The sequence below is a fragment of the Anastrepha ludens genome, chromosome 2, assembly GCF_028408465.1.
Source record: "Anastrepha ludens isolate Willacy chromosome 2, idAnaLude1.1, whole genome shotgun sequence".
Taxonomy (NCBI): Eukaryota; Metazoa; Arthropoda; class Insecta; order Diptera; family Tephritidae; genus Anastrepha; species Anastrepha ludens.
This window is the reverse complement of record NC_071498.1, coordinates 113,576,362-113,648,450: the sequence shown is the minus strand read 5'-3', so window position 1 is coordinate 113,648,450 and position 72,089 is coordinate 113,576,362. Positions and strand designations below refer to the sequence as shown.

At 37.8% G+C, this 72,089-nt stretch overlaps 2 protein-coding genes across 2 annotated transcripts; both read right to left on the bottom strand.

The window, feature by feature from the left end:
• Nucleotides 1–12,799: 12,799 nt before the first annotated feature.
• On the bottom strand, nt 12,800–14,321 carry LOC128859046 (von Willebrand factor D and EGF domain-containing protein-like). Its single transcript, XM_054095723.1, has one exon. It carries the CDS (start codon nt 14,264–14,266, stop codon nt 12,860–12,862), a length of 1,407 nt encoding a protein of 468 aa, XP_053951698.1. The 5' UTR covers nt 14,267–14,321; the 3' UTR covers nt 12,800–12,859.
• A 12,517-nt stretch (nt 14,322–26,838) lies between these two features.
• LOC128859039 (epidermal growth factor-like protein) lies at nt 26,839–27,783 on the bottom strand. Its single transcript, XM_054095712.1, has 2 exons — nt 27,698–27,783; nt 26,839–27,631 (listed from the first exon to the last, which is right to left on the bottom strand). The coding sequence occupies exon 2, from the start codon at nt 27,542–27,544 to the stop codon at nt 26,954–26,956; it is 591 nt and encodes a 196-aa protein (XP_053951687.1). The 5' UTR covers nt 27,545–27,631; nt 27,698–27,783; the 3' UTR covers nt 26,839–26,953.
• Nucleotides 27,784–72,089: the final 44,306 nt, after the last annotated feature.

Here is a 72,089-nt window from a genome sequence, read left to right as displayed (position 1 = left end):
AGACTGGTTGTTTCATGAAAGCCATAGTTTTCCAGAATGAGTAATTCCAAATTTACTGCGCAGATAGGTTTTGCAGTTTTATATTTAATGTTTTATTTTGATGCTTTTGTATTTTGCATTTCAGTATTTTTCTCAAGTGGTTTAATTCAATTTTAACATTTGCCTTTATTTATGATTTTTCTTTTATTAGATTAATATTGTATATTTGAGTTGATCAATTTTTTTATCAGTTCATGGAGTACTCAACCATGTCGGGATAAGTGTTGGAAAGCCTAGTCTTTATATTTGAAAAACATATTTTTTTAAATTGCGATTAAATGAATCTAAGAATGGCATATACAGAGACATACGACAATGAGCTCCAACGAGTAATGGTTTAGAAATCGTAAGTCATTTTGTAATTAATTCATTTCTGCAAAAATATTATAAAACTAAAACTGTTAACATACGAGTAAAGTAGACTAGGTCTAAGAAGAAATTTGTATGTTTTTTGCCACTATTTAATTTGTTTAAAGTATAATTTTTTTGATCAATGAATGCATGTATTTTTTATTAAGTTATGATGTCGAGTTAAATACGATGAGAAGTGGCATTTTTTTGAACCCCAAAAGCCCCCTCCTTTGTTGCGTGCGTGCATGTGTGTGTGTGTGTGTATGTGTATGCGCAAGTACTTTCAAGTTTGATTGTTGGTACTTCATACAAATTATAGCAGTTCATTTGCAAACAGCTGATATGAGTGGAAAAATATGTACATATGTATGTATATAATTAACTGTACACACAAACATGTACTTCAAATATTAAAACAAAACAAAAAGGTACCTAAATACTAATCAAAATCATTCAAGCACAAAGCTTTGCTTTCTCAGCATCCAAGTGATTACCCGAAAAATTATTCATACGGTTTGATAATGTTGGAATTCGGAATTTCCCATGGGTATATTCGTGCATGGCATATACGCTCTTGGAATCAAATATGTGGGTTCGATATCAATTTCTTTGGAAATAAATATTTTAGTATAGGTAAGTATATATACAAAAACATATGTAAGCATGATTGTTGATTATTTGTCTTTAAATTTTTGCATCCTTCTTCTTCTTCTTCTTAATTGGCGCTATAACAACTTATGTGATTTTGTCCGAGTTTATCAAAACGCGCCAATCGTTGTGCTAATCGATGCCAGTTGGACACACCAAGTGATGCCAAGTCCTTCTTCCTTCCTTCGTGATACCGCATCGAAGACTTTCAGAGTCGGAGCATTTGTATCCATTCGGACGATATGACCCGCTGGATCTTTGTTCTCTGCGTCATGTCTATGTTGTCGTAAAGCAAATCATTGTACCATCACCTACGATATTCGGCGTCGCCAACGTACAAAGGTCCAAAACCCTTCCGCAGAAGCTTTCTCTCGAAAACTCCAAAAAACGCCTTACCGGATGTTGTCATCGTCCACGCTTCTGCGCCATACGTTAGGACGGACATAATGAGAGCCTTGTAGAGTGTTAGTTTTGTTCGTCGAAAGAGGACTTTACTACTCAGTCCACAGTAGCACTTCTCGGCAAGGGAGTGTCTCCGTTGGATTTCAAAACTCACATTATTATCGGTGTTAATGCAGGTTCTTAGACAAACGAAGTCTCCTACTTTCTCAAAATCATAACTCTCAACAGTGACTTGGGTGCCGATACGCAAATGCATTGACTGCTTGTTTGATGACACGAGGTACTTCGTTGTGTCTTCGCTTACCACCAGACCCAATCGCTTAAATTCTTTATTCAGCTTAGAAAAGGCACAACTAACAGCGAGGTTGTTAATTGAACGGTCTTATAAAAAATTATGCCGGAGAAATTAGGTTCTGCGGCTCGCACGATCCTTTACAACATCAAGAAGTCACACGACAGCGAGTCACCTTGTCTGAAACCTCGTTGGGTATCTAATGGATTAGAGAGGTCCGTCCCAATTCTGATGGCGCTGCTGGTATTGAACAGCCTCATTTTGCATAGCTGTAGTTTTTCGTTCTGTCGAAAGTAGGTTTAAAATCCGCAAAAAATGATATGTATTGACTCTCCTGAGAAGAGAAATGAGAGAAGTGAGTACATCCTTCGAAGCAACTCGAAACTGGTCGTTCTAATGAACGGAGAAGATATAGTCAAGTTCATTAAATGTTCAATATAATGGAAAGGACTCGCGCCCAAAAAACCATTATGGACTACCAGCCGATAGCGGAGTAAAAAAGGGGGAAACTGCGCAAAAGATGGATAAACTGCGTCGAAGATGACTTGAAAACAACTGGAATGAGGAACTGATGGTCACAAGCAAATGATAGAGAAGCCTGGACGAGAATAGTAAAGCAAGCCAAAACCGCCACGGATTGTAGCACTGACTGATGATGATGATGGTATTAATTGTCCTTTCATGGGTGTTTTCCAGAACTTGGCATATTGTGAGTGTCTGGTCGATTGTAGCATGTAAGAATTACTTTTAAATAAATGTACATATCTATTTAGTCTGTAAGGTTCTTGTAATCATAGACTTAAATAAATAAAATTGGAAAAATTATAATACAAAAAATTAAAAAAAAACCTTCTCATAAAAACTAAAAAATCACAAAAAAAAAAAAATTAACTGCCGTTCGGAGGCGACATAAAACTGTTCGTCCCTCTATCTGTGAAAAAACATGAAAACACATATGACAAATAGGCGCATGCATCATTGGTATTTTTACTTTCAATACTTTTCAACCAACCTGTATTTGGCTGCTGTTATGAAAATTATTTTTCTCTACTAACCCATCTGAACAGACTTCTAATCTTTGGCTGAGCAACGTTGGCATTTAAAGCCTTTACTTAGAGATTTTCACACTTTCTTAACTACACTTTTGGAAGAGGCAGCAAAAGGAAAAGTGAAGACACTTAAATTTTAGAATTAAATAATAGCTTGAAATATGGTTCAGTTTACGCTGGGCGGTGTAAACACTCAGCGACTGTTGTCTGCGAGTTAATTTTATTGCAATTGTACACCTTCTACTACGTCAACAGTAGCACAACAAATACACATTTATTAAATAACAACAACCATAATAATGCCGACAAAAAAAAATAATAATAATAACAACAACAACAAATAGAAAATAAAAACAAAAACAGAAAAAGAAAAACCAAACACATCAGCAGCTAAACGAGAATGGGCACTAAAAAGTCCGATAATGATAACAATCAGAGACGGTTGGTGTGCGTGTGGTCAGCGAGTCTGAGAGCCATGCGCCAGTTCTTTGGAATCAAGGAATGTAAAGAGTGAATCGTGAGTGTGGGCTCCATTTCTTTTATTGCTTCTAAGTTCTGATTGCCTCGCATATTAAATGATTTTTATGCAGCTTTCCTTTTATATTTAGGGAATTTGAATTATGAATGCGCTTGGGGCTTCTGCTTGGTGATTCTGATTTGTGAGACTTAATGCTTCATAGAATTTGGATTTTGTTTTTCTTTTACAACATTTAAAAATTTTATTTTGCTGCGAGTGTAGAGAGTCTCACGTAAAAGATATCATAAAATCTCGCAGGGGATGACTTGGAGCTGCTAACCTTAAGTGATTATAAGATAATAAATGATTCTTAGCTGATATGGCGTATAATTAACTAAATTTTGTATTTGAATGATGTTTCATTAGAAGTGAGAAACATTAATGAAAATTTGAAAAAAGTTTGGCGGTGCTTACTCGCAAGAGCACTAAGTGATTTTGGTGCGTTGCTCACAATTGGTCACCTTGCTAAAGTGCAAATACCTTAATCGGAAGAGTTCGTTGCCCAGTTGAACTGCCAATGACGCGCAACTACTGCATCGTATTTTTGTTTTTATATAATATTTTCAGTTGGGAAAAAACCCAACACTATAATCTAAGTAGCCGCTGCGCTTCTGTTGCCCTGAGGCCATTTCAAAACGCAGCAACCGTTTTGTAGTTTAGAAGGCACGATTATGAAAAGAGAAATTCTGTGACTTGTTGCACTAGAATTGCGGATGAATAGCATTTCAGAAATTTTATTACATACATAAACATATATGTATGCGTATAAGTAATTAGGGGGATTATCATTTCGAAATTCTTTGGCTGGTTTTTAGAAATTCAGATCGCATATTTAGTATTTTAAATCGACACCAGAAGTTATATTATTTTATTATAAGGGGTCAGACCACCCTCACACCATAAAAATTTGGCAGTTACAAATAATTTTTATTTTTTATTGCCGAAGCTATAGATATAAAGCGCCACCGTAGCCAATGGGTGTGTGATTTTCAATTGGAAGTGCGCGGTTTCGAGACGCCCTGAAACATCAAATGATATATAAAGATTTTTCCAAGAGTCTTCCTTAGAATGAAGAAGGTCCTCATAGAGAACCATTTGTCGTTTAGAGGTGGCATAAACTGCACATCCCTCCATTTGTGGAACAACAATAAAATGCATATTACACGTTTGCGGAGGAGCTCGGCCAAACACCCAATAAAGAAAGCTAAAATGGATTCAATGGTGCGAAAACCTTACAAATATAGGGAATTATTTCGGTAATGCTATTCTAAAGAAAACAGCCGTTAACGAGTGGCCAAACTCTTAGAAGAAATCGTAACGAACGCAGTGGCAGGCCGCCGGTATGGAAAACTGTTGAAAACATAAAAGTGAAAGAAAAGTTAATCAATAACTGCAAGTTAACCATCAGAGAGCTGGTAGAAAAATTCAATATTACGTATGAATCCGTTGAGGGCATTGCAGTTAATGATTTTTGTTTGCGCTGAAACCGACCTAACATTCATCAAATGCAATAGAGACAAGACGTGAGTTTATGAGTACAACATGCAATCTGAACATTAGGAATGAAACAAGACCAAAAAAAAGACGTCGGTTTGAGTTAAAAAAAAAGCAAATCCACACGATTTTGATGGTTTGCAACGGTTTTGTAGACCACAAATTTTTGCCAGTAGATCATTCAATTAATAAGGACTATTATTTGGGCGTTATGAGACATTTACGTGCAGCAATTAAATAAAAAATAAAGGATTTGTGGGAAAACAACTCGTGGATTTTGCACCATGATAACTCAGCGTCGCACAGTGCCATTACTATCCATGAATTTTTGACCAAGAACGAAACCAATACTATCCAACAGCTATCGAATTCCTCTCATAAGACTCCCTGCGATTGCTTTCTGCTTGTTCGAGTCAAAAAATCAGTACGGGGTACCACTTCAGCGATTTAACAGCCGAAAGGATGTAAAATCGAAGACGGCTCTGATGGCTATACTGAAAATAGAGTTGCAGAAATGCTTCGAGCGCTGGATCAAACGCTGACAAAAGTGCTTTGCAGTCGTCTTTGAAGACGAGAAATAAAGTTGTAATTTGTATCTTCTGAACATATTCCGGGAACTTTTTGATCAAGGTGGTGTTACAAAAAAGGGGAATTTTCAATGGTTATCATCGTCATAACTCCACCTGAGGCAGTTTTCACAGGATACTCCTTAATGGTGGGTGTGATAGGCTCCACAATTTGTATCTGAAACAACTAAAGTTTGATGAGGCGAATTTAACTTTTTTGCTAACTATAAAAGTTAGTTTTGTTCAAAGTAATTTTTTAAGTAATTATGAAATATTTTATTTTATTTTGAGATGGTTTGCATGGAAGCATCGGAAGGTATTTTTAAGAATATGCACTTTGAAATTAATTAAGCAAAAAACAAAAACTTTTGTTTTGAAATTTTCTAAGTGGTCTTACCCCTTAAACAACTAACAAATCAATTGAGTTGCAACCTATAGCGAATGGCTTAACCTACGGAAACAAATTAATGAAGATGCTTTCAAATCGACGTACATAGTAAAGAAAAGTTTTGCTTACATTAAAAACTTCTTGATTTTTGCTCATTTTAAAAACTTCTGTTGATTAACTAATATACAAACTGTCTTACACCAAGATTTCGATTTAAAGCTTGCCGACTCTAAAACAGCAATAAATGCTAGATGGCTAAAAGATATAAATAACCCTCAGATTTCCATTTCTAAAAAACTAAAAATTTTTGTTGCGTGCTCAAGATCGATTATTTTTTATGGTGCACAAGTTTGTGGTGTAGAAAACTGTGAGCCAGTAGAGAGACTTTTGCGATTATTTATTAAAAAACTGATCTTTCTGCCTGTAAAGACGTCGAATTATTACATTAGCCACATTGAAATAAATCTGCTTCCGCAATACTTGCCTACTGACTTTCGACCTGCCCTGTCTATAAAAATTTTCGTTGTGAACATTTTGGTGAAAAGATTGGAGAAAAGATTGGATCTCTTAAATAGAAACATGGTTTTGAACGGTAGTGATTTTAAAGCTCTATACGAATTCTTATCTAGCTGTCTCAAATACAGGGTACTTGTTCTCAATTCTCGTAATCTGCTTGTTATTTGTGGTGTAGTGACTAATTTATATTTTCATTTTAGGATTAGTAATGTTGAAGAACAAAAAAAAAAAAAAAAATTAAACAAAAAAAATAAAAATTAAACAAAAAAAATTATCTATGTGCCAAAATAATATTTTTATTTATTACTGACAACTTATGTTATAGTCTTACGTTCTTATATTTATTACTAGCTGTACTCGGCGCACGTTGTTACGCTAACAACTAAAATAAATTTAAGAACATGTCATATTCGTTTCCCCTGTGTAAAAATACATGGTCGTACTAATTTTTATGACAATCGGTTGAACGGTGCAGAAGTTGCTACTCTGCAGCGCCACCTGGTGGCGAGTGGCATCAATAGACATATTCTACAAACCTTTTCCGTGGAAAAATACATATATATACCATTTTTTATAACAATCGGTTGAGAAGTTTTTGAGTTCATCGATGACATACAGACAAACATTCATTTTTATATATAAAGAGTATGACATTGTAATTATTTGAATTTAATATGAAATAAAGAACAAGAAACAACAACATTAAAAACTCCATTTATAAATGATCTTAGGCTACTGGGGGGATACGAGAAGAACTAAATCATAAAAAGTTATTCGTTAAATCGAAGAATTGAGTCATCAATTCATAATAATTGAAATCAACGGAATCAAAATATCAGAAGTGGCTTTTGAGTTATGCGAAAAAGTGTTGACTTGAATGTAAAACAACTACTGGGTTGCTCGGAAAGTAATTTCGTTTTTTTGTGGATATATCAAGCTTCGAGGTTAAACCCAGACCTTTCAGGTGGTCATAAACAGTTGATTTCGATAAATTTAACCTCTCACGTGTTGTTATTCGCCGGTTTGCATCCACTAATGCCTTTATCGCGTCTTTATCAGCTTCGACCGGCCTTCCAGAACGTGGCGCATCTTCGATATCAAAATTGCCGGATCGAAATTTTGCAAAACAGTTCTGGTACAGGCGTAATGTCAACACATCTTTTTCGTACACATCGGTTAATTTCTTTCTGGCTTAAACAGCATTTTTACTTTTTCTATAGTAAAATATGATGAAAATGCTGCTTATTGCTCTCCATATTTAAAAGAGCACCGACCAAAAACTACAGCGTAAAATAAATTGAACTTATTCACACACAAGCCTTGCTATATCAGCTGTCAGAACATATAATGGCAATGCGACTTAAGTGTGAAGTTAGCTGTGAAAAAATACAATTAAATCCTCTGTCGGGAAAAAACAAAATTACTTTCCGAACAGCTCAATACAAAAAAAGGCGGAGTGTAAATAATCCAAGTCAGAAATCAGGTGGAAAACAAATTTCAGAATCTTAGAAATGCTTATAACCAAAACATAAGCTAAATTGCGCTTAGCGATCCTTATAAAATTTGGTGAAGAATATCTAAACAGCGGTCGCGCTTCGGCAGGCAATGGCAAACGTCCGACGTTTAAACGACATACGTTACCGAAACGACCCGGATTTACATCCGGCTAAGGACTGTCACTCCAGCAGCATTCACCGTATGTAAGTATGGGGAATGTTTATGCTGCTACAACAACAACAACATCCGCGTGTATTTCTGCACCTCATAAAAAACCATTTGTCGTTCGGCTTAAAGCTAAAGACGCACGTGACAAATAACAAACAAAACACCTGGAATTTCATTTATAAAAAAAAAAACAAAAAAAAAACTCAAGTAAGGCACAATTTGTTGCGGTGAATATGTGTGAATGTATGCACGTAAATGCTTTGCAATCAAGTGTTTGTCTTTGATGAGTATAAATTGATCGAAAGTTTACCGCCGGCTATTGCGGTAAAAAGCGCTTCTGTGTTTTCTCTTTTTCCTTAAACTTAAGAACTTAAAATTTGCATAAATCTTATTTTTGCCTAAAAGGAGGCTACGGACAAATTGAACCGTTAGATAGCTGGCGCTTAAGCAAACAACAAGTGTTTGCGAGTGCACAATGAGAGAGGACACTTGTGGTTAATATGAGTATGCCACGAACTTTGCCCGAAGCAGTTTTTGTACTTCTACTTCGTCTAGTATCAATTTCGGTGCGATCAGCAATCGCAAACTACCGTGAAGAATGCTCCAGCGTACAATATTCCAAATTCAGGGTACTTCATCATTTTCCACTCTTGCTTTGGTCTGTGGTTTTATCGTTGGAATTCTAATACTCGTCGATATTTATTTATTTATTTCGTTTATTTTAGAAAAGTAAATTTATTAAGTTTGTGGAAAAGGTCATGAAATGGGTATAAAGTGTAATGAAAAGAGTTCTTTGAACTCGTAAGCTCTACATTGTTTGAGCAAACGGTATTAGTAGCAAATGGTACTAAATAGTTTTATTATCTTTCAATTTAGGTGAATTTATTTTCGCGCGCAAAATATGTGAAGGGTTATACAGCAACTTAGCTTTGATAATAAATAATTAAGGCTTTTGCTAATGAAACTGATTTTTTTGCTTCTAAGTTCTAAAATATGATTACTTAAGGGGTTGCATAAGTCCAGCAGCGCCAAAAATGCGTTAAAAGAAAAACTGTTTTTAGAAGGCATAACAATAAAAATAAATATAAAAAAATTGTATGCATTGTTAATTAGTACTTAAACTTTATAAACAAATTTATTTTAATTTTTCTTTACAAAAATTAGTATATAAAAAATCACGTGACCTAAAGTACAATGAAAAAAAGTTGCTCCACGATCTGCATCATTTCTCCTTGAAATGCTGATGGATCTGTAAAAAGTAAAAAATTCTAAAATAAAGTTATATTTATAGTTTGTCAAGCCGGACTTTTAAATTTCGAAAAATTTTGCAACTTACGGCATTTTAAAAATAGGATGCGTTTTACGTCATAAATGTCGCACTTTAATTATGTTAAAAAAAAATAATACAATGTTTTGATAAAAATATCTAAAATCCGGCTCGACAGACTATAGAGAAAAACCGCATCAAAAAATATTAAAAACTATATGAGTTATCATGCAGACCGAGCCGGAAAAAGTAGTTTCGAGAAAAACGAGTTTAAACTTTGAAGTGCATTTCGTATCTATAGGGAATTTTTACAATCGACTTCCGCAGAAATACGCCTAAAACTACACAAAATATTAATCTGTAAACAAAATCAAGTTTTTGAAAATTCTGGACGTATGTAACCCATTAATCATTCAATGCACAATTATATCTTGGAGTATTCCTTTAGAGTCAGTTACTCTCACTGTATTACTACTACTAATGTTCCTTCATATAGCTCGATATTAGCAGCACCCGCCAAAGTAAAGGGCATGTTATGTAATCTCACGGCATACCTTCGAGGCCCAACTCAGAGCAAGCGGAAGCTTTTAATGCACACGACGAACTCGACTCTTCTACACGCATGCGAATTATGGGTAGATTCGCTAAGTGTGAAATGCTGGTTGCAACGCTTCTGCGCTCTCAGAGTGGCTTCTTCATGCAGAAGAGTAGCAGAAGCAGCGGTTTTAGGTTTAAGCAGTTTAACCATTCCTTTTCCAGATTTTCTAGCACAAGAGCGCAAACGGAGACGGGAGGCAAACATCTCAGAAATTCCAAGGTCATGCTTTTCCGAAATTCTAATTCAAACGCTCAAACTTTGGCAAACAAGATGGAACTCTGAACAGTACGGTATATGGACAGCGAGACTAACATTCGATTTAAAAAAGTGAATAGAAGGAAAGCACGGTGAAGTTAACTGTTACCTCAGATAGTTTTTGTCCGGACACAGGTTCCTTCATAAGTATTTGTAGCGAATGGGGAAGGTGAACCTACCAAATTGCATTTATGGAGATACTGAATACGATGGTACGGAGCCCACCTCCTTCAAATGCGAGAGGTGGAACACAGAGAGAACAGCTTTGCAACGAACTATTGGTGCATGTACACCTTAAGGAACAATCTAGGAAATGATGATAGGCGAAGATAAATGGAATGCACGCAAAAATTTCGTGTAATTTATTTGTAAAAGGAGGCATGAAATGGAAACTTATGCCGAAGAGCATTTAGCACATGTTTTTTAAAACAGGCGACCTTTGACGCAGGGTGAGTCAGTGAAAGTGTCCTTCTTAAGACTTCGGTTTGGACCTCTACCTCGAAGCAATGCGGAAGCAGTCCCGGAGTTGAGAAAAGATTCCAAAAGAAGAGGAGGAATGTTTTAGTGCAAAGGTACTAAAAAAAAGAAAAAAATTAGTAGCCCTCAAGTATATATCTGCCAATTAAACAAGATTTTTCGGATAAAAAATTTCGAAGATTTTGCCATTGCAAAATAAAGTGCAAGTTTTAAGTAGCTCAAAAATAGATGCTCGGCATTTTTTTATATGGAAGAGAACTCCCAACACTATCAGCAAATAAATAAAAATTGTCAAAAATCAATTCGATTTTTTAATACTTAACATTTATGTTTTTTATGCCAAAATTCATCGGGCTAAAAGGCTGGATACTCGGATTATTTCTGAAAATTCTGATTAAAATGTTTGAAATTTTGATGAAAATTTAAAAATGAATTTTTTATTCATGGATTTATATAGTTTTCGTCGGAGAATGAACTATAGTTTTATAAAAAAAGTGTATTCAAATCAAAGGAAAATAATTATAAAAATAAATAAAAAAATCATAATAAACACAATTAAAAAATAAATAAATCTAAAATTATTTGAATTTAAATAAATTGCCAAAACTTGTCAATAAGCCTAGGGGCTATACTTATTTAGTTATTTATTTATATATATATAATTGGAGGGCTTAGCCGAGCGCAAGAAACCTGAGCTTTAGAAAAAGTGGCAGGGTGGTTGTATTTAAATTTGTAGTGACACTCAAGCTGCACTGAGAGCCCTTGCTGCCCATTCCAATGCACAACCTGCTCTTCGAAATCAGTTAGTGAATGTAAGACAAAGCTAAACAGTGTTGGCAAACACAAAAAAGTTTGTCTTATTTGAGTGCCTGGACATTGTGGTACTGCGGGGAACGAGTTGGCTTAAAAACTGGCAAATGCGGGCTGTGCAGATATACTACTAGGCCCTGCACCCTTTGTAGGTGTCAACTCTACATTAATTCAACTATGGATTGCCGATTTCATGAGGTCTACCCATAGTAGGTGTTGGCTTGAGTTGGACTCTTGCAGAGTAGCCAAGTGCTTTATGAAAGAACTAAACCAGAAATTCGCGACCTTTCTCCTAAAACTTAGTAGAAAGAACCTGAGAGTTCAGGTGAGTGTAATCACACGGCACAATACCTGTGGTATGCATATGGCTACTATGGGAATCATTGGCGACCCAATATGTATAACTTGTCTTGCGAATGAGGACACTATAGAGAATATTCTTTGTAGCTGTCGGACGTTTTCTAGCATCAGACTTAGGCTGTTGGGAGGTATTGAGTATGGTTAAGGATAAGAGAGGAAAATTCCAGATCTCTTAAGGTTCATAATATAATCCATAAAAATTGCGGAAGAGTTGCCTCAAAACCAATTTTTTCGTCTTACCATCCATACTGCAACTATCCTATCTCTCTATTCCTTTTACCGTAATTCATCCGGGTGTAGTACAATGGTCTTCCTGACTGAGTGCTTGGACTAATCGAACTCCACTTAAATCTAATTTAATCTGATATAGCCGAGAGTCACCTGCAAATAGAAGTGAACGTGATGTTGCTCCACAAATGGAGGTACAAACAGTTTTACACTACCTCCGAACAGCAGATGTTTTTTTATGAGGAGCTTTTTCATGACAGAAATGCAAGCGGATGCTTGTCATTGCCAGTTCGAGACCACTTTTATAAAAAACCTCTAATATCATTCGGTGTGTGAAGATGTAGTGGGTTTCGAACCCGGGCTCTACCGAGTGGTAGTCACGCACAAACACATTCCGCTACGTTTGTCGACGGGGTTGGATTAGAGGCTTAAATAATAAGCAGTATGAACTGAGAACAGGGAGAGTGATTTACTTTCAGTAGCTGGGTGAGTTCGTTGTGAAAAAGATTTTTTCCAAAATAATTTTTCGAATATTTGGAGCTAAGCCAATATTTAACGCACCTTCACTTACTGAGAGTAAATGCATTTTGTGTAAGTGTTAGATGATCTTTGGTGAGATGAGTCGTGTGAAGCAGGGATGCATGCGCATCTACTCCATAGAAAAAAAAGGAGTCAGCTCTTTACAACAAAAACAAAAAAGTCCACCTCACGAAGAGTCGGCTATGAAATAGCAGCTCTGGTGTTCCTTCTATTCTGGCTTTCCTGCTCTAAAGGGTTTCTGAAAAACTCGAATTGAATATTAAAGCCGTGATGAAAGCGCCAAAGTCAATACCAACTAAGAGTCTTATGATAAACACGAATCTATACATAATTGTAGTAAATAGATTTATTTAATTTATATGTAAGTACAAATGATAACAAAAAAACGACAATATTTTCAACATTTCATTGTAAGCGCATTGTAGGCGGGCGGTTGACTATAGCTTGCGCTAGCCATGTCGCTCTCGTCATTCGTGACTGACTCCCCGCTTTCACCACTATGTGGCTGATAAGTGATTATGAAATTCGTTGGCGGTTGCGTGTGATTCCCGGATTGCTTTGTGCTTTTATGTCTCAAAAGCTGGACTCCCTTGAAGGTGATTAGTGCGCATGCCATTAGTAGCCCAATCAGCGCTCCATATATCAAATATATAACAAAGGAACTCGTATCGCAAGAAACGTGCATGCTAAATAGCAGCATTTTCATTTCCTTCAAACATTTTTGCAATTGCGCCGCGTTCACGCATTCGCCATCTTGATCCAAATAGCCGATATTACAATGACAGGTGTTGGGCATTATGCAACTGCTGTGCTGGCCACACCCATCCTTGCAGTATGGCTCGCAGTTCTTGTCGACGAGCGTATAGCCGGCGATACAGCGGCAATGATTTGGTGATGCGCAGTATGCATGAAGCGGGCAAGCCAAGGAGCAAGTTGGCTGACAGCTCTGCTCAAAGCCGAATATCGCTTTGTTCTCGAAACCTGCTCTGCACTGGCATACTTCGGGTAGAGCGCAGTATGCGTTGATACCACATGCGTGTGTGCACTTCGGGCGGCAAGCGTCACCGATACGCAAATAACCTTCTACGCACTCACAATGGTCTGGCGCTATACACGTACTATTTGGTCCACAACCATCCGGACAGTGGGGTAGGCAATCGCTGCTGTCATTGCGGCGGGCGTAACCTGCAGCACATTCACATATGCCCGGGCGCAGACAAGTAGCATTGCCGCCGCAGCGTGTAACATCGCAGATGGGTTGACATTTGTCGCTGGCGTTGGCCGTCGGTTGATAGCCAGCGTCACAGGTGCACGTATTAGGCGTGGCACAGTGCGCGTTCTCCGCACATCCTTCGGCGCAAATTGGCTGACAACCATCGTTGGTCTGTTCGTAGCCCGTTTTGCAGTGGCATGCGTTGGGTGCAGCGCAATAGCTTCTTTCGTCGCAATCCTCCTCACAGTGAGGCGAGCATTGGCCTAAGACGTTTGTTTTATAGCCTTCGTTGCAGTAACAATTGTTGCTGCCCGTGATGCAAGTGGCATTTGACGGACAACCTGCTGCACAATCCGGCTGACATTTGCTTTGCTCCGGATGGTAACCTTTATTGCAAATACAACGCATTGGCACATAGTCACAAATGCCATCCACGCAATTCTCATCACAAATGGCTTGACAAATTATTTGCGATTTTCCTCTAACGGTTAGAGCTTTACACAAGTTGGCTCTACCCTGACCAGGTTTGACAAAAACGAAGGTGAGCATAATGAAGTGAAATATTGACGAATTTAGCTTCGAATTATACATTATGATAGAAGCACTTTTAAGTCTATGAGTGTTGAAAGTCTTCAGTGTACTAAATGTTTTAACAAAATGACTCAATAAAGCGATTTATTGAGTGCGGAAATTTATAAGAATAAAACAGTGTTACCGTTATATTTTATTCCATAGGTATACATACATTTGGGAGTATATGTATGTTGAAGAGGGCAAAGTATGATTTAGAAGCGGAAAAGGGCGTACAAGAGAAGGTTTGCCTGCATTTGTATACCAAAAAGAAAAAAAAGATTAAAAAAAAGTTATCAGGGTTGGAATAACACAGCGGACCAGTCTTTTAAAGTCTCAACCAAATATATTCCAAAAGTTAGTTGCCTTAATAATAACAATAATAATAACTGGCGCTTTTGCCCTTGGTTGGGCTGTTTGGCTGAGCTCCGCCTCATATTAGTTTGGGGAAAAAGAAATACATTGTTTTTGAGTAAAACTTAAAACTTTATTTCAGAAGTTTCGGATTGTCCGATTTGGGATTGTCCGTCGAAATGTCGAACTGTTAGGTCAGTATGCGCGTGACGTTTTTAGTTGGCGAAGGAATTTTTAGGCGTTCAGTTGATTAGTTTTAGCTTGTGTGTGCTGTTGTGGGATTTGGGGTATGACCACCAGTCCAGAGCTGTGTGGAAGCTCAACTACGAAGTTTGACCCGAGACTTAAATCTGGTAATACGGCTAGCAGGAGCCCTCGGAGTTTTCTGCGACCTGTTCTTGAGGTAGGCCCTTCGGGGCGTATAGTGATGATTGTGGTTTAACATCCAAATACTGGTGAGTCTTTTTGGTTCAATGTGAAATTGCATTGCAACCGGGCGCCAGACCCATAGTACCGCAGATATTTGAATAGGCCGCGAACCCCTCCGAGGTGGTTAATGTGTACTTTTCGCACTGCCAATTGGTATCGTTAAATGCTTTTTGCGTTTTTGGAAAAAGGTTGTCCTGATGGAACACAACATAACATAAATACCTACACCTCCTCTGTTGGCCAATTCTGAACGTTTCTGATCGATCGCTAGTTTCAAACGGTCCAGTTGTTGATAGTGGAGATCTGAATTTAGTACTTGAAAAAACGAAAGCAACTAATAATAAATGATTCCTATCAAGCCCTACCAAATATACTGTAGAACCTTCCTGGCCGTTAGTCCTGGCTTGGCCACCGTTTGAGCTGCTTCCTCGCGTTTCGACCACGATCGTTTTCGCACAATATTGTCATATGTACCCCGTTCCTCATCCCCTGTTAACCTCTCTTTTAAGAAATGGGCCGATTTTATTCAATTTGGCCAAGGCTTCGCAGATGGAAATTCGATCCATCATCTTTTTTGGTGTTAACCATCGAGCTTCCTTTTGAATCCAGCTTTGCGCAAATAGTTTAAAACTTTTTTATAGTCGATCTTTAGCTCATGGGAGATGCTGCGACTACTAATATGAACAAAAAGTTGACTTCCATTACTTCTTTGTTTTTATCGACATTTCCTTTAACACCAAGAATGCCTGAACGGAATCGACGAAACGAATTGTTTGATGTGAAATTTCATCTTCACAACGAGCATAAACTTAAAATTGTTGGACCGATATTTTACAAGATATCGATGACTACTACCGAGAAAATAATGGATTTATTTTTCCCGAAACCAATATTTGTGTTACATATGCTGATGCTGATAAGTAAATAGAGGGACCTACTGTTTTATGCCGCCTCCGAATGGCTCATGGTTTTTTATGAGAACTTTTTTCATGGCAAAAATGCACTCGAAGGTTTGAAAAAAAGAATAAAAGTTTCTGCCATTTGATGTTTCATGACCGCTCTTTCGAACTCATGCATGGGTAGTCACGCTCCAACCCATTTGTGTATAGCAGATAACCGCGAAAACCGCTTACGCGATTTTGGCCGAGTTTTACAAAGCGCGCCAGTTGTTTTTTCTCGCGTTAACCGGTTCCAGTTGGACACACCATGTAAACCCAAGTCCTTCTCCACCTGATCTTTCTTCCCCTGCTACCTCTAGCTGGTGCCGCATCGAATTGTGGCTGCGCGATTAAGAAAAGCGGGTCGCACGATCTTTTCCAACATCAGGTTAAATAAGTTATACGACAGCGAGTCACCCTGTCTGAATGAAACCTCGTTTGGTAGCAAACGGTTCGGAGAAGTCCTTCCCAATTCTGATGGAACTGTTGTTATTGAGCAATGTTACCTTGCATAGCCGTATTAGTTCCGCGGGGATACCAAATTCAGACATCGCGGCATACAGGTAGCTCCTTTTCGTACTGTTGAATGCAGTTTCAGATGTATTCCTTCCATAATTTAAGTACGCTTTGGATGTCAGTAACCAGATCGCCGTCTTTGTTCTTATAGGAAAACACCTCGGTCTTAAAACTTTCTGTAAGCCACTGAACTTTCTGGTAGAATTTTAGGGCGTTGTTTCTATTGGCCAGCCTCTCTTTTCTTCTTTCTGATAATACGTCCCTTTTCCTTTCTTAGCTCGCGGTAGAGGTCCCACATGGCTCGCCGAAATCCGATTTCTTCTTCGGCGGCGGTACGTAAAGATCGTGAAATGTTGCTCCATTGCTCGTGCATGCCGGATTGTTGAGCAGTACTCTCTGAGAGCAGGAGGGAGAGTCTAGTGGCGATTCTTCTGGCTGTCTGTTGTGATTGCAGCTTTTCGATGTCGAGCATTCTTTGACTGCAACAAGGTAACGATCCGAGTCGATGTTGAGTAGTCGGATCGTACATACATCTAAAACACTAGAAGCGCGTCTTCCATCTGTCACAGCATGATCGATCTGGTTTCGCATTTTTCGATCAGGAGGCAGCCACGTAGCTTGGTGTATCTTCTTATGCTAGAATCTGGTGCTGCAGACTACCACGTTTCGGGCCCCGGCGTTGTTTTCCGACTGTGGGACCAAAGTAGTTATCTTACTGGATAGTAAAATCACAAATTAATTTTGTGTTACTACACCACAATTTTTTTTTTCAAGAATATTATTTTATTATTTCATAGCGTCTCTGTGTAGGGATCGTTTGACTTTTTTGTAAGAAATTTTATGAAACTTCATTAAAAAGGCAATTGAGTGTTAAAATGTGCTATAAAAATGATCGGAAATTTTAGTAGTGTGTTCACCGAATGTAAAAAACTGATACGGATGAGAGAAGAAGTAGGACTCAATAGAACTTTAATGGTAAAATAATTATAATCATGAGAACTAGAGACCGCCGTAGCCGAATGGATTGGTGCGTGAAACGTTTTTTGTAATAGCAGTCGCCCCTCGGTAGGCAATGTGTGTATTTCTGATATGGAAAACTAATCAATGAAAAAGTATCTACCATTGGAGTTGGTTTAAAGTTGAAGATCTCTCCTATTGTGGATCAAGGCGCACACCATAAAAAGCAGCCTCAGCTCTGTCAAACACCCAAAAAGGGTGTAAGCGCTTGTGATAAACCCTCAAAGTGTGCGGCACTTTACTCACCAATTGTTCAATATCACGCCATGAATGCGGTGTGTTGCGACCTCTGTTGAACGACTAGAATTGGGCATCCAACTTGAGTAAACCAGCATGCTGCAGCAGTGATCGGCTCCAATCGATGGTGAAGAATCTTCCTAATACTTATAAATCTTTTACATTTGCTATGGTTCTCTCGCGCCAAAGTAGTTTTTAATGAACATAAGAGACTCTCTTTTTTAATTTTTAGAAAAATGCTCGTATTCGTCACATGGTTGTTCACACAAAAGTAATGGTGGAATTTTCCTCGCAATATGTTGCCCTATAACATTTTTGTTCTATTTTTCTAACTTTTATACTTTTTGACCAGGTGAAGGTGTGGCATTTTCTTCCCTTTATAAACCATGAGGGTGAGCTAATTTTTGTGAATTTGTGTACACAAATCCGTCAAATGGTTGCACGAAATCTTTAATTATTACAAAAAAAGGAAGTTACTCATTCCCTTTCATTATATTTAATATATAATATATTCCATGTTTAACCCTTGGCGGAAGGCATTGAAAAGGTGAACTACAGAATGTTGAGCTGTATGAGCTCACCGACATAATAAGCAGAGATAAGCTAGTTCATTTCGTGAATTTCTTCAAATTTAACAGATTTCATTCTTAACAACCAACAGTATAAATTAATTCTACAATTTGTTGTACTCCTCTATAAAACACTATGAAACATAAAAAATACTCAAAGAAGACAATACGACACCAGTTGTTATTGAGCTTAGAATTTTTTGATTAGAATTTTGTTTATACATCGATTGTTGAAGTTAGAAATATTCTATGTAGAGACATAAAATTAAGTACGAAAAAAGTTATGAAAAGCGCATCCGCAACCCCAAAAGGAGAAAGATAAAAACCCCGTATGGCTTAGTGCGTCATCTTATATTAAAAAATTAAATAAACTAAAACGTTCTTAAAAAAATTGTGCACATAAAATAAACTATGATGTATGTGTGTGTGCAAATTAGCGATAAAACAGTAAGTGAAGGAACTCGCGCACTCATTGCCAGCGCGTGCCCCGACATACGCTACGTTTGCATGCTTGTAGCAGGTAAATCACTGAAATTTGTACTTTTGAACTAATTTTGTATAAATATTTTTGATTTTGAGCGGATTAAGGAATTTATGCTTCGCAGTCGAATGGGAATTTCTGATATGAATGGTGCGTGCATACATACAGCGATAGGTGTTTGCCCGAGCTTTTTCTCCACTTTAATAGAGGTGCCCATAGTCTTGTAAGTAATTTGAAAAATAAAACATTCTTGCGGCTATTCTGCATTATTTGCAGAATATAGTGTTCTTTACCAAAATTTTGAGCCTAAATATGTATATTGGGATAGTTCAAAAAAAGTCGGGAAACGTTGAATGAATCTATTTTGATTTCCTGATCTACCGTTTTGTATATAAAACATTTAATCGGGTGGTTCATAAACACAGTGAAATCTCTCCTAACGAACACCGCTAAAATGTCGGCAGCCTCCTTGTGCGGGCATTTTTTTCTATATCAAGTTTTAACTGTAAATTTTGGAACAAATTGTTTTCTCTTAAGCAGACATTCTCTAGGCCTGACGCGGGCAGTTATTTTTCGTAAAATTGACACAATAACCTCTTATCAAAGACATTCGATTTTTTTTATAACAAATTAAACCAAAACTTCTGTTCAACGGATATGGAAAAAAGGGGTTCTCCCGGATAAAGTGTGATGTATTTTCATACCCACATTTAGTTTGGTTCGCGCAGTGATTTGTGTTCAATTATAGCGAATACTCGTAATAGGATGGGGAGATTAAACTTTAGTGTGAAGGGGAAATTTGAAATTATTAACACTTACGAGGAAAACAACGTGTGTGTTCGTAGATTAGCCCGTAAGTAAGTTTTACAAATCAAATCTTTCAATCATAATTTTTCTAAATAAAAAAAATAATAAATCCGTTACATTTGGTTTTTCATACTGGTGAAATAGGCCTTTTCTTCAGAGCTTTAAAAATCAGGTATTCCTCACAAATTATCAAAGGAAAGGGTTCCTATTCTACAAGTGGAAGTCCAAAATAAAAAATATTGAGCTAAAATAGAAACGACAGGAACTTTGTCCTGTTAACTTCGAGTTTAAGATAGTCCCCTTTGGCCACGATACAAGGTTTAGCGCGATTTAAAAGCTTTTTGAAAGAGTGTTTCAGGTCATTGACCGTAATGTTCTCCAAGATGTCAGTACAAGCCTTTTCGATGGTCTCTACGAACGCAAAACGTTTTCCTTTCATGGCCAAATGCAATTTTCCGAATAGGTAGAAGTCACACGGAGCTATATCAGGCGAATACGGTGAGTGATTGATGGTTAAAATGCGATTTCTAGTCAAAAAATTAGTCACAAGAGTGGATCGATGAGATGTTGCTTTAACAAGCAATAAGCGCCAGCTTCCTCCTTCGCGGTATTCAGGGCGAATTCGACGAATTCGATGCAACAAACACTTCAAAACGCCAAAATAGAAAATTGCATTGACGGTTTGGCCCATTGACACGAACTGCTTTTGACAATTCTTTTGGAATCCTAAAAACAAATGAGCGTCGACTTGATTTTTGACTACTCCAAACGCGATTTTTTTGGTGGTGGTTCATCTGGGGTCTTCAATTCGGCACTTTGACTCTTAGTTTCAGGTTCATGTTGGAAACAATACGTTTCATCAATCTTGTAAAGGAAGTTCTCGTCTTGTCTCGCCTCTTTAATGAGGTCTTTCGAATGTTGAATTCTGAGGAAATTTTGGTCCTCAGTTAACTTGCGCGGAATAAAACTCTGAACTCCGATTCCATGAATTTCAATAACTTCGCTTGCACTGAACCGAATGTCACCAAGCTTTCACTGGAAGTCAGCTAGGGATGTATCTTCCAACTCACAAACTCATTAAAAATATGGCGACATCAAAAACATGTATACCACGCCAGTCTTGTTTATTTTGGACTTCAATTTGTATTTTACACAAAAGAGCTGGAAAAAAAGAAAAAACGCTTTTTATTGGACGGAAATGAATATTAAACAACTTCCTATAAATTGGCAATCAAATAAGAATGCATAGATGACTTGTGAAGTGATGACACAATGACTGATGGTAGTAATACGACTTCAGTTTGCCAGCCGTTAGATCAAGGAGTGATTCAATCAATTGGATTCGAACCCGAAGATGACTTGCCGCTACCAACGTTTGCTTCATTACTTTCATTGTCAAGATGGAATACAATACTTGTTCGATTTCTCAATTCGGGCCGCTTTTCTTCAAAAGCATTATTTAATTTCGTTAGTTGTTCAATGTAGATATCAGAATTGGTCGTTCGGTTAGGTGGTAAGAGTTCAAAGTAGACAATTCCTTTGAAATCCAACCAAACTGATAACAAAACCTTCTTTTGATGAACATCAGCTTTTGATGTTGTTTGAATTGGTTCACCTGGCCTGCTCCACGATCGTTTCCGCTTGATATTGTTGTAAACAATCCATTTTCCATCGCCAGTAATCAGTCGTTTTAAAAATGGATCATTTTCATTACGTTTCTTTAGCAAATCGCAGCTGTTAATGCGTAGCGTTTCTTTCAGTTCATGAGGAACCCTTGCCAAGTTGTTTTAAGTAATTTTCAAAGCATGTAGTGATACATGAAGCTTCTCTCAATTCTCACGTGTTGTACTGTGACGATCCGCATTGATTATTGCTTTGATTAGGGCGTCATCAACTTCAACTGGACGAAAAGAGCCTTTTTCAGCTTTGAGTGAAAAATCACCAGAACGAAATTTGGCAAACCAATTTTGACAATGCTTCGCCACTTGCTAAATAAAAAATGTTCAACTACTTTTTTGCAATTGGTTCTACATTAAGTCGCTTGTGTAAGTAATGACGATCAGTTTGAATCTAGAATTATTAAAATCGGTTCATTTTTGACTAAGTTATGGGCATTTAAAAAAAAAATGTTCTTATATAATTAAAAAAAATCGATTTTGAGCCGAAGCAAAGAATTTGTCTTAAATTTTGTGTTTTGAACAGGACTTCGTATGCTGAATTGTTGAAAATGTTGCTGAAAGCCCATGGCGAGTTTGCTTTATCAAAAACATGGGTCTACGAGTGGTATAAGAACTTTGCAGAGGGCCGAGAAGTCGTGGAAGATTTGCCTCGATCTGATCGGCCATCAACGTCTTCGACGGATGAAAACGTCGACAAAGTCAAAGAAATGATGCTGGAAAACCATCATTTAAGTTTGAGGGAGGTAGCTCGTGACCTTAGCATCCCTCACGAATTAATTCGTAACATTTTACACCATCATTTGGGCATGAGGCGCCAAGACGGCTGCTCGACTCGTTCCAAGAGAGTTAAATTTCTTTAAAAAAATTCAGCGGACGAAGGTGGCTGAAGACATGATTGAGCAAGTTTATCCAGCGCATCAATGTGATGCAATGTTGGTATATAAGCTTGAAATGCAAACCAGTCAGGCGGCTGAATGGTGCTATGCACATAAGCCGAAACCCAAAAAACCAAGTGAAAGTCGGTCAAAGTCATATTACTCGTTTTCTTTGATTATCAATGTGTTGTGCACTCGTAATTCGTTCCAAATGCTTCCACAGTAAATAAAGAATATTATTTGGAAGTTCTGCGACGTTTGAGAGAGAATGTGCGTAGGAAACGGACCAATTTGTGGAAAGAAAACTCGAGGATCTTGCACCATGATAACGCACCGTCTCACAAGGCTCATATTGTGAACACTTTTTTGACCTAAAACTCGATAAATATCATCGAACAACCACAGTATACACCGGATTTAGTCCCCAGTGACCTTTTCCTTTTCCCAAAACTTAAATTGCTACTTCGCGGACGCCACTTTGAGTCGATAGAGGCCATTAAAGAGAATCCGCTGAAGGAGCTGAAGAAGATCTCTTCAAACGCGCTTAAAAGGTGCTTTGGTGACTGGACAAATCGTTGGCATATATGTATTGCTTCAAATGAAGCTTATTTTGAAGGCGACAAAATAAATTTTAATGATTAAACAATTATTATGCGCTTTATTGAACAATTCCCGGTACTTTTTCGACAGAATGTATTTTCAAAAATGCTTCTCAATTCCAAGCTAAAGCAAAAATTACTGTAGATTTACAAACAAACTTCCAGTGGACGTCTTTGTATAAGAATTACGTTCTTATTTGAGGTGTCTGGCAACACAAACTTTTCGCTAAACTACATAACTTTAACAATAAATTACTTGGTTGGTTTAAGGGTGACCCCGCATCGGAGTGCCACATAGACCGCAAGTTGGGCCCGTTGTGTTGCCCTAGAGTTCATTATATTATATGATTTCCCACCTAACCGAGAATTTTATTATAGATTTTGGTCAAAGCTATAAATTCGTTTCGAGCATTTTATGAGAGATTCGATTTTCAGGTCCGAGAGTACTGAAAGATTGTCAATTATTGGAGAGCCTAGAAGAGCGAGTCGACTTCTGCCTAGACTGGGACAACTGCACAGCAAATACCTACTCGATACTTCCTCATCTTCGTCCTCGCAGTATCTGCACAGGTCGTTTTGAGGAACCCCGAGCCGACGTGCATGAGTGCCCAAAAGGCAGTGGCCGGTGATAAGAGATATTATATGCCTTAGATCGTGTTTCGAAAGACTTATAAGGGTCTTTGTCTGTTTCAGATTGTAAGATGATCAGATTTGTCTGGTCGTAACGCAAGTAGTTTCCACTCGCCATCTCCGAACAGCAATGCTGTGAAATTCTCGATCAATGATCATTTTACATGTTGAGAGCGGAATGTGGATTGTAGGTAAGTTACTAACATTTGATTGCGCAGCTCCAGTTCTTGCGAGTTCATCAGCTTTGCAGTTACCTTCGAATCCACTGTGACCCGGTATTCAGATAACTTGGACAGAATTCTGAACACTTATTTCGTTAAGAGATAAGAGACAGGATCGAACCACACCTGAGTGGGTATAAGAGGAGCTGAGTGCTCGAACGGCCGCTTGACTGTCAGTGAAAAAGCGGATATTCTCTTATCTAAGAGAGTTTTCGCAGCATAACAGATGGCACATACTTCTGCTTGGAATACACTACAGTGGTCGGGTAATCTAAGTGGTAGGTTGGGAGTGAACAGGAGAATAGCAAATTACTTAAAAACTATAAGCCCCCGGAGGGTGCGGTTTTCAGTTTTAAGATGGGAATACACCCTTCTATCCCACCTTTCCAAACTTTCTTTTCAAAGTTTGTTATATTACACTAAAGTTTTTGCATTATCAAAATACCCAATTTCAAACTTGATCTGAATTTATCTATCCCATTCAGATTATAAGCAAAAACTAAGGTCATTGCTTATCTTACTTTAAATGGCTGACTATGCGCGGGCCCATTCGGACGAAATGGGCTTTTTTTAATAGCTTTTATACGTTTTTTGAGTTTTTATAAGTTTTTAATAGTTTACAACTAGAGGTGCCAAACTATCGATGGCACTATCGTCACCATCGATGGTAGGGTACTATCGAGCTACTGAACTATCGATGGTTCAAAGTCTCGATAGTGGACGATAGTATCGTCAAAAGAGCGATTTACACATCACCAAGCAAATATTCGCGTTTTTTTATTTGTGGCGTCGCTTGTGTACAAATATTAAAAAGTGTAAAGTTATAAAGTGTTTAAAAGAACAATGCGTAAAATCATATAAATGAATCGCTTTCTTAAACGAGGTAATACATTTTTCAAATAATTAGTAAGAATGCTTAGAACACTTTTGTCTAATTTTAGGACGCAGTTCTGCTGCAGCGAGTAGCGATTGCAACAGCAGCGACAGCGAAAAAAATGTTGTGTTGGAGAAGCCTGCACAAAAAAAGAAAAGTAAAATTTCGGATGTGTAGAATTATTTTAAAAGATCTGATGATAAGAAATTTGCCAAATGCCTTTTGTTGTTTTTAAACAAATATCTTTCGCTATAAAAAATAAATCATATTATAGTCTTCAAGTTTTAGCTTTTAAGTCTTTTATAAGGCTTTTGTATTTTTAGCTTTTCCCTTAAAATGTAATTTCATAAAATGTAAGCAAAGTTCCTTAAACTTATAAGCTCACTATTTTGGCAGAAAAGACCCATAGCCTGTACTCTTACTCTTTTTTCCAAATGTAAATCACTCACACTTGTGCAAATATATAGGGGAGTTGTGAGACATAGGGAGTTGTGAGACATAGGGAGTTGTGAGACATTGTTACCTTTCGGCATTATTCATTTGTTTACATTCGATTTTAAGTGTCAACAAGTGTTCTCGATGCGATCTCACTTTTTAGCTAGCATTGGTCATATTTACACGCATCCGACGCGTCTCTCCAGTTACTGTGTTTTGGAATGTCTCGGTAAGTTTTTTCATCATTTGTTTTGCGATACATTCGATCAGTTGTTATAGCAAATTGCAAATGTCAATAAATACAAGTTATTAATTGTCCTATTAGCTTTGAATTTACACATTCACTTGGGCATGAACGTTCGATGTGTTTATGACTACGCGGCCATTTATAAAAAAAACGATTTGGGGAGTTGTAAGACAACAAATGTGGGGAGTTGTGAGACACCGGTTTTTTCGACGCTTTAACGCATCTTTCATAAGTACCTCGCAATATTCATGCATTGTTTGTATATATATCATGAAATTTTTGGTTAAATTTGAGTTTTTATTGTTTTTCCGCTTTTAAAGTTAAGCAGAAAAAACTCCATTCATTGCAATGTATGCGATCGAGCTGTGCACCTAAAGTGTGCCAATTTACGAACTGGTTATTATACATATTCTCAGTGCGAAAATAACAATTGTCTTTTCTTTTTTATTTTTCATCTTAATAAAGAACTAACAACTAAAATAAGTCATTTTTATTGATTTAAACCATGGTGTCTCACAACTCCCCACATTTTTGTATTTTGTATTATATTTTATATGATTATATACAATTTTAATTCTAAGGAAAATTGTAGTTTTGTTAAATAGGCCATACCAATAGCTTCCAGTATTCATTGACTAAAGATTCCATCGTTGACATATGCAGAATATTAAGATTTTGAGTAATACGGGTCCAACAACAAAACCCGTCTCAAAACTCCCCATTCTCCCTTACTTGTTTTAAAGTGTTCCTTATGAATTAAAATAAAATTCAAATTCTTTGTTTTTTCTTACAAATTTCAATGATTTTCAATCACTGTTTTTTATTGCGACTATCGACCACTATCGATGGTACTATCGACCACCATCGATGGTTTGAAAATTACTATCATCCACAATCGATGGCGCCCACCATCGATAGTTTGGCACCTCTATTTACAACTTCATAGTTTCATAATTTTTCATGATTTGATCATTCTTAAATAACAGTTATATCTAATATAATTTGAAAACAAATTTTTTCCCATTTGAAATATCGAATGTTTGAGCACTTAAAATGATATTACAAAACATAAGTATTGGTGGGAAGATTTTTTTATTATAATTTGATTGATAACTTAATTTATGTTTGGAGTGTGACATAAATATATATATAAATATTTGAATTTCCACAAATTTTGAAGCGTTGTTCTGGCGTTAAACGATTCATGATGACCTGCCAAACATTATTGAACAGAAATGCCATTCTCAGTTGTAAAAACACAGTTAACCGTATTGATAGTTCTCATGAAGCTAAAAAATACCCGACACATGGAAACTTCATAGGCCTTGCACCACCATTAAATACCAACTCTTTTCAAAATTAAAAACACACGGGCCTTTCCTTTTTCAATATCAACCCAATGTTAATTATTGCAGCTTGGACCACCCTAATATATGTAGTTGTCAGGGTAAATATAATGTATAATACACAAAAATTGCTTTTTAGTGAATATAACATCCGATTTTATAGTGAAGAAAGAACCTTTACAGTCTTTCACGGCGCAAAATTGCTTACGTGTAACTTATTCCTCATTTCTGTGCCGTCTCTTTGTAAAGGTCAAGAACACTTTTTAGAGAGGCGTTGAATAAATATGCGATGCTAAATGGGTTTGGCATGAACAAATTTCAATATAGCTCACTTCAAACTTTTCTTCGTAGTTGAAAATATTTATTATATATTTTGCTCTTTTACAATAAAACAAAAAACGTTTATGAACATATTGTAATATACTTATATGCTTAAATTCAATTTCAATAGCCATCATTCGTCCGTTCCAAAACGCACATCGATCCATATACTTGGATTGCCCTGCAGCGGCTCACATTTGCCATTCTCAAAGTTAAGTGAATAGCCTTCATGACATATGCACTTATAGGGTTCGATGCAGTCGGCATGGGCGCATAGCTCCTTATTACATATCGGTGCACATTCACCTCCAGCCTCTACACTGTAATTTTCATCGCATTCACATACGTCTGGCGACTTGCAGCGTCCATGCTTACCACAGCTCGTGGAGCAAATAGGCTCGCAACTACCATCCGCTGCAGCAGTGTATCCATCCTTGCAGATACAGCTATTCGGCGCAGCACAATATTTACTCTCACCACACCCTGTATCGCAAACTGGCTGGCATTGACCACCATTACGAAAGTATCCTTCTTTGCAGCTGCATTTATTTGGCTCAGTGCAATGCTCATTTTCCTCACAGGCAGGCACTGCACAAACAGGCATGCATTTACCGTTCATCCATTCATAACCTTTATGGCAAATACAACGTTTTAAATACATGTCGCATACACCATTCGAACAATCAACGGGGCACTCGAGCTTTCGGCAAACTTTCTTGATCATTCCATCGACTAGTTCAATGCGGCAGGTGAGCAACGCGGCGTCCAGTGAAAGCGGTAGGACGATAACGAAGCTCAATGAGAGTAGCACCTGTGGGGGTATCATTTTGATATCAAAATTCTGTATTGAAGATTTAAAAATTAAAAAAAATATTACACTCGCGCTATTCGCGCACAGACTGCCACTGAATGACTAAGTGGATGGAATTTGACTCGTAGTTTCCGAACCGTTCCAATTCGTTTAATGCGATAACAACTAAAACGGGTGTATTTTGTTTCAGTTACCGTTTGTGTAGATAAGAAAATTTCAGGGATGCATAATTTATAAAAAAGATTTATGTAAAATTAAACTTCTTTTAAATGAACCGAATAAATATTTTTGTTAGAACTCTTTTTGAATTTTTCCCTTCATTTCTTGCACTTCACCCTTTGGAAATTAATTTATGTAGTTACTCGTTTCATCTAAAAATTGTTCTTCATTGTACAGGGTCCGGCAATTGAAGTGTAATCAATTACAATAAAAAGGCCATAAATTTAGTTTGGAAAATTACTTGTATTCAATTCAAAGTAAAAAATGTGTGAACCTAATACAAAATCAAGAATCAATTTACATTTGCTTGATATGATCACTTTTTGCCTTGAGTAAGGCCTTGAGACGGTCCAGAAACGAGTCGCCCGAAAGTGACTGCAGATATTTTGGGCCACTCGCGGTGAATGGTTTTTTTCTGGGCCTCGAGAATAAGGAATCTTTTAGTTCGAGCCTTGATCTCCAAAAAGACCCAAAGAGAATAATCCATCTGATTCGTATCTGCTGAATTTGAAAGGTATTGTGAGGCCGGTATGAAGTTCGGAACGTTGTTTTTTTAGCCATTCTTGTCCTTTTGAAACGTCCATGGTCTGCCCCCGAAATGTTTGTCTGCACACGCCCATGGAGAGCGCCCATCTGCATTTACAGCGACCCAAACCATTACATGGCGAGTGCTGACTCCTGGTGGCCAATCGATGACTTAAATTCTCGTAGCAACGATGAAATAAACCCTATCGTTTTGGGAGTTTACGATTGATCAATAGACAACTATTTTCGTCGGAAATCTCAATATTCGGAAATGGACCGCTTTTGGCCAAGCGAAGCAATTTTTTCACACTCTCAAGTTGACTTGTTGCTGCTTTTGTGTGAGATAGTGCGCCTTTTGTATTTTGGATCTTGTAAGGTTTGAGTTTGAGATAATTTTTCAGTATGCGGCGGATGTTATGGTCAGATATTTTCAATTCTTTGGACATTTGATTGGCACTTTGTCGGGGAGTTCGCTTAAGTCGCTTCTTCACTTTTTGAACCATTTCACGTGCCGTTGCAGTCTTTTGATGATGACTTCCATGACGTTTCGCGTTGCTACCAGTATCATTGTAACGAGTAATGTTGCGATAAACCAAAACTTTATTTACTTTAAGGTGCTCAAGCTCCCGAACAATCGGTGGTTCTGATTTTCCAGCCAAATATAATGCAATCAAACTATTACGTTTGAAATCCATTACTGATTTTCTTTTTTCGAGTTTACTGACGGCAAAATACTTCCGCGCGCTTGTAAACAATACTCTGAACTGTCATTTAGATAACTAATAAACAGCTGATGCCCGTGTCGTTTACAAATCGTACAATTGGATTACAAAAATCGACGCTCTGTGAAAAGTGTTAATCGCGCACTTAGAACAACTTATGGTGCTCAGTGATGGGGCCCATTTTTGGTTTAATGATTACGCCAATAAGCAAAATTGCCATATTTGGGCTGAAGAGTAAGATAAAGCCATTCAAGAACAGCCATTACATCCTTTAAAATCAACCGCTTGGTGTGGTCTATGGGCTGAAGGAATCATCGGCCCATATTTCTTCAGTGAATAGTGAACGCTATTGCACCCGCGATCTCCACAACATTTGGTTCCAAGAAGATGGCGCTACTTGCCATATAGCCAGTAAAGCATTGCATTTCCTACGTCATCGTTGCGGTGAGCAACTTATCTCTCGTCTCGAACCAGTGAATTGGCCATCAAGATCGTGTGATATCACACTTTTGGACTTTTATTTGTGCAGGTATGTAAAGTCTAAATGCTTTGTGGATAAACCAGCTTCAATTGAGGCAGTGGAAGCCTAGATGAGTAAAGTTATTCACGAGATACCGACCGAAGTCCTACAAGTCAATCAAAATTGGCATTTACGGAGGGCCGAATCAGGGTGCAGCTGCGGCCAACATTTGAAAGATATTATCTTTAAAAAATAAATGTCATGAATGGTTCTATACAAAAGTAATAAAGGTTGTCAATCAACTTGAATTTTCATTATTTTATTTCAATATAAAACTCGATACCTCTAAATTGATCAGCCTTTACTTCTTTTGGATTACCTAAAATATCCGAAGTAGTATCCGCCAGTATGAACTTTTAATCGTCAGATCCCTTTAAATGCGAAGTATTGTGTAGTGGCCACGGCGAAATTATACTATACATTTATATACAGGGCCTTTGTTTGTTTCAGCAGTGTTGCGTTTTAAAAATTACACTGTCTGTGGAAACTACGTTTTGCAAGATTGCACAAGAAAAGCTGAAACGACTTTCGCATTAAATTCAAACTAAGCAACAAGTAAAGTTTTATGCTGATAAGAAGTTTTTTTTTTTCATTTTGTAAAAGCAAGAGATTGTGAATAAATTTATTAATTTGAATAAAGTGAATTGTTGATTCATATTTATTATGTAGGTAGATGCAAATGTGCACATTGGCATTTAGAAAATAAAAAAAGCAATGCTGGAATTATGACGTGACAATTGACTCGATCTCCTAATCAAATGTAATTCGTTTTTTAAACTAAAATGATAAATTGGAATCTATGTAAATAAAAGGGGCGCCTCTTAGTTTTACAAGAATTTCTTTAATTAAATATTAAGCTAATAAAATAATGGAAAACTTTTTTCCTTTCGGATTCTACAAAGAATACTAAGAGAATACCCAATAGGGCATGGCTAGGTAATTAAACTAGGTAAAATGGTTGAAGTAACACACCACTTTGGCACTCTCCGAGCAGCACTAAAGCGCCGTTTTGATACCATTATGAGACCTGCATCAGGCCAGCCAGATGCAATGGAGAAGATTGATGGGATTTAGGTTGACGCACTGCTGTCGACGAAAGGAGCACCCAGTGACTTTAATAGTCTAGCTGCCAGACCCACACATTTACAGGGAAAGTGCTCAACAGTCTCCTTCTGATAAATGAAATGATAAACCTAGCTTCTCCGCGAATGTGCCGATCGTCCAATGACCTGTAAACACATACAAGAGTTTGGAAATTGAATGACTTAGAGGAATAGGGCCTACAATTTGAAAAGGAGCTATCTTTAATTAATTCAAAAATTTAGAGAAGTTATGGCTCCGAAAATAGAAAGTAGAAAAAATACACCTCCTGTTGAAAGGAAAAAGAATCTAGAATCAGGAATCTAAATACGTTGCTATTTGTAAAAAAATTTTAAGATTATAAAAGCGAATTTTTTAAAGACATTAATTAAATGCTGAAAAATTTCAGAGTTTTTGATGTTTTTGCGAGTTTTAGTTTGATTTCTGTAAAACGAATTACATACGATATTGAAAAATTATATATAATTTGCTTTGTAGCACCATCAAAGAATTCTTTAAATAGACTCCACCTCTCTGGAATCGCTTAAATAATATTTGACGGACGGTGGAGTTTTTTCGAACCAGTTTGTTGCTACTTCAGGTACATCTGAGCATCAGGAAGTATCTTAGGGGCATTTCTGTTGGTCAGTTTTATCAATGACATAAGCAAAATGTTTCTCCTCTTGGTTTTTCTTGGTCTTGGCCCTGGATTTTTTAAAATTGTTCTATTTATTCGTTACGACATTTTCTTTCAGTGGTCACATTAGTTTTATGCTTTTAAAATCGTACTCTGTACTGGGCTGCACCGAAGCTTGCAGCTCTGTCTTCACTGGCGGCCAATTTATCTATCTCCTTTAAACTGCCGAACACTGCTAGTGTTTTTCAAGCAAAAGTCTTTGCAAAACGCTTAAGGAACGCGGGAGCGAGGGAGATATTAACATTTTCTCCGATAGTCAAGCCGCGATTAAGGCTTTGACGACGCCATGGTGCAGAACGAAATTAATAAACTCCTGTAGAGAGGAGATCAAACCACTTGGGTGTGCAGGTAACACCTCTCTGATCTGGGTTTTAGGACATAGGAACATAGAGGGAAATGAAATTGCTGATGAGCTTGCCAGGAAGGGGACTGGACTGGCCTCAGAGACCTCCTACCCGGTCATCGGCATCCCCTTGACAGTTGTTAAAGGGGAACTGTACAAATAATTTCTCAGGAAAGCGCAGAAAAGATGGAGCTCCATTTCTTCATGTGCTATTTCGAAAACCCTTTGGCACCAGTACGATATACGCAGAACTCAGAAAGTTGTTTGGACTCCTCGCCATTCAATTTCCAAACTCGTAGCTGTGTTTACCGGTGACTGGATGATCGGAATACACGCGGAAAAGCTAGGGTTACCATTTAACCCCCATTGCAGAAGCTGTGGGGACCTTTCAGCATTTTCTCTGTAAATGTCCGGGTTTGGCAGCTAGAAGACTAAGGTCACTGGGAGCTCTTTTCTTCGACAGCTTGGGGCAGTGCGCCAACCTAAATCCAATCAATCTTCTCCATTATATCAACAGCTCTGGTTGGCTGTAGATATCTGCCTGTTGGAGGTCTCATAATGGTATCAAAACGGCGCTTTAGTGCTACTTGAGGAGTGCCAGGTGCACTTCAACCATTTCACCTACCTACTGTGCTTTATTCGTTGGAATACATCCGAAGTTTCTGATCCCTACACCTATAAACTGCTGTTTACGGCACTCGTTCGTTCTCACTTAGTTAGTTATCATTTTGAGATTTTACGATCAACTTTCGATAAATAGAATTGAGCGCGTTAATAAAATATTTCTTAAGCAGGCATTACGTTGCGTACGACTTGAAGCCCCTGTTAAATCCTATGATTAGCAGCTAAAGAATCTCTGGAAAACAGACGTCCGTTATTTTCAGTGCTGTTAATGGCATCGTCGAATGTTCAGCTCTACTTGAGCGGATAAGCTTTAATGTTCCACAAAGAAGTCTTCGCAATTTTTGCTCTTTTTATGGAACCCGAATTTTGGAAGTAAATTAAAAAGATAATAGCTAAAAAATCACCCATTATTTTCCAGCTCACGTAAATCTGAATATTTTTACAAAATATTTTGGCGGAAGTCTTCAAATAGAATAAATTTTACAGTTCTGATAGAAAAACAGAATCGATTGATTTCTGCATCGAGACTGATGCACCCTAATGTACATACATGCCTACATACCTGTATACCACGTTTGATTGGATCTGATTGACCCATTGCTACGCATTCTCAATTAAAAAATGTAATCTTACATTTGTGTCAAGCAATTTTTAAGCCATAAGCTTTGTTTGCTTAGTTTTTGCGAAATGTTTGCAGAGTCTTGATTGCGAAATTTGCGTTTATGTTCAAAATTTCAAACAGTTGACCTATTTCGTTATCAGAGTGACTTACGTTGAGTGTTGGAATACTAATGAGTTGGTAGAATGCAAATGAAATCAGATATTAAATAAGAACATTTGCTAAAACAAAACACGATCTGCATGCATATGCGCGAACAATTGAAATTTAACATAAATTTGTAGACAAAAAAGCAAATATATATGTAAGTAGGCATGTGAACATAACCAACCATAAACTAAAGAAATGTTCAACAGCATTTTTGCATGTACTCCATAATTGACAGTGTCCATGATATATTTTTGAAAGAAAGTAGTGTGAAGACCAATTACGGAACTGGGTTTTACGAACGCCTTACGTTTTTTTAATGTCGATACTCAAATGATCTAAAGCCTACTTCATTCCTTTCCCCTTACTTAAGAAACGCGGTTTTCAATTGGACACTCTAAATATCGTTTTTTTCAGTTTTTTTAATCAAAAAATACGAAATAATTGAAACAATAATATGATTCTAGTACGGGCCTCTCATCTTTCTTACTGAAAACCCTTGAGACACTGATTGACCTGCACATAAGAAGCGAAATTCCTCGGGGTCGGCTGTCGCATACTCAACATGCTTATTGCAAGGGTAGATCGGTGGAATCTGCCCTACATACAATCGTGGAAGAGATTGAAGAGTCTCTTTTTCAGAAGGAGTTTGCGGTAGGCGCCTTCCTCGACATTGAAGGGGCTTTTAACAACGTCCTCCCGGAGGCAATTTCAAGGTGCAAGGACGCAATTGGCAAAAGATGGGACCTCTCGCCTAGAGTTGTTTTCTGGCTATATAATACTATTGTAAAGCCTATCTTGTTATATGGAGTCATAGTCTGGTGGAACTCACTAGAGAAGACGACATTGGTGAAGAAGCTGGAGAGAGTTCTGAGGTCGGCACTCATTGGAATCAGTGGGGCGCTTCGAACGACTCCTACTCTGGCGCTCAACGCAATGTTAAATGTGGTATCCGTAGGCATCGCAGGCAGAATTGCCGCTACACGTACCGCAATCAGACTGAGGGGCTGGAGCTATAAGTTCAACCTCACTTCGAGTTCATCCCTCTGTCAACAGACCAGTGTATACCCTCGTTTAGTCCAACCGGAACATTCTCCACTCACATCCCGTCAAGGGAAGAGTGGGCGGAGGGCTACATTTGGGGGCAGGGCCTGGTGAACTTGTTCACGGATGGATCGATGTTGGAAGGAAAGGTTGGCGGAGGAGTCTTTTGCGAGGGGCTCCCCATCAGACTAAAATTCAGGTTACGGGACCACTGCAGTGTGTTCCAGGCAGAGGCAGCCGCAATCAAGGAGGCAGCTAATTGGCTGCTCAAATGCGTACTAAAAGTCAAGAAAGTAAATATTTACTCCGACAACCAAGCGGCAATAAGGGCCCTCGGGTCTATGACGGTGCATTCGGAATTGGTCAAGGAATGCTTGACCTTACTTTCGACTGCGTCCGAATTCTTTGACATCAGCCTTATCTGGGTTCCCGGTCACAGCGACATTGTGGGTAACTGTGAGGCGGATGAGCTGGCCAGAAAAGGGATATAAGAGGTGATTTCCCCGCGAAGGGAGAAAATTTGGATCCCCCTGACTACCTGCGGTCTGCTCCTGGAAAGATGGGCATCGCACCAACTCAGCGAGCGCTGGGCAAATACACAAACGTGTAAAGTCGCGAAATCCTTCTGGCCACGTGTGGACCGGAGGTGCTCGGGCGAGCTTCTGAGGCTGACAAAATATCAGCTCTCAAATCTAGTGGGTTCTCTCACAGGACACAATGCGCGAGGAATGCATGCTGTAAGACTTGGAATCACCTCGAGTCCTTTTTGCGCTGAATGTGTGGAGGATGAGGTGGAATCATCTCAGCACGTTCTCCTTAGCTGCCCTGCTCTGGTGGGGTTAAGATCCAGGCATCTTGGCTCTTTTTGCCACGCCACAAAGCGGTTGACGCAAACATAGTCATCGTTCATAATCCGCACGCTCCTAACCATTCCATCACCACCTCTCCCCGCCCTCTCCCTGCATCCCATCGGTCCTTCCATTTCCCCTCACTTGCTTCACAATGGTATCACAAAGGACGAATCCTTCTTCGTCCAAGTGTGCTCACTCCCTGGGCAACCATACCAACCTAACCTGACCTAGTACGGGCGATAGCCATTGATGTTTTGAACTACATATTAAAATTTCAGGCGATTCGGTTGAATACATAGTATTTTTTTTTTAACAACACCAGGCCGAAAAAATTAGCTTTGAAATCATTGAGTTTAAAGTTTTGAGAGTGGATAATGCGACCACTGATGCCGCCGCGTGACGAATCTGACTCTACTTGCTAAAGCGCTGTAGAATGAAAGTACTGGGAATACTCTTCCAAAAATTTCACAGTATATTCTTAACAGCCTATACTTTCGAAAATCGATTTTTTGAAAATTCTGGACCACCGGGACCCCTTAAGAAGTTTTCAGTACTAAAGTTTTCACCGAAGTACTAACTATTCATTCGCAAGGTATCGATATATACAAGACATATTTACTCTTTGAAGATATGTTTGTTACAGACCCGGTTTAAAATAAACTTGAAGTACAAACATTGTTGGTTCATACCTTTGTCTTCACTGATGGCTCCAAGACGGAATCACCAGTCGGAGCAGAGGTTTTCTCGAAATCAGCCAATTTATCTATTTCCTTGAAACTGCCGAGTACTGCTATAAAATTCTTTGAAAATGTGGGAGCGAGGGAGATATTAACATTTTTTGCGATAGTCAAACCGCAATCAAGGCTCTGACGAAGTTATTGTGGAGATCCAAACTGGTCAACTCCTGTAAGGAGGAGATCAAATCTCTTAGTTGTGCTGGTAACATTTCTGTGATCTGAGTTTCAGGACATAGGAACATAAAGGAAAATGGAATTGCTGAAGAGCTTGCCAGGAAGGGGTCGATTCAGAGAGAGGTCTCAGAGAGCTTCAACCCGATCATCAGCAAATGTTGTTAAAGTGAAATTGCAAAACTTATTTCGTAGGAAGGCGCAAAAGAGATGGAGCTAGACGCAGGACTCAGAAAATCCTGGGAACTCCATGACATTCAAGCTCGTCGCTGTGTTTACCGTTTTAATACTAAAGTCATGACTACGTAACACATTTCGGTAATCCAGCAGCCTAAATACTTGAAATTTTGCACTCGTTGTATACTTAAGTCGTCAACGGTTAAGCCTCTAAGTATTTCTTGTGCTAACTATCATGTACTTAGTGTTGTTAGCATTGATTTTCCAGCAATAATTCTTGCTACAGAGCGCAACATTGCTGACCAGTACCTGTAATCGACTCAGGCTGTCTGCTCGAAGGGTAGTGTCGTCAGCATATCATTATTATTAATACCGTTTACTTTAAGACCGACAACCGAATTTTGTAATGCTTCTCGGACAATTCTTCCAGAGTAGATGTTAAACAGTAAAGATGAGAGAATACACCCTTGTTTGACTCCTCTTTGAATAGGAATTGCGACAGTACTCTCATTGCCTACGCTTTCTTCTGCGGTTTGCTACGAGTAGAAGTTCTTTATGCATTGAATATCTTTAGTATCGATATCCATTATGTTTAGAATATTGCTAAGTTTATCCTGCTGCACAGTGTGGAATGACTTTTCATAATCAATAAAACACATAAATACATCTCTTTGAACATCTCTGCAATTTTGAACCAGAATATGTTCGTGTTCCTATGCCTGCTTTGGAGCCGAATTGATTTTCTCGCATTGCTAATTCACATTTCTTGTAAAGTCTGTCATGAATAATCTTTAAAAATATTTTTAAGGAGTGACTTATTAGACTTTTGGGGATATTTTTCCGTATTTTAAATATAATTTAATATTATTTCAAGAATTTTTATATTGCCATCATCAATAACCTTTAATATTTCATACGACAATTCATCGGGTCCTGCTGCTTTGTTATTCGTACACATTTTGATGGTATTTCTGCTTTAATCCCTTGATATAGCTGATCCCGCCAACGTGTCAATTGACTATGGTTCTTTCCTAAAGTTCTTTCATAAATTTTTATTCATCATGTAAAGATTTACGGCCGCCGTAGTCGTATGTGTTGATGCCATTCGGAAGTGTGTAAGCTCGAAATTCCGTGGATGAAACCCAAAAATTATAGAAAAATGTTTTCTCTATTAGCTGTCGATCCTCGGCAAGCAATGACTATCCTCCGAGAGTATTTTTGATATGAAAGTCGGCTTAAACCTGTAGGTCCATCCATTTGTGGGGCAACATCAAGACTTTTTGCTCAAGTATTCGTTGACCGTTCCTCATAGACGAAACCAAATCTTCGTGTGTACTTCTGTTAGAAAGAACTGCTCATCAAAACGGTAGTCCGTTCGGAGGCTGTAAAATACATATTATCGACTACTATAAGACAGAATTAAGTGCGCCAAAGTAAAATGTAGGATGTTTCAATTCTTAACAATTCTTTACTTGTGCGATATACTGACCTGTGCATTATAATGGAATATTTTTTATAATAAAAGAGGAGATATTAACTTGGATGACAAGGAGTGAGTCTCAAGAGTGTATTGAAGATTTTGGATATGTTTGCTTTTATTTGGTTTTGGGTTTTTGTTTATTTTGTTTTCTACTCGAAAATGGGCTCTATATACAAGATCCGCACTCGAAGTGTAACCAACTTCAGACCGCTCTCGTTGCTGATGCACGGACATCAGCTGACTGTTAGTTGGCTAAATGACAGTCCAGAATATTATTTACAAGCGGGCGGAAGTATTTTGCCGTCAGTAAATGCCGCCGCCGCGCCGTAGCCGAATGGGTTGGTGCGTGACTACCATTCGGAATTCACAGAGAGAACGTTGGTTCGAATCTCGGTGAATGGCAAACCTCCGAGTGTATTTCTGCCAAGAAAAAGCTCCTCATAAAAATATCTGCCGTTCGGAGTCGGCTTGAAACTGTAGGTCTCTCCATTGGTGGAACAAAATCAAGACGCACACCACAAATAGGAGGAGAAGCTCGGCCAAACACCCCAATAATAGTGTGATTGCATTATATTTGGCTGGAAAATCACAACCAGCGATTGTTCGGGAGCTTGAGCACCTTAAAGTAAATAGAATTTTTGTTTATCGCACCATTATTCGTTACAATGATACTGGTAGCATCGCGAAACGTCATGGAGGTGGTCGTCAAAAGACTGCCACGTCACATGAAATGGTTCAAAAAGGAAAGAAGCGACTTGAGCGAAATCCACGAAATGCCAATCAAATGACGAAAGAACTGAAAATATCTGACCGTAGCAAAGTCAAGCCTTACAAGATCCAAAAGTCGCATTATGACACACCAAAGCAGCAACAAGTCAGACTTGAGAAAGCAAAGGAGTTGCTTCGTTTGGCCGAAGCGAAACATTGTGTTTTTTGACGAGAAAAATTTTCAAATTGACCAACTCATAAACTCCTTAAACGATAGGGTTTATTTGACCGACCGTTTACACGAAAATTTGAGTTATCGATTGGCCACCAGAAGGCAGCACCCGCCAATATTTTTCATCGAGCCTGGCGTCAAGGTAAATGCGAAATATTATCGGGAAAGTATTCTGGAGATTGCTTTGAAACCGTAGGCAGACAAACATTTCGATGTCAGACCATGGACGTTTCAACAAGACTCGGTACCGTCTCACAAAACACGAGTGAACCAAGAATGGCTAAAAAACAACGTTCCGAACTCCAAAACGTCCACACAATGGCTCCCAAGCTCACTAGATGTTAGTCCGATGGGTTGTTCTCTTTGTTCACTTTTGGAGAGCAAGATCCGATCTAAAATATTCACCAGTCTCGGGACGCTGAAAAATGCCATTGTCCGCGGGTGGGCCATAATACCTGCAAGTCACATTCGGGCAAGGCTGTGGAATAATGGTCGGTGCAATCAGATCAAGTACTAGAGAGGCTCTCAATGCACTGACACACGTTAATCCAATAGACCTACACATTAAGAAGACGGCAACCATGGAGAGAAAAAACTTATGGTCATGCTAGTCTATTACAGCGACAAACTCAGTTAATCTCACTGAAAACTTATTACATCGTCCCAACGGTAACATTCAATAGGAATTTTGCCACTCTCTTTCCATCTAAGGAAGAATGGAATAAGGGATTCTCTCTAAACAATTTCGACACTATAGTCTATACGGATGGCAGTAAAATAGGCTGCGGTGTTTGAGCTGGTATATATTCTCACAGACTTAAAATTGAGAAATCTGTGCGTCTCTTTAATACCAGCAGTGTCTTCCAGGTGAAAGTACTGGCAATTGGTGAAGCCTGTAGGCTACTAATCAGAGATTTCTCTTTTAAGGCCACTAACGCTAGTCTTTCGGATAGCCAAGCTGCAATCAAGGCACTGGGTTCGGCTACTACAACCTCTAAAGTTGTGGAAAAAAGCAGGATTAGCCTCATCATTTTGAGTGAAAACAATAAAGTTACCTTAATCTGGGTCCCGGGACATCGGAACATTGAAGGTAACGAAAAAACAGATGAACTGACAAAGGGGGCGATCTGCCATGAATAACGCTCTTGCAGAATCTTGCAGTCAAGAGAACAATTTCGCAAAAATACCTCCAAATCGCGGATTGTAGGTGGAAAGACCAGACGAAATGAAAAATTAGTAGAACGTTATGGCCCACCTACAACCTCAGGCAATCGTCGGCATTAATAAGAATGAAACGACGGGACGCCTGGAGACTAACGGCAGTCATAATTGGGTTTTGGTCTATCGGAGAACAAGCAGCCAAAATGGGTATCCCTCACAATACATACTGTCACAGTTGTAAACAACCGGAAAAAAAGGAGACAATTTTCCATTTCCTCTGTGAATGCCATGCCCTATGGAAGAACATAATGTTAACCTTGGGTAAACCGCTGTTCGATAGTCTGGAACAGCTGTCTGGCTTAGATGTCAACAACCTAATAAGGTTCTTAAACGGCACAGACTGGATATAGTCATGCTGTAAATAACCGTTAAACAAGTTGGTAACGAGGATGTGGCAACAAAATGGTGCGGAAGCGCTAGTTGGATCACCACTTTAACCAATCAACCAACCAATATTCGGGCAACTTGATATTCGTTTCTGGACCATCTCAAGGCCTTAGACAAGGCAAAAGGTGATCTTATCGAGCAAAAGTAAATTGATTCTTAATTTTGTATTATTTTCTATTTTATTTTCTGTTCAATTTATATATATGTTTCTAGTATTCAAAGTATTTTATATACAAGTATGCGAGTGTAAGTGTTCCCTTGGCATTTTCAAATAGTTTGCACTTGCCGTTTCTTACGTTTTCCTTCAATCCTCTTCAATCCACTTTAATGCCCGCATTCTGTCAAGTTTTATAATATCTCTTTCGCTAGCTCACATCCAGAATTACATGCATATGTACGTATGCATATACATACGTACCTTAATCCGACCGTTTATTCCTATGATCCGCAAACAACTTGTTGACAAATAAGTACATCCCGTTAACATCAACATCTTCATCAGCGGCATCAGTGACAGTCAACAGCATCCAACTTCCCATTAATAAATATTATATCTCTACATATGCAAAAATGTAAAGCAATTGTTGTAATCTTGTGTGCACGTCACATTTGCAACTCAATTAAAGTGCACGGCAACAAAACTAAATACGAGTAAAAAATTACAAACAAAATAGCCAGAAAGAATAAATATCATTTACTTGACTGGCTCAGCCACAAATCAGCCAGCTACTCGGATGGCTTGCGTGGGCGTTTGATTCCCGGTACCTGTTGGCGCCGCCACGAAGCGCTGAGGTGGCAATTTATAATGACAAGACGGCAATGTGTTGGAATGACACTCAGTTGAACCGGATCGGGGCGCGTGCCCGGCGCACAGTCGCTCAACGTCGCCAGTGCAGATGAAGGCAAGTATAGAGTGGAATATGCGCTTATGTCGAAAGGGGCGTAGAGTAAGGGGTTTGGCGATCACGGTAAGTCACATACTTATCCATATGCAAGTAGGTATGTGTTTATAAGCATTTAATTTATTTGATTTCTTTTCTGTGCTCCGAAGAGGTTTTCACACAAAGGCGTGTCTTCGGTAGGGCAGAGGGAGTGTTGCCGAAAGTTTTTGTTTGGGAATATTATCAATAAACGCAAATAAAATTTACTAAAAAGTCGCAAAAATATAAGCATTCCAAGTTTTCAATCAGGTTAGTTACCCTAAAATGACGATAAGTGCTTACAGGGTATAAAGGAGATATCAATAACAATCAAGCAATCGAGAAAACCCAAGGAAAACCTCGACAAAATGACAGCAGCAGTACAAAAGAAAATGTACTTGTGTTTTGTTTTTGTAATTTCGGGGTTCGATAATAAAACTATCCATCATCAGCCATCAATCCAAATGAAGTGCGCAAGCTAAAGTGCTCACCTAAAAATATGTAGAAAAAAAAGCAAAAAACGTAACGAACCGAAAATTTGCCATGACTTTCAAAAACCGATAGTGGAAGACATATCAGTTGAGTTTGCCTACAAATTTTTGTGTTATCGAAATAAATGACTATAAATATACTTTACTTACTCACGTTTTTTGTTGCTAAATTTGCCATTATATCATTTCTGACTATTAACTACATAAGTGCAGAAGTTGACAAAATAGAAATATTTTCTTTATAAAAAGTTCAATCAAAATAATCTTTGTTGATTAAAATTTCTCCATCGCAAAATTCTCCTTTGCATCGAGCTGCCAGTTTGCTCTCTAAATTTTGGGGCGATGGATAGTTTTTTGGTGTTAACGAACACCCACTTGTAAAAATTAAAAATACCACTTTGATCATAAAGTTTCCGGAATATATTCAGAACATTCAAATTTATTCCTCAAATGTGATGTTAAAACCTTCAAAGTCCTCCCCATCAACTGCAACTTACTTAGGCCAGCGCTTGAGCCAGCTCTCGAAACATTTCTCGAACTCAATTTTCGGGATAGCCATCAGTGTCGTCTTCGCTTTTTCCATTACTTTCTTTCGGCTGTTAAAACGCCGGAGTGGTTTTTCACTCGATGAAACAGAACAAATCGCAGGGAGCCTTAACAGGTAAATAAGACAGCTGTTGAATAGTATTCATTTCGTTTTTGGCCAAGTAGTCAGGGATAATGATGGCAATTTGGAACGGTGCCTTATCATGGTGCAAAATTCTCGAATTGTTTTCCCACAAATCCCTTTTTTGGCAAATTGCTGAATTACTTCACGTAAACGCCTCATAACGTCCAATCAATATTCTTTATAAACTTTGTGACCTTCTGGAAAAAAATCGTAGTGCACAATACTATGCTAATCCATGAAAGCCGTCTTTTTTGACCGAAATTGACGTAATGTTTTTGGTCTTGGTTCATTCCGAGCTCTCCACTAACATTCGTAATGCCTGGATTGCGGATCGTACTCATAAACCCACGACTCGTCTCTAGAAATGGTGGGTTTGATGAATGTTGGAGTCAGATTTATTGTATTTGACAAAATCAATGCCGCCCCTTTTTGATTGAAATTCAGATCCTTTGACACCAACTTTGCAACAACACAGGGCAAACTCAAATCAATGAGTAAAATTTCCAGAACGGATCACTAAGCAATACTCAAGTCCTCTTCCAGCTCTCTGACGGTTAATTTGCGTTTATTCATCAACTTTTTTTCACTTTATCGATGTTTTCATCAGTTTACGTTGTCGTCACGACGGCCTGCCACTATGTTCGTCATCTTCGACAGACTCACGATCTCTTCAGAAGCGTTCATGCTACTCATAAACTTCTGTTTATTTAGAGTATCAGTTTTTCAGCATTGTTAAGGTGTTCGTCCCATTAAACTCAGTTCTATCGCGAAGTTTATTATTACACAAACTCGTTGTGGAAAATTCAAATCCATTATTGAAACTGTAAAAATCGAAAAGACCTGCAGAGGTAGATTTACTGAAGACGGCGTAACTTTTATAAATGTTAAGCAATGGCCATATAATTTTAGTAGAAATGTTAATCACAGATGTGGCAAACTTAAAAAAAAAAACAAAAAAAAAAAACAAACAACAGAATTTAAACCAGTTACCTTGGAGCGTCGCTTGGCGATTGTTCCGTGAACTTTTTGATAAGGGCGGTAACTATGACACACTCCTGTGTTATCAAAAAAGACAACAAAAAAGGAGATCACTTTATATTCAAATCACTAATTCGTAAAAAAGAAAGCATTCGAATGCTCTACTGCTATTACCTTGTCTTAAATCCCCTAGGTACTGGGATACCGATAATCGAGAGTATTTTAATTTAATTTTTGAAGTGAAACTTCTTAGGCGTCGATGGACGTGCGAGAATGGAAAGTAAAATTTGAAGGCCATGCAACGTTTTGGGTATTTTCGTTCCGCGAGAGAGAAAAAAGATATAACGTAGAGGAAAAGGAGAGCTATACCTTATATACATATACCATGGATACACTTTAGGCTATTTTTCCTGGGTTTTTCATTGTTGTTGCTAATTTCTAGCGAGAAATAACACTACCTAATTTTTGGCGCTTGTTTGTTGGATTTATTGGTATTACCTTGCGGTAATTTGTGCCGTTGCTGCGATCCTGGAATCGCTGCGTTTGTGCGGGTGATAAACGCTCGGAGTAGTGCGAGTTGTTGCCACGGTTTGTGTGCGGTGTTTACCTACACCGTCGACCCTTCTCCGTTTTTTGTAAAGTTTGTCTATTTGTATTCTCTGCAAATGTTGTGAATTCTCTCTCGGGTCCCTCCCTCTTTCTTTGTCTGCCTTGAAAGTTTCTCTTCTGTTATGTGTACTACGCTACATGCACTTTTTTTTTAAAGGTTTGTCACTTTTTTCCAATCGAACTATGATTTCTGCCGACCGATTTTTACCTTTTCTTGCTGTTTAAAAGATGCATACTGTATGGATCCGCACTGAATTGCCAAAAGGGGACTTTCAATCAACACTTTGTGAAGTTGGCAGTAAGAGAAAATATGTATGTAGAAAATTATTAAATAAATTCTAGAGCGATTCGCTGATAATTCTTTTTAATTTTTTGAGTCAAGTGGAAATTTTGTGTATAAAATGAGCGGAAGTAAGCGTAAGAATTTTTTCAAATTATTTTAAATTTCATTCATACAGAATTGCCTCTGCTGTCTTTGCCAATTCAATATCGGAATATGGTGTTGACACCTCTATCTCTCAACACACTTGGACTATGTATGAAGCTTCCTTGCTTAATTCTTTCTGTATTTCACTTTTTCTGGATAACATCGACCGTTCAGGATATGACGGGATATGAATGAAAAATTTCACTAAAACTGCAATATTTCTCATCTTTGCTCGTCCTGTAATTAATTTTCTTCGCGAAAGTATAATATCTAGTTTATTCGAAGAAATACTGATAAATATCCAATAGCAACATGCAAGAGAGTAACACAGATTTGCGCTGAAACTTCAGTTTAAAATTTCAAAAAAATCAAAAACATAGGAAAGTCTCGTTAGCAGCCTATTGGCGTCCTTTTTACTTTAATTGCATGCAGAATTCACTTCACATAGAGACGATTTTCGCAGGCACTTGATTTGAATGGTTCACTTTTAATAAATAAACTATAGTATTCTATTAATTCTAACGCACTTCCTATTGAATTCCTTCAAGTGTTTTAAAATCAATGTGTTGCTTCGTGTGATTGCATAAATTTCAACTGTCTTTAATCAGCTGTTTTCTTGCTTCAAAATTGTCGATAGTAAACATTTTTCCAGCAGGAAATATCAACTTTATCTTTAAGTCAAATGTCACTGTGCGGCCTCAATTTCCCCTTTTTTTTGCTTTCAATTGGTCATACTTTGCAAGTTTTTTTGTATACGCGACCGTCAAAATCTGATCATTTGTGACAATTTTCAATAATTATGAAGTTGTTGAGCAGACTAATTGACTGACAGCCAAGATTTTGTGTACGAAAAAGTTGCCAGTGTCAAAATAAAATAGTCTTAAATAAATTAGATATAGAAATTCCAGTTATATTAGCATGCTTTTGGCACCCTCATAATCAAACTGTTGGCTACAGCCCTGTGTGCGCACTTACATATATACGAGTATGTGATCTATCTTGCATCACAGACAACATTTCCTAACGCTTATGGCTTTATTAATGAATTTTTTTATATTTTTGCAATTTGCTTCGAATACATATAAGTTTTGGGGCGCCACAACGTCTAATGCTTTGATAGTGATCGCGTGATCATTTGCTAATAGACATAGGGAGCAACAAGTACATATGTGTGTATGTATGCGCATGTGTGTACTCTTACATGTGGATGTGTATATGATAGTTGTGGGGTATTAAGTACGAGATTAACAATAGCAACTCAATTCATTGATTTATTTTCAACCGGAAAAGCGCATGAAATAATAAAAATATGATATAATATAATATTTATGCGGAGGTGTGTGTGGGTGGAATTAAGAATGTTATTGGTACATATGTATGTACGTGTGTATGTGATATTGTGTAGTAAGAGTTGGCACTTTGATCAGCAGGTAATTCACTGATTTAAAAAAAAGATGCTGGCTGGCGATTTATTGTTGACTTAAAGGCAAAAGCATTGCGACTTTCGTGCGATTTATGAGGGTTCGTATTGAATTGAATTCTGATTTATTGCTGAGAGTCATGCATAAAAATACGTTAAAATGCTTAAAAGTGCAAATTATTACTATCGATGGGGGCATGCCAATGCATAGCGGCACTTAGGTATGATCACTTAGCAGAACACGGTTTCTATGCTTTTTTAGTGGGGAATGATCTGTCTGATAGTCTATTTACTCAGTTATTTTCCATACATTTTTATTGATTCAAAATACTTTATATATACATATAAATATTTACAGTAACCATTCGGAAGTGCAAAGGTTCAAATCTCCGCGCATGAAACAACAACGTTTTTTCTAAGGAGGAGCCGTCGCTCCTCATCAGACAATGACAAGCCTCAGAGTGTATTTCTGCAATGAAAAAGGTCCTCATAAAAACCATTTGCCGTTGGGAGTCGGCTTAAAACTGTAGGCGCCTCCATTTGTGGAACAACAACAAGATGAACACCAAAAAGAGGAGCAGGAACTCACCCAAAGCGTGTGTAAGCGCCAATTATTTATGTACTTTGTTTTTAAACCGTAAGTTACTTGGACCAATTTAGTCTCGGACCAAGTTATGCAGAAAACTTGCGCGGAGGTTAAAGGCATAGGCTGGGGACTGAACGGACATCTGGAAGACCTGGACTATGCGGGTGATATATGCCTGATGCCGCACAAACACTCACATATATCGTCAAAGTTGCATGCGGTCAGCGCTTTGGCAGCTTAAATAGGGATAGAAATCAACACTGCCAAAACAAAACTTATTTAACACCAACGAAACGCAAGCTATTCAGACCGCCGGCACCCCCTTAGAAGTACTAAATTAATTCTGCTATCTCGGCAGATATTCGCAATCGCATATCAAAAAGCCGTTCTGCCTTTGGTATGCTGCATATCGTCTGGAGATCGACGCATACATCCAGACGTACAAAGTTGCCGATTTTTGACGCTAACGTAAAATACCATGCGGATGTTCTGGCCTAAAACGATAAGTAACACTGATCTATGGGCTATTACTAAACAAATACTCATTATTCTCGAAGTACGACGTCGCAATTGCCATATACTAAACCCCTGAACGACATCGCCAAAGCTGTGTTGGATTGGAATGCTCAAGGGAGTCGCCGACGCGGGTGACTAGCTCACACGTGGAGACGACAGGTTGATGAAGCGAAGAAAGCCGGCTATTCGTGGAGACAAATACAATTTATAGCTTTAAATAAATCAAATTATAACATATTAGTTGAAGTCCATCTAGGAATCACGGAATATAATATACATATATGTATAAAACAGTAAATTATTGGATGATTTGAAATAACTTATTTAAAATTACTGCTAAGAGTGGGTATGAATCACGCTTACTTAAATTTTCTTCCACTTTTTTCTTGATTTTGATCGAGTTAAATGTCAATTCTTTCTCTTGTTAACCAGCGCCAGGTGGTCATAGAGAGTGAAGCCAGATTTTTCTCCACCTGATATTTTCAACGCTTTTCCTCTATTACCACCAGCTGGTAACGTCTCTAATATTTTCAGAGCCGGAATGTTTGTATATATTCAGACGACATGACTTAGCCAGAGAAGTCACTGGGTTTCTGTTCGCTGCGCCACGGCTTTGGCTCTTACAACTTATTGTTCCACCGCCTACAATACTGTCCATCGCCAACGTGCAAATGTTCAAAAACCTTCCGCAGAATCTTTCTCTCAAATACTTGAAGGGACGCTCCATCGGTTGCTGTCATAGTCCAAGCTGCTGCATCATAGACGGGCATGATGAGAGACTTATAAAGTGTTTTGTTCGCGAAAGAAGATTTTACTACTCAATTACCTGCTTAGTCCAAAGTAGCACTTGTTGGCAAGAGATATTCTCCGTTGGATTTCAAGGCTGACTTTACTATCGGTGTTAATGCTGGTTCCTAAATAAACGAAGTCTCTTACAGCCTCGAAGTCAACTGTGACATGGGTGCGGATATGCGAGTGCGTTGATGGCAGAAAATACAACGTTTTTTCTTTGTTCACCACCATATCCATTCGCTCAAATTCTTTATTTGGTTTAGAAAACAAACACACATACAACTAACAGGGAGGTTGTTAATTGTATGGTCTGATAAAACATTGTGCCGGAGCGAGTAAGTTCTGCGGCTCTCACGATCTTTTCCAACATCAGGTTAAAGAAGACACACGAGTCACAGAGAGTCACCCTGTTTGAAACCTCATTTGGTATCCAACGGCTCGGAGAGGCCCTTTCCAAGTTTGATTTTGCTGCTAGTATTGCTCAACGTCATCTTGCATTGCCGTATTAGTTTTGCGGGCACACCAAATCCAGATATCGCGGCTTAAAAGTAACTTTTTTTGTGCTATCGAATGCGGCTTTAAAATCGACAAAAAGATGGTGTGTGTCGATTCTCCTTTTGTGTGTCTTTTCCATGACTTCGTGTATTGTGTATCGGGTCAATTGTGAATTTTACAGGTCTAGGACCACACTGATAAGGTTCATTCAGTTGGCCGAGGGCGGGCTTCAGTCCTTGGCACAATACGCTCTATAGATCTTTGCACGTCTTAACTATTTCCACGGTAGTTTGCACAAATTGCAGGATTACCCTTCTTATGGATTGAGCAGAGTACAGTTAACGACATCACCAGGGTATGGCCTACCGATCCCTTTTCTGGATCCAACTTAAATTATATATATATATATATAATTGGCGCGTACACCCTTTTAGAGTATTTGGCCGAGCTCCTCTTCCTATTTGTGGTGTGCGTCTTGATGTTGTTTCACAAATGGAGGGACATACAGGTTCAAGCCGACTCCGAACGGCAGATATTTTTATAAGGAGCTTTTTCATGGCAGAAATACACTCGGAGTTTTGCCATTGCCTGCCGAGGGGCGACTGCTATTAGAAAAATGTTTTTCTTAATTTTGATGTTTCACCGAGATTCGAACCGACGTTTTCTATGTGAATTGCGAAGGGTAGTCACGCAACAACCCATTCGGCTACGGCGGCCGTCAATAACCAACACCTCTAATAACCAATACCTAATCGAAAAAATACGTCCCTCTGTGCAGAACTTGCTTGAGAATGCACATCAATTTTTAGGTCAATCGGATGAATTCTAGCGTCTACCGTTGTGAGAAATGTATTTCGATAAGCGCAAAGAAGATAAAAAAGCGCTCCACGCCTTTCTTTACTGTAGTTGTACTCAAATAGACTATTTATTTTTTATCCAAAAAGACCATCCAATTTGTATGAAAAAGTGGTCTCGAGTCCGAAAATCTACAAATATTTCTAAAACTCTCATATGTAATATTTTTCCTCCTATATAAAGCGAAAATTTTCGGATTTTTTTAAAAAAGCTATTAGTCCCTCCGTTGGACAACTTTTTTAAAACCTTCGTTTGGACACCCGGGTTTGGCATTTTTGCGTCCTGTTTGAGGACGAGAACCTTTTTAAAAGTTTATATTCACAAATCGATAGAAAATTGAATTTTAGGAAGCTACTTGCAAGCTCAAGGCGTTGCTATAATAGAAATGTGTTAACTTCACGCCCAAAGTCGAAAAAGTATGAGTGACCAACGGAGAGTTCAGGGAAAATAAAACAGGAACGAAAGAGAGAAAATTTAATTATTATTAATTTTATTTGTCACCTATTTTGATCTGCTAGTGATCATGATAATTTATTAGGCACTGTACCGAAAATTAGGTATGTTAAAAAATCTCTGCAGACCGATTTTTTACTTATATAGAAATTGCAGTGCCCTTTTAGTGCGTGAAAACTAGCGTATAATTACATTTCTGTAGATATTTGGATATTTTTATCGGATACATCTTAAAATATACCAAGAATCGGTACTTTAAAAATAAGCAAAGCAAAAATCGAGTTTTTCAAAATTTCAGCGTAGTTTTACGCCTTAATTGTAATCGATCCTTCCAAGGATTTGCGGAGTATTGTAATCATAATCATTCGGGAATCGTAATTGATAACGCCCAGCTCCATCCATTCACACATTTGTGTTAAAGCTAATAGGAGCGCGACAAATTACAAAACTTTAGCTACTTTTTTGTATTTAATTTTAAGTTTTTTATTTTTTTATAAAAGTATAATGCAGCTAAATACATAAAAAATCAAGTAAGTCGAAGCTTCAAATATTGCACAAAATTTAAAAAAAATTTAACGAATAAAAAAAAATGCACCAAAATGTCCAACTTTTTGTAGAAAAATTCTTGTTATGCATTTTTATAGACCATTCAATATTAGTGCAGTAAAATGCAAGGCTAAAATTTCGCGTTGCTTTTACATTATGTTTGTTTCGCTGAAGTGTTGAGCATTTTCTTCCATAAAAGAGACTTCTGAACACATAAATTAAAGCACTTTGTGATTGATTTCATACTTGCAATTTATGATACCATAAAACTGCATACCTTGAACTTTGAGTTATACGATTTTTGTTGTTTTTATCAAGCATAAAAAAAAAATTTAATTAAAAAAAAAAATGTTTTTAAACTTAGTAACTCGTCGTGCTCCTATTATTTTGAACACAGTCTGACTATTTTGCACTTATCCTATTGAACACAGTTGGTTCCGACTTCATGATCGCATTTCAATTCAAAAAATCGCTTAGCAACTACTATAAGTATCACTGCGCGTTTAAAAATGGAGCAAATTTCTCACGAAAATCCATTAAAGAATATAAATTGCGTCAGCAGAAGTGGCCTAATACAACGCCGAAGTGAATTAAACGTGTGCATTTCAACGTACCAACATACATTCATACCTACATACATATATAAGAATTGGCTTATAAATCTGCGTGGGTATTTATGTTGGCATTTTGTGTTCTTGTAATTTCACTCACCTATGAAGGCTGTTGTCGAACACAATTTTCTCTCAGTCCATACAAACCACAAATATTTCAATATGTGTATGAATGTGTCTGTAAGAGTGCATATAGGCGCATGGCGCGCTCTTTTCGCATATATTTGCACGCATGTGTCTTGTTATATACAGACCTATTTTCAATTGTAAGCAATGGTCAGTCAATCTACATCGCCATTGACATAATTTGAAAAAAAGATTTAAATACAACACTAAAAAAAGATATGTAGCTCATTCATGAATTTTCGGCTATTGAATCAATTAAAAATGCAGCTCACATTTTGGAATGCTTGTGGACAAGCGACAACGACGACGGCACTGATAATGAGTGATCGTGAGTTGGACAACGCCAACGGTTGAGGAGGTGAGCACGGGATTAATGCTCTCACAAAAAAAGTGACCAATTCAGTGTGTTAATGATTTGACGGCGCACGCAGGCTCAGTAACTGTGAAACACGAGCAAACAAATAAGTGATATAACGGGTGCTTTTTTTTCAATGGTATTGGGGGAACTTTTGCTACGGATGAAATAAGCAAGAAAATTAATGAAATAATTGATATTTTAGCTTACTAGCTTTTCTTAGAGATGAAGAAATTTGACAGTTTTCAAAAACTCACTGGACTTTATTATGGGTGACTTCGAGCTAATGAACAACACAAATTACTATCCGAATTGGCTCTCAACAACCCGAAAACTGGCAAAAGAGACACAAAATGGGTAGGTTCGGACTCTGGCGAGTAACCTCCCACGTGAAAAGATACTAACTGAATGTCGTCTTTGGTAACTGGTTTATCATAGCTGATCAGTCATTTGTCACACTCTCACGCAAAGTATTCCAAATGAGTCAAATTACTTGACCTACTATAAGGCAGTTCTCATCCGAGGCTTTGTTTTCGTTTTCATCGGGGGAATCCTCCTATCGTATGGCGCAGAAGCTTGGACGATGACAATATCCGATTGGGAGTGTTTGAGAGAAAGATTCTGCCGAAGATTTTTGAACCTTTGGAGCGAATAAAAAGCCAGCGGCTTCGTTGGCTGGGTCATGTCGTGCAAATGGATACAAACGCTCCGGCTCTGAAAGTATACGATGCGGTATGAGGTGGTAGTAGCAGAGGAAGACAAAGGTCTCTTCTATGTTGGAAAGATCAGAGAAGGGCTTGGTGTGTCTAACAGGTGCCGGTTAGCACGGGAAAGAAATGACGAGGTACGAGTGAGCAGTAGAGCTTCTTTGGCATATAGCGCGGCCACCATCAAAAGTAATGGCTGCAATTGTCTGGGCTAAGACTAACACACAAAAAACCAAACTGGTACTCATAAGCCGAAAGCCTTCAAATAAAGGTTGGTGGCCACACCATAACATCAGCGGATGCCAAAAAATATCTAAGGGTGATGATCGATAGGAGACTCAGTTTTAAAAAACATATGGACTGCGCAAGCTCGAGCGCTGCGAAATCTTGCGCAACGTGGGTGTACCGAAATAACAAATGAGAGCACTTGCAACTCGATCATATTTTACGCTTTGGAAGGGTGGGGTGACGTAGTCAAATATTCCATTTACCTGAGGCAGGCTAAGCGAGTGTACAGATTATGCAATATTAGAATCATTAGTGACTACAAAACCATATCTGATGAAGCAGCTTGGGTGCAAAAGCAGGCAGAATTCCTCTCGATATAAAGGCAAAATATATCAAACAAAAATACTCGCATACAAAAAATGAGCCAATATCTGAAATCAATGTCTCATTGAACGATAGTGGGAAGGAAAGGCTCACTTTCACTCTAATCCCCGACACACAGAAATGGGTCCGTAGAACAGATGGAAACGTGAATTTCAGGATGACTCGGATCTTAACTGGCCATGGCTGTTTCAGGCAGTATTTGTACAAAAATAAGCACACAGACTCTCTGTTTTGCCTATACTACCAAACAAAAAATATAACACTCCTGAGCATGTCCTGTTAGAATGTTCTAGACTTCATGGGGAACGGAGCATGTGTCGCATGACGTAGTTACTACCATATTTTGGCTCAAAAAGAGCTGGATCATGTTGCATGTGAATCGGTCATGTGCATGAACCGGCTCATATAGAAATGTGTACTATACATACATACTTGATTTGGGTATATTTCTATAAAATCCTATAAACGCCTTTGAAACACCCGTTACATGTATGCGCATTCGAACTCACTTAGCTACTGATGACATATTTAAACTGGGTATGCATTCGGGTTTGGAGCGCCGAAAAAACTGGAGCAAAAGTGCCAAAAAACAAAAGCAAAAGTACAAGAAATGTAACCAGAAGAATGGTTAAAGTGCTTTAAATTAATTTACAGCTTGTTTGATACTGCAAGCTACAACGAAACGCCACAAAAGCACCGTTAAAGGCGACAATCAATTTAAAATGGATCAGCGATTTAAAAAGCGAAAAAAAAAAATTTAGAACACTTATTCGGATGTGTGTATGTGTGTATGTACGGATGTATGTATGTTTGAATGGTCAGTCGATTACCGATCGCAAAGTGCTGTTTCTAAGGGTTTAAGTGTTACTCGTAAATTTTTTATTGTAACAAGAACTTTTTGGTTTCGCTGTTAAATGCTTTTATTGATTTCTATTCTAAAATAATTTGGTTCAGATGGATTTGTGATAGATATTTGTAATCGAACAGGCTAACATACATAAGTACATATATATTATGGCTATAAGCTAGAAATACAAGTAAATAAATGGGGAAGCTGAATTTTTTTATTTATTTATTTATTTATTTACAAGAGTTACAATTATAAATAACTGTCACACGTAAGTAGTAAGCGCTGGCTGCCAGGGACTTCGGCTTATGATAATATAAACTTAAGTATCTATATACTATACATACATACTAATATACTAATTTGTTTTTTTGGGTGAGGTTAAAGTTAAGGGAGGAGGAACTATGGTGGAGAGGAAGGATAGTTTTTGGGGTGAGTGTTAGGAATAGCTGTTATGGATTATATGGCTTGTTCAGAGCTTAATGATCTATATACTTAATCTAGTTTGTGAAATGAATTTACAAATTAAGGAAATACTATTAATATCTGTGTTTTTTAATAAATCAGTGGGCTTGCAGTTAGGAAACATCGCATTTCTACATTCCTCCCATTTTTGGCAGTAGTCAAGAGTATGTAGGGTTGAGTAATCGATGGAGTTGCAGTGAGGACAGAGTGGTTTGGGCGAACCATTTAGCAAATGAGCGTGAGTAGATATTGAATGGCCAATCCTGAGTCGCGTGAATTTTTTTAAAGTTTGACAGGCTATATTAGAGGGATATAAAGGTTTCGCTCCGGTGGGATTGTATTTCTTATAAGGGTGCTGAAAGGTATTCCAATTACTTGCGTAAAATTTATGCAAATGCTCTTGTACCAGCTTTCGAATGTCTTTGTTAGTAATATCATCACTAAAATGTAATGGTTCATGGCCGGCTTCTTTAGCCCTGTTGTCAACATACACATTTCCTGGTATCCTAGAATGGCCAGAAACCCACATGATTCTTATAGTGTTTTTATTGAGAAGTAATATGTTTCGAATGGTTGTAACTAGTGGAGTTTCGTTTCTCCGGTTCTTAATAGCATTCAAAGTAGATTTGCTATCGCTGCAAATTATAAATTTTCTCCTTTTCTGGGAAGCGTATTTAACTGCTACAAGTAATGCAGCTGCTTCGGCTGTGAATACCGAGCAGTATATTGGCAATGAACCGACAGCAATGGTGACACCAAGATGATTTGTTACTGCAAACGTAGTATTGGTGTCCGTTTTGGATCCGTCTGTATAAATAGTCTCCCAATCACTCTCCAATTGAGCTAATGTTTGGTTGAAATGCTGAAGATATACCTCTGAAGAAGTAGATTCCTTTGGTAAGTTAGACAGGTCTGTTAACAGGAACTCATCAGGATCAATGTTTGGAGGAAAGGCTGGAATTGGTATCAACCTCGGTTTTGAAATTATACTCAATTGCTGGTATAATTCAACGCAGCGTTGAATGGCGGAAGGCTTATTGTTTTTTTTTTTCCTGACGTAAGCAGAGCTGAGTTGACTTGTGAGAAAAGAATTTCATTTCTACAGAGCAGAAGCTTTGGCAAGAGAATCGTTGTATTACGCATAGCTCTGAGGGTTATATCCGGTAATCCAGCTTCAGTGAGAACAACTTTCGTTGGGGACGTCGGAAAAGCACAATTACTTCTTCAGGCTGCTGCATGGTAGGGAGCATATAGTAGGTTTAGATTTACTTTTGAACAATTTCCATAAATACAAAGCCCAAAATCGATTTTCGATAGCAATAATGCCTTTGTGATATTTACAAGTACTTGTGGATGTATATGACAATGTTTTGATGACAAAAATTTAATTATATTTAGTCTAGCAAATAAACTTAGTCTAGTAGCTTTACAATGCTCTTTGTAAGTAAGTTTTTTATCGAATATTAAACCTAGTATTTTGAGTGAGTTGCAATGAGGAATTAGTGTATTTGAGAAGGTTAATGTAGGAAAGTGACAGACATGTTTTCAACACAAATGAAAGGTAGAGCATTTGTTCGTTGAGATAATAGCTCCCGATGATTCGGACCATTTACATATATTACTTAGTATACTAGAGAAAATATTGTTAACTTCTGTAAGGTCTTTTATTTTTGAGAAAATCAAAACGTCATCTGCGTATGTGAAATGTTCTACAAGGGAGTTAGAGGTAATGATTGAACTGATTTCGTTAAATGCTATTGTGAACAACGTCACCGAAAGCGGTGAGCCTTGGGGAATACCATTTGTTAGTTTATAAGTCTGCGATCTGTAGTTCCTCACGCTGACTGAGAGTTTCCGGTTGCTTAAGAAGGATTTAACGAAGTTAAATATTTTGGTGCCAACTTCCCAGCGTTTAAGTTGCCTGAGTACCACATGAATGCCAATCCTATCAAACGCTTTCTCAAAGTCTAACTTCAATACTGAGACATGATTACTTGATGCTAGAGCTGTGTTAGAAAAATGCTCAAAATATAAAAGCGGTTCAATAACACCCACGCCTTTTTGGAAACCAAATTGGTGAGAAGAGATAAATCCGTTTATTTTTGCAAACCACATTATTCGTACCGCTATAATTTTTTCTAATATTTTGGATATACATGGAAGTAGGGATATTGGACGGAAGTTAGCAGTGAGGTTGGAAGGTTTATTTGGTTTTGGGATGGGGATAATTAAGGCTGATTTCCACGCTTGAGGGAAAACACCTGAAGTGAATATATCATTATAAAGATTTACTAGTCTATTCTTTAAGGCGTAGGGGAGATTTTTCAATATTGTGTAGGAAATTTTATCTGCCCCAGGTGTTTTTCCTGACATTTTAAAAATCGTGGAGTCAAATTCGTAAGTTGAAATTGACATTTCAATTAAGGAGGCTTTGGGTGAAGGGGAAGAATTTGAATAACTGTAATGAATGAAGCGGTTTTTTTGAGTGTTGAATGTGGGATGAAAATTGCAATTATGTGAATAAGCTGACCAAGATTTGGCAAATAGTTCGGCGATATCTTGTGGAGAGTAAATAGGTTTTTGCTCATTGTATACAAATGGTATGTGAAAACGAGGGGAGGAACCAGTTAGCATTCTTATGTCAGACCAAATCTGTTTAGGATTTGACGAAGGGGTGATATCGGACATAATTTTTTCCAATGATTTTCTTTTAGCAGCCTTTAACTCTCTTCTGAACACTGCGTTTGCTTTTTTGAAGTTGATTAAATTAGATTCATTCATTGTTTTCTTATATATTGTCCAAAACGTTTGTTTTTTATTTCTCAAAGAGGTAAGCAAATTAGACCAATAAGGTAACTTTGCGGAAAACTTTTTAGTGCTTGTTTGTGGTATTGATAGATATTTGTAATCGAACAGGCTAACATACATAAGTACATATATATTATGGCTATAAGCTAGAAATACAAGTAAATAAATGGGGAAGCTGAATTTTTTTATTTATTTATTTATTTATTTACAAGAGTTACAATTATAAATAACTGTCACACGTAAGTAGTAAGCGCTGGCTGCCAGGGACTTCGGCTTATGATAATATAAACTTAAGTATCTATATACTATACATACATACTAATATACTAATTTGTTTTTTTGGGTGAGGTTAAAGTTAAGGGAGGAGGAACTATGGTGGAGAGGAAGGATAGTTTTTGGGGTGAGTGTTAGGAATAGCTGTTATGGATTATATGGCTTGTTCAGAGCTTAATGATCTATATACTTAATCTAGTTTGTGAAATTAATTTACAAATTAAGGAAATACTATTAATATCTGTGTTTTTTAATAAATCAGGCTTGCAGTTAGGAAACATCGCATTTCTACATTCCTCCCATTTTTGGCAGTAGTCAAGAGTATGTAGGGTTGAGTAATCGATGGAGTTGCAGTGAGGACAGAGTGGTTTGGGCGAACCATTTAGCAAATGAGCGTGAGTAGATATTGAATGGCCAATCCTGAGTCGCGTGAATTTTTTTAAAGTTTGACAGGCTATATTAGAGGGATATAAAGGTTTCGCTCCGGTGGGATTGTATTTCTTATAAGGGTGCTGAAAGGTATTCCAATTACTTGCGTAAAATTTATGCAAATGCTCTTGTACCAGCTTTCGAATGTCTTTGTTAGTAATATCATCACTAAAATGTAATGGTTCATGGCCGGCTTCTTTAGCCCTGTTGTCAACATACACATTTCCTGGTATCCTAGAATGGCCAGAAACCCACATGATTCTTATAGTGTTTTTATTGAGAAGTAATATGTTTCGAATGGTTGTAACTAGTGGAGTTTCGTTTCTCTGGTTCTTAATAGCATTCAAAGTAGATTTGCTATCGCTGCAAATTATAAATTTTCTCCTTTTCTGGGAAGCGTATTTAACTGCTACAAGTAATGCAGCTGCTTCGGCTGTGAATACCGAGCAGTATATTGGCAATGAACCGACAGCAATGGTGACACCAAGATGATTTGTTACTGCAAACGTAGTATTGGTGTCCGTTTTGGATCCGTCTGTATAAATAGTCTCCCAATCACTCTCCAATTGAGCTAATGTTTGGTTGAAATGCTGAAGATATACCTCTGAAGAAGTAGATTCCTTTGGTAAGTTAGACAGGTCTGTTAACAGGAACTCATCAGGATCAATGTTTGGAGGAAAGGCTGGAATTGGTATCAACCTCGGTTTTGAAATTATACTCAATTGCTGGTATAATTCAACGCAGCGTTGAATGGCGGGAGGCTTATTGTTTTTTTTTTCCTGACGTAAGCAGAGCTGAGTTGACTTGTGAGAAAAGAATTTCATTTCTACAGAGCAGAAGCTTTGGCAAGAGAATCGTTGTATTACGCATAGCTCTGAGGGTTATATCCGGTAATCCAGCTTCAGTGAGAACAACTTTCGTTGGGGACGTCGGAAAAGCACAATTACTTCTTCAGGCTGCTGCATGGTAGGGAGCATATAGTAGGTTTAGATTTACTTTTGAACAATTTCCATAAATACAAAGCCCAAAATCGATTTTCGATAGCAATAATGCCTTTGTGATATTTACAAGTACTTGTGGATGTATATGACAATGTTTTGATGACAAAAATTTAATTATATTTAGTCTAGCAAATAAACTTAGTCTAGTAGCTTTACAATGCTCTTTGTAAGTAAGTTTTTTATCGAATATTAAACCTAGTATTTTGAGTGAGTTGCAATGAGGAATTAGTGTATTTGAGAAGGTTAATGTAGGAAAGTGACAGACATGTTTTCAACACAAATGAAAGGTAGAGCATTTGTTCGTTGAGATAATAGCTCCCGATGATTCGGACCATTTACATATATTACTTAGTATACTAGAGAAAATATTGTTAACTTCTGTAAGGTCTTTTATTTTTGAGAAAATCAAAACGTCATCTGCGTATGTGAAATGTTCTACAAGGGAGTTAGAGGTAATGATTGAACTGATTTCGTTAAATGCTATTGTGAACAACGTCACCGAAAGCGGTGAGCCTTGGGGAATACCATTTGTTAGTTTATAAGTCTGCGATCTGTAGTTCCTCACGCTGACTGAGAGTTTCCGGTTGCTTAAGAAGGATTTAACGAAGTTAAATATTTTGGTGCCAACTTCCCAGCGTTTAAGTTGCCTGAGTACCACATGAATGCCAATCCTATCAAACGCTTTCTCAAAGTCTAACTTCAATACTGAGACATGATTACTTGATGCTAGAGCTGTGTTAGAAAAATGCTCAAAATATAAAAGCGGTTCAATAACACCCACGCCTTTTTGGAAACCAAATTGGTGAGAAGAGATAAATCCGTTTATTTTTGCAAACCACATTATTCGTACCGCTATAATTTTTTCTAATATTTTGGATATACATGGAAGTAGGGATATTGGACGGAAGTTAGCAGTGAGGTTGGAAGGTTTATTTGGTTTTGGGATGGGGATAATTAAGGCTGATTTCCACGCTTGAGGGAAAACACCTGAAGTGAATATATCATTATAAAGATTTACTAGTCTATTCTTTAAGGCGTAGGGGAGATTTTTCAATATTGTGTAGGAAATTTTATCTGCCCCAGGTGTTTTTCCTGACATTTTAAAAATCGTGGAGTCAAATTCGTAAGTTGAAATTGACATTTCAATTAAGGAGGCTTTGGGTGAAGGGGAAGAATTTGAATAACTGTAATGAATGAAGCGGTTTTTTTGAGTGTTGAATGTGGGATGAAAATTGCAATTATGTGAATAAGCTGACCAAGATTTGGCAAATAGTTCGGCGATATCTTGTGGAGAGTAAATAGGTTTTTGCTCATTGTATACAAATGGTATGTGAAAACGAGGGGAGGAACCAGTTAGCATTCTTATGTCAGACCAAATCTGTTTAGGATTTGACGAAGGGGTGATATCGGACATAATTTTTTCCAATGATTTTCTTTTAGCAGCCTTTAACTCTCTTCTGAACACTGCGTTTGCTTTTTTGAAGTTGATTAAATTAGATTCATTCATTGTTTTCTTATATATTGTCCAAAACGTTTGTTTTTTATTTCTCAAAGAGGTAAGCAAATTAGACCAATAAGGTAACTTTGCGGAAAACTTTTTAGTGCTTGTTTGTGGTATTGATAGATATTTGTAATCGAACAGGCTAACATACATAAGTACATATATATTATGGCTATAAGCTAGAAATACAAGTAAATAAATGGGGAAGCTGAATTTTTTTATTTATTTATTTATTTATTTACAAGAGTTACAATTATAAATAACTGTCACACGTAAGTAGTAAGCGCTGGCTGCCAGGGACTTCGGCTTATGATAATATAAACTTAAGTATCTATATACTATACATACATACTAATATACTAATTTGTTTTTTTGGGTGAGGTTAAAGTTAAGGGAGGAGGAACTATGGTGGAGAGGAAGGATAGTTTTTGGGGTGAGTGTTAGGAATAGCTGTTATGGATTATATGGCTTGTTCAGAGCTTAATGATCTATATACTTAATCTAGTTTGTGAAATTAATTTACAAATTAAGGAAATACTATTAATATCTGTGTTTTTTAATAAATCAGGCTTGCAGTTAGGAAACATCGCATTTCTACATTCCTCCCATTTTTGGCAGTAGTCAAGAGTATGTAGGGTTGAGTAATCGATGGAGTTGCAGTGAGGACAGAGTGGTTTGGGCGAACCATTTAGCAAATGAGCGTGAGTAGATATTGAATGGCCAATCCTGAGTCGCGTGAATTTTTTTAAAGTTTGACAGGCTATATTAGAGGGATATAAAGGTTTCGCTCCGGTGGGATTGTATTTCTTATAAGGGTGCTGAAAGGTATTCCAATTACTTGCGTAAAATTTATGCAAATGCTCTTGTACCAGCTTTCGAATGTCTTTGTTAGTAATATCATCACTAAAATGTAATGGTTCATGGCCGGCTTCTTTAGCCCTGTTGTCAACATACACATTTCCTGGTATCCTAGAATGGCCAGAAACCCACATGATTCTTATAGTGTTTTTATTGAGAAGTAATATGTTTCGAATGGTTGTAACTAGTGGAGTTTCGTTTCTCTGGTTCTTAATAGCATTCAAAGTAGATTTGCTATCGCTGCAAATTATAAATTTTCTCCTTTTCTGGGAAGCGTATTTAACTGCTACAAGTAATGCAGCTGCTTCGGCTGTGAATACCGAGCAGTATATTGGCAATGAACCGACAGCAATGGTGACACCAAGATGATTTGTTACTGCAAACGTAGTATTGGTGTCCGTTTTGGATCCGTCTGTATAAATAGTCTCCCAATCACTCTCCAATTGAGCTAATGTTTGGTTGAAATGCTGAAGATATACCTCTGAAGAAGTAGATTCCTTTGGTAAGTTAGACAGGTCTGTTAACAGGAACTCATCAGGATCAATGTTTGGAGGAAAGGCTGGAATTGGTATCAACCTCGGTTTTGAAATTATACTCAATTGCTGGTATAATTCAACGCAGCGTTGAATGGCGGGAGGCTTATTGTTTTTTTTTTCCTGACGTAAGCAGAGCTGAGTTGACTTGTGAGAAAAGAATTTCATTTCTACAGAGCAGAAGCTTTGGCAAGAGAATCGTTGTATTACGCATAGCTCTGAGGGTTATATCCGGTAATCCAGCTTCAGTGAGAACAACTTTCGTTGGGGACGTCGGAAAAGCACAATTACTTCTTCAGGCTGCTGCATGGTAGGGAGCATATAGTAGGTTTAGATTTACTTTTGAACAATTTCCATAAATACAAAGCCCAAAATCGATTTTTGATAGCAATAATGCCTTTGTGATATTTACAAGTACTTGTGGATGTATATGACAATGTTTTGATGACAAAAATTTAATTATATTTAGTCTAGCAAATAAACTTAGTCTAGTAGCTTTACAATGCTCTTTGTAAGTAAGTTTTTTATCGAATATTAAACCTAGTATTTTGAGTGAGTTGCAATGAGGAATTAGTGTATTTGAGAAGGTTAATGTAGGAAAGTGACAGACATGTTTTCTACACAAATGAAAGGTAGAGCATTTGTTCGTTGAGATAATAGCTCCCGATGATTCGGACCATTTACATATATTACTTAGTATACTAGAGAAAATATTGTTAACTTCTGTAAGGTCTTTTATTTTTGAGAAAATCAAAACATCATCTGCGTATGTGAAATGTTCTACAAGTGAGTTAGAGGTAATGATTGAACTGATTTCGTTAAATGCTATTGTGAACAACGTCACCGAAAGCAGTGAGCCCTGGGGAATATCATTTGTTAGTTTATAAGTCTGCGATCTGTAGTTCCTCACGCTGACTGAGAGTTTCCGGTTGCTTAAGAAGGATTTAACGAAGTTAAATATTTTGGTGCCAACTTTCCAGCGTTTAAGTTGCCTGAGTACCACATGAATGCCAATCCTATCAAACGCTTTCTCAAAGTCTAACTTCAATACTGAGACATGATTACTTGATGCTAGAGCTGTGTTAGAAAAATGCTCAAAATATAAAAGCGGTTCAATAACACCCCCGCCTTTTTGGAAACCAAATTGGTGGGAAGAGATAAATCCGTTTATTTTTGCAAACCACATTATTCGTATCGCTATAATTTTTTCTAATATTTTGGATATACATGGAAGTAGGGATATTGGACGGAAGTTAGCAGTGAGGTTGGAAGGTTTATTTGGTTTTGGGATGGGGATAATTAAGGCTGATTTCCACGCTTGAGGGAAAACACCTGAAGTGAATATATCATTATAAAGATTTACTAGTCTATTCTTTAAGGCGTAGGGTAGATTTTTCAATATTGTGTAGGAAATTTTATCAGCCCCAGGTGTTTTTCCTGACATTTTAAAAATCGTGGAGTCAAATTCGTAAGTTGAAATTGACATTTCAATTAAGGAGGCTTTGGGTGAAGGGGAAGAATTTGAATAACTGTAATGAATGAAGCGGTTTGTTTGAGTGTTGAATGTGGGATGAAAATTGCAATTATGTGAATAAGCTGACCAAGATTTGGCAAATAGTTCGGCGATATCTTGTGGAGAGTAAATAGGTTTTTGCTCATTGTATACAAATGGTATGTGAAAACGAGGGGAGGAACCAGTTAGCATTCTTATGTCAGACCAAATCTGTTTAGGATTAGACGAAGGGGTGATATTGGACGTAATTTTTTCCAATGATTTTCTTTTAGCAGCCTTTAACTCTCTTCTGAACACTGCGTTTGCTTTTTTGAAGTTGATTAAATTAGATTCATTCATTGTTTTCTTATATGTAATTATATTGTCCAAAACGTTTGTTTTTTATTTCTCAAAGAGGTAAGCAAATTAGACCAATAAGGTAACTTTGCGGAAAACTTTTTAGTGCTTGTTTGTGGTATTGATATGTGGGCAGAAGAACGGATTTTTGATTTAATATTAGCTGCTTCCCTGTTGATGTTGTGTGATACTAGTTTTTTTATTCGTTAAATCAACAGCAATGCTTTGGAACCTAACCCAGTCTGCCTTATCTGTAATAAACTTTGATATTGGCTTGACTTCGTACCACTTTGGAATGGAAATAGACGTTATCAGAGGAAAGTGATCGCTGCCATGTAGTTCGCTTAGAGTGCGAGAGGAAAATTTGGGAGAAATGGATGCGGAAACAAGGATTACATCAGGATGGGTGAAAGATTTGTGGGTTGAAAAGTGCGTTGGTGGGCCATCGTTTAAAACAATAAGATTTTGAGATAAAATGAGGTCTTCAATGGTTTTTCCTCTACCATTAGTGGTTTTAGAGCCCCATAAAGGACTCCAAGCATTAAAGTCTCCCAAGACTACTAATGGGGTTGATATATTAATTAAATCAATTAACTCCTTGCAGTTAAAGTTTTGATGGGGAGGAATGTAGCAATTAAGTATGGTAATTTTGAAACCAATGTCTATTTGTATAGCTAAACATGATATATTAGAGTTAACAGTTATTAATTTATGGTTAATTGTTCTTCTAATGAAGAATGCAATACCTTGCTTACAACTGGTGTTCTGAGGGAAATTATGAAAGTAGCTGATGTATTTATTTGGAGGGTATGCAGTTTTATTAAATGGAATGTGAGTTTCTTGTAATGCGATTATTTCTGGTTGGAATTCGTAAATTAAGATATTTAGGTCGACGTAGTTATTAAAAAGACCATTTATGTTCCACTGTAATATTCGCATCACTTAGGGTAGATTCACACTATGGTGCCGATCACGGTTCGTTCTCGGTCTAGTCTCGGTTCGGTAAAATTTTTCGACATCTACATTTGTGTTCTTACATCGGTCCAGTCGCGATTCATCGTTCGTCGCGTGAACACGTAAAACAGATCTTGTGCATTTTTTCGCCAAAAAATGGCATTCAAGTTCGATCACGCTCCAGCAAAATATTCTTCGAACTTGATCGATGATGGAGTGTGACTGTACCGAAACTTGAACAGCACGGGTAGTGTGAATACAGTCATTGTTTTTCGTTTGTGAATATTTTACCGGACCGAGACTGGACCGAGAGCGGACCGTGATCGGCATCATAGTGAGAATCCGGCCTAACTCTATGTTATGTGAATGTATTTCATTGCTATAGGCAGATAATGGAGGGGGAGGTGAAGAAGTGTCGGAGGAAGAGAGCTGTGAGAGTAAGGAAGTAATCTTGGTATTAGTAGTGTAGTTATCAACTGCATTAATAGCTGCGAGATCAATAGTTCTATCGGTGTTACAGGTGCTGATATTATCGTTGTTGCTGCTAGAGGAAAGGAAACCGGTTTCTAGGTGAATATTATAATTGTTGTTGGAGGATAAGGTTGATGTTGACTTGAATGATGTAGTTGGTGTGTTTGGAATATTTTCGTTGGAAGAGTTTCTCTTAAGTATCTTTTCATTACTGTTATGAGTAGAGTTATTTTGGAGATGGCTAGTGCTAATTTCGTTGTTGGGATTTATTTGTTGGTTGGAAGTTGAATTTTTTATTGCTGTTGAAAAGGAGAGGGAATGCTCATTAAGAGCAGGAGGAATTTGCATTCGATGTATTTTTATTGCTTCACGCATGCTACACTTCTTGTCCGTTTTAATGACTATTATTTGTTTCATTTGCACATATTTCGGGCATGTTCTATTAGAGGCAGCATGGTTGCCCGAACAATTTACACAGAGCGTACGGGAGCATGGCGAGGGGGTCTGAGGGGGGAGAGCGCATATGTCGCAAACAGGTGTATTATTGCAGCGCTTGGTGGTATGGCCAAGAATTTGACAATTTCGGCACCTCATTGGGTTGGGGTAATACGGCCTTACCTTGGTGGTATACCAGGAGACCTCAACTTTTTCTGGTAATGTGTATAAATCGAATGTAAGTAAAACAACACCACTGGCAATAGTTTGACCTTCAATATGTTTGACAAATTTATGCGCTGAAACTACCCCTTGATCGCTCATATTCTCAACTATCTCAGCCTCAGGAATGTCGTTGAGACAAGGTGCAAATATTGTACCCTTGGAATGATTGAGGTTATGGTGCATTTCGAACTTTACATCGCAAATTCCAACAAGTTTAGTAGTAGCCAAAAATTTCTTCGCAACTGAAGCGTTCTTCACAAAAATCAATAAGCTGCCATCTCTTAGGTTAGATATTTCGATGTTTTCTGAGGAAATATTCTTTAGAGCTTTGTGGACAGCAAAGCAAGAATATTTGTTTAGCGGTTTGTTGGAATTAATAGCACTTCCTACAATATATTTAGGGTTATCTTTCTTCACCGAAGGTAGAGCCGGAAATATTTCTTTTGTAATATTTTGTACTTTTTTTCGTTTTGGTTTGGGACTTGAAGACAACAGGGCAAACCTGTTATCTCCAAGAGAAGGTCCCCCAGGGGACATTTTACCTTAAAACCTTATTAGAGCACCAGAAAAAATTGGACGTCGTATTAAGTTAAAGATAATGAGTAAAACAAATTTGAAACAAAGTTGAAAAAGAACGCGAATGAAACGCAAAAGAAAATCACCGATATCGCTACTAAACACAACCGTACGCTATGAATGTTAGTCGATGACTGAGCTGAATTTTATATACCCGAGTTTTTAGTTAGCTGTCATAGTCATGCTAATGGTTACATAAGGCTCATATTTATAACTGAACGATATTTTTTAAGTCTTTACGTATTATATAATTAAATACAATTCAGTCATCTGTCTGTGATTTTTAAATAATATTGTTTTTTGCTCATTATTAGTTTTTTTGTCTTTAATGAAATCCTAATAAATTCTTTGTTCGCTTGCCTGTTTCCCCTTAATTTAACTTTGAAGCGGCTACACCGATTTTACTGATACTTTCACTGATAGCTTGAGGAATCCTTGGGACACTTAATAGGCTATTCTCTTAACTCGCTGGGTGCCGTTAACTTTGAGAAATTTTGCTTTTATTAATATTAACGGTAGCTTCATTGTCTGAACTTCAGAGCTTCATTCCGGCCTTTGTTTCAAATGCATGCTTTTATGGTAGGTTCGAGAATGTGCATTATCTGCAAGACGGAATAATTTGTTATTTACTAGTTTAGGCTATGATGAGAAAATCAAATTTGTTCTTTACGATACCACTGCGGGTGGACGCTGAATGAACTTTACTGAAAGGCCCGAATGATGGCTGAAGAACCGTTGTGTAATTGTTACATGATTTCGAAAAAGTAAATCAAGTAACTACTATCACGACCTGCTATATTAGCTGACATAGCAAAGAAGTGAGAGCCAAGGTTTCTTAATTTTTGCTTCACGAAAATAGGACAGCTATGAAGAAGATGATGAGATGATCCCACTCCAACCTCCATAAATAAAAAAATACTCGAAGAAATGCCGAGTCTCACAGGGTGCATATCCCGTGGCCAATGACCTGCGGTACATCCAAAAAATTCAAGAGCTGAGATTTTGTTAACCTCAGAATCCCCCTGGGGTTCTTCAGATCCACACGTGACCAGAAAAACTCGCGATCTTGTAAGTTTGAGTACTGTCCAGCGTGCGCTGAGTTAGTATGAAACCCACTATTTCAGTAGAGGATTACAGATAGTTAAGCCGATCGCAGTCCTCTCATTTCGCCGGAAAACTACCTCGCAGCTCCCCTGCCTAGTTAGCTCATCTATCCCGCAGTTTGCTGCAATGACAATGTAACCAGGAGCACAGGCGCCTCTAATATCAAAAAATTCTGATGCAAGCGTAGGTGAAGCCCCTACCAATTTCGAATGCATCATCATTGAGCTTAGCAGCCTCATTGCCGCTTGGCTGCCCGAGTAGATTTTTAATTCTGTGAAAGTTATTACGAAAGTGAGTAGCTAATTAATTGATTCTTTGATCGCGGATACCTCTGCTAGTGTGCTCCAAGCAGTCTTTCAGTAGCTGAGCTTGAGTCGCCAACCTATCCGTAGACAAGTTTAATGGGCTCTGTATCTAAATGTATTTATCGGCCGCCGTACCCGAATGGGTTGGTGCATGACTACCATTCGGAATTCACAGAGAGAACGTAGGTTGGAATCTCGGTTAAACACCAATATTGAGAAAACCATTTTTCTAATAGCGGTCGCCCCTCGGCAGGCAATGGCAAACCTCCGAGTGATTTTCTCCCATGAAAAAGCTCCTCATAAAAAATATCTGAAGTTCAGAATCGTCTTAAAACCGTGGGGCCCTCTATTTGTGGAACAACATCAAGACGCACACCAATAATAGGAGGAGGAGCTCAGCCAAACACCCAAAAAGGGTGTACGCGCCAATTGTATATACATTTTTGTGTTATATATATACATATATGTTACATTCTTCCTACTTCCTTGATGAAATGTGTGTAACGAATGTTCCGCCCGACTAAACGAGGGGATAAACTCAAAGTTTCTAAAAATACTTAAATGCTTGTGAGCCTATAGACTTTTACTATATTACAATTGAATAATATTTTAGAGACCTGCAGTGGCAGTTTTGCCTGTGTAGTCCAGTGGTACCCCATTTAGCATTGGGTTTAGCGGTAGAGTAGGAGTGGTTAGAAGCGCCGCATTGACTTCAATAAGAGTAGATCTCTCAAATTTTTCTAACTCCTTCACCGATGTCGTCCTCTCGAGGGAGTTCCACTAAAAATTCATATACAAAATTAAATTTATTTAAAAAATTCTTAGTGAACTGTTTTGATGTGCGAATGAAAACTGAATAGCCTGTACTTTTGAGGTTAAAAATGCTGGCATGGTCATTAAGTACAAGCATACAAATGTTCATATGGATGTATGCAACTTTGAAGATATTTAATTAGTATGGGAGTATCGAACTGCCAATCTTGCATTGGATCATCGCTTTGAACTTGTGACCTTCATAACATACGACATCTTCAATCATGCACAGCCATGCACCTCTTCCTGATTATCGACACCAATCCCAACATCAACACCAAGAGCAATTACAACAACTTCATCAAATCAATTGGTATTTTAAATGAACACACGAGCAGCAATGCAGCACCCGCGCCAATGGCCTTCGTTTGACACACGAACGCTCGCCACCGCAAGTGAGCTTGAGAGCAAAGCATTTCGATAAAGGTAAATAATCAATTGTGACTAAATATTTTGCGTTGTGTTGTGTTTGAGTTTGCGTGAAAAAATCTTTGCAATGCACATTGAAGAGGAAGCAATTATCCATGGATGGGAAAAAATTTGTTCGCGAAAAAAATATGCAAAGCTGATTTTTAAACTACGTATTAATAAACAGAACTTCGAAGTGAATATTTTTAATGAAAAAAGCAAAAACAATTGTAAAAGCCAGCATACCTATATTTACATATACATACCTATACCTAATATATATTTACATATACATGTATACATACATGTGCACATATATTTAGTGAATACATGCAGCAAATATTAAATAAAACAACAATTAATTGCATGATAGTTTTGCTCTTCAACTTGTGGGTTATAAGACAAGATTATACAAGGTGGCGCAAAATTGATCGTCCTATCCGAAGATTTATAATTTTTGCAAATGGCATCGTGCGTCAATCAAATTTGACACTTGTGTTGCAGTATACAAACAGACAAGCAATGGAGCGCGTAAAGGTCAAAATAATGACTTCCATCACTTAAAATAATAGTAAAACAGTGATTAAACAAAAAGTAAAAATTGGATGATTAATTTTGCGCCACCTTGTACGAGAGTGTGTATATGTGTAAACATGTAGGTACCAAAGCAAAACTATTTGCGAATGTACTCAAAAAGTTGTGCAGCTATGAAAATCGAACGCGGCCAAATAAAATATTTGCATGCACAGGGTGGTTCAAATACAGTTTTTTTTTAATCATGTGTTACAAAATTCTCGAAAACTCAAGTTAAAAAAGTGATAAATAAACTTAAAAGGAAGAAGGCCCTTGGATGTGACCTCATAACAGAAGAAGTACTGAAACAACGCCCAGAAGAAGGACTCACTTTCCTTACGTACATAAATAATTCTATTATTTTATCTGGTTTTGCTCCCCTTCAATGGAAAGTATCCCTAGTAAAAATGATCGTCAATCGAAAAAGCGCTAAACAAGTCGGAGGATCACTAAATATTCTATTGCCTATTGTCTCTAAGGTAATGGAATCCCTTTTACTCAAAAGAAAGATGCCTATAATTGATGACTGAAATATAATCCCAAATCACAAATTCGGTTTCAGGAACTCATAAATAGCATACACAAAAAAAAAAATACCACAGCGGATTTTCTCGATAAATCTCAAGCCTTTGACCGTGTTCGGCATGGTGGCTTACTCTTTAAAAAATAAAATACACTTTTCAAATAATTTATTACATATTTATTAAGTCCTCCCTTTAAAATCGTTACTTGTTTGTCAAACAAAGCGAAGAATAGTCTGAACTCCACCCTATACTTGCTACAGGGTGGGCCATATAGCGTTTGCTTTTTGAATCACCTATTTTTTTGAGAATGGTAACATAAATGACATGTCAAATGTGTTCATAATTTACTTAAAGGTTTGATATTTACGAAATGGGACGCTATACGCTTGAACAAAATTGGGAAATATTGACTATTTCCAAAGTGGTGAGTCTTCTTCTTCTTCAGCGGTTACAGTAAATGGCGAGCGTTACCGTGACATGCTCAACGAGTTTTTGTTTCCAAAAATTAAAGAGGATGACAAGGACGGCATTTGGTTTCAACAGGACGGTGAAACTTGTCACACTGCCAAAGTTACACTCGAACTTTTGGCTACCGTTTTTGAATTCCGATATCAATTGGCCGCCTCGGAGCTGTGATTTAAGCCCGTTGGACTATTTTTTGTGAGGAGCCGTTAAGGACAAATGCTATGCGAACCATCCAGAGACGATCGATGCTTTAAAACACGGAGCCCAAACAATCGAAAATGTGCTTAAAAATTGGGTTGATCGAATGGCCTACTGTAAAGCTAGTCGTGACAGTGATTTGAACGATATTATTTTTCATTCATAAATGACAATGTTCAATCTTCAAAATAAAAATAAAGTTTGAAAAAATATTGATTAGTTTTTTTTTATGACCGATTCAAAAAGCAAATTTTACATGGCCCCCCCCTATATATACATACGATCTACCAGCTTTTGAAGAAACAATTGACTCCCAATAGACTCACAGTTGACTCCCAGTTGAAAGAGTCGCCAAACGAGACATAATCTTCCCAAGTCACTTTTATACCAAATCGAGAATCTTGCCAACTCGTTAAACTTAATAATACAATCGTCCCACAAACTAACGTCACAAGCTATCTCGGCATGCATCATAATAGCAAACTTACATGGAAAGTCCATATTAAAAAAAAAATAAATAATTGGCGCGTACACTTCTGTTAGGTGCTTGGCCGAGCTCCTCCTCCTATTTGTGGTGCGCGTGTTGATGTTGTTCCACAAATGGAGGGACCTACAGTTTCAAGCCGACTCCGAACGGCAGATATTTTTATGAGGAGCTTTTCCATGGCAGAAATACACTCGGAGGTTTGCCATTGCCTGCCGAGGGGCGACCGCTATTAGAAAAATGTTTTTATTAATTTTGCTTTCACCGAGATTCGAACCAACGATCTCTCTGTGAATTCCGAATGGTAATCACGCACCAACCCATTCGGCTACGGCGGCCGCTCTTACTTTACTCAGCTATATTGAAACCGATTTGGACTTATGACATTTAACTGTGGGGCACTGCAAATAATTCAAACTTCGAAATACTTTAAAGATTCCAGTCGAAAATCCTCAGAATGATCTTAAACGCCCCTTATTTTATCACAAATGCACAAATTCATCGTGATCTCAAAGTATCCACAATAATTGAAGAATAAAAGAAATATGCCACATCAATAATTGCAAAACTCACCCGATTCAAGAGAAAGTCTACAACAGACCTCATATGATAATAAATTATATATATATAATTGGCGCGTACACCCTTTTTGGGTGTTTGGCCGAGCTTCCTCCTCCTATTTGTGATGTGCGTCTTGATGTTATTCCACAAATGGAGGGATCTACAGTTTTAAGCCGACTCCGAACGGCAGATATTTTTATGAGGGGCTTTTTCATGGCAGAAATACACTCGGAGGTTTGCCATTGCCTGTCGATGATAATAAATTAGTCTAAATTATTATTTATCATTAATAAATGTGCCTTATATGAGTTAAAAGTTTTAAGTAAAAATATTGCTTAACGCTTAAAAACCAGATCGCAATAAAGAAATGGATAAAAGAAAAATAAAGAAATATGTTATTTGACAGTTCTTTTGCGCTGGAAATCTTGAGAGAAAGTCAGTATAATATCTCCGTATAAATATTCCAAGCTTATTTATAACAAAGTAAATACTATATACCCCATACGGGGGTTTCATGGAAAAAACCATGTTTCCTGACGGAGCACATTTTCATAACATATAAATACTTGTATATAATTGTCGCTTACACCTTTTATTGGGTGGTTTGACCGAGCTCCTCTTTCTATCTACGGTTTCGTCCTGATGTTCCGTAAATGGAGGGATCTACAGTTGTATGCCACCTCCGAACGGCCGATGGTTTTTAAGAGGAGGTTAATGTCAGATATACATTTGGAGGTTTGTTGTTACCTGCCGAGAGGCAATTGTTGCTAAAAATAACTTTTTCTTTCATTTGGCGTCCGAATGGGAGTCATGCACCAACCTATTCGTATATGTTGGCCCCAAATGTAGTCGTCGAGTAGCCAATGCGGGCTCAAAGACTGTAACTGCCTCAGTGGTGCGAATTTTGGAGCGGTGAATTTTTTTTTTTTAAATGCTGCTGGAAACCTCATTTCGGTCAACGGTGAGTGCTTCGGAGGAAAGGTAAGCGATATTTTCTAGTCGAAAATTAAATTCACCCTCCCAAACGCTGAAATGAGTGTTCGACATTCAGTTCTATCGATAACTAACATTTTTTTACATACAATACAATCCAAAGAAGTCGTATCTCTTGTACAAATATTGTTG

Excerpts from the sequence above, each read along its gene's own strand:
- LOC128859046 (XM_054095723.1), bottom strand. The coding sequence starts at position 14,266 with ATGTATAATTCGAAGCTAAATTCGTCAATATTTCACTTCATTATGCTC.
- LOC128859039 (XM_054095712.1), bottom strand. The coding sequence starts at position 27,544 with ATGATCAAGAAAGTTTGCCGAAAGCTCGAGTGCCCCGTTGATTGTTCG.